We start from the raw sequence: 72089 nt of genomic DNA, 5'->3' as shown, positions 1-72089 counted from the left end.
TGTAGCCTACCTAAGGAATGTTGTAGAAAGCATCCGTGATAAAACTGATAACGGCATTCTTGTAGGACTTCTGCCCAGAACCAATGTAAACCACTACTCCCTCAGCAAGGCAGTTGGAATTAGTTACAGACTGGAGCGAATATGGCAGGAAAAAGGTGTTAGGTTTTTAAACTTTTGGGACAGATTTATAGAAAAAAAAAGACTACATAAAAGAGATGGAACTCACTTGAATTTGTAAGGAGCAAAATTACTAGGAAACCTTCTTAACGAAAACTTCTTGTAAAACCTCAGCGAACTGAACATTCAAGGGGAGAAGTCGGAAAGGTCCTAGAATTTGGTTAATAATAGCACTGCAGGAAACAGTGAAAATAAGGGAAACGAATAAAGCCACCGAGGACAAAAGGGAAGATAGAAAAGTCCATCAGAGTGGCGCAGTTTAATGCACAATCTATTCGTAACAAATTAGATCTCTTCAAAGCATTGATAGTAAGTGAAGAACTAGATATAATAGGTATCACAGAAACATGGATACAAGAGGCAACAAGAGACTTTGTAGGAGAGTACCAAATAGCAGGATATAAATTGTTCAAAAAAGATACTCAATAAAAAGGTGGAGGCGTTATGTTATATGTCAAGGACCAGCTTAGTACAATAGAGTGTAAAATTACAACCACGCAAGAAGTAATTGGCATTAAAATAAGCAGTTTAGGGAAGAAGCTAACTCTAATACTAGTGTACAGACCTCCCAACCAACCACAGATGTCTGACGAAGAGCTGTATGCATTACTAGGATAAGAAATAAACAACAAACTCTGCATAATGACGGGAGATTTCAATGCAGCAGTACATTGGGCCACTGTGACCTCCACATCAAACTTAGAGGGAAAGAGACTTTTAGAATTTGTCAAAAATGAATTCCTCCACCAATGGGTTGACAAACCTACTAGAGGAGACAACATACTAGACATCGCCTTATCAACAGAAGATAACCTAGTGTCTGACCTTTCAGTAGGTGCAAATCTAGGCAAAATCGACCATAAAATTATTGCATTTCATATCACTATTCGCCATAAAAAAAAAAAAAGATACTAAAGAGATTAGACTACCGTCGAGGAGACCTAAAAAAACTAAAGGAGTATGTAAAAAACCTAGAGTACGACAAGAACACAAACATAGATAATTACTGGGAAGCCTTTCTAGAAGAATACACAGAAAAACTCTCCAGATGTATACCATTAAAGCAAACACAGACAAACGGCAACCCTCAGCCTAAGTGGTTCAACAGAGAAATTAAAAATAAAATAAGAGAAAGACAGATTGCACAAATCAATGAATCCACACCCAACACCAGAAGAAGCAAACAGGCATAAAGAACTCTATAGAATGATGGACAAATTAGTAAGAAATGAAAGGATAAATGAGGATAGGAGAGTTGCATCAGTTTGTAAGGAAAACCCAAAAGAATTCTTTGCGCATGTTAATAGTAGGAAGCCAATAAAAAATAACATAGGTCCCTTAAGAGACAATAGAGGAAACCTAGTGAACTCAGACTCAGAAAAAGCGGATTTATTGAATAAGTTTTTTACTGGTGTTTTCACAATTGAAGACACTACTTCAAACCCTGAACCAGCTATTAAATATAAAGGGGCAGAACCACTTGACAAAATAATATTTACAGAAGAAGGAGTTAAAAACAAAATAGAAAAACTAAACAAGTTCGAATCTCCTGGCCCGGATGGGATTCATCCAAGAGAAATTAAAGAGTTAAAAAGGAGATAGTTCCTCACCTATATAAATTTTAAAGAAAAACTGCAGAACAACGAAAGACACCAAAAGACTGGAAACTAGGTAATGTGCCCCCAGTATGCAAAAAAGGTCCAAGAGAAGAGCCAGGAAATTATAGACCAATCTATCTAACGTGAGTCCCGTGCAAGATTTTTGAGTCCATAATTGCAGATCAAATTGTGGATCACATTGATAGAAACAACCTGTTGTTAAACAGTCAACACGTCTTCAGAAAAACTGATCCTACTTATCAAACATTTCGGAGTTTTTTCATAACATGCTTGGTGTTTACGACAGTAGTAGATCAATAGATATACTCTACTTGGATTTCCAAATGGCCTTTGACAAAGTTCCACACACAAGAAACTAATGACAAAAATTAGAGCTTTAGGAATTGTAGGAGAAATAGCAGACTGGATTAAAGACTGGATAACTAATAGAAAAGAGTCGTAATAAACGGTGAAGAATCAGAATGGGCAGATGTGACAAGCGGAGTTCCTCAGGGTTCTGTCCTTAGCCCACTCTTGTTTTTTATTTACATTAATGACACTGATGTAGGCTTAACTAGCATGATAGCCAAGTTTGCAGATGACACCAAACTAGGTGTAAATGCAACAGACCCAGATACATTGAAAGGTTTAAGAAATGATCTAAGGAAAATAGGAGAGTGGTCAAAAAGATGGCAAATGCCTTTTAACTTGGATAAGTGTAAAGTGTTACAAACAGGAACAAACAACCCTCTTGCCGACTACGGTACATGCTGCTTGGGAAAGACATAAATAGTGTAGAACAAGAAGAGGACCTTGGAGTCATTATTACCAAGGACTTAAAATCCACAAAACAGTGTATAAAAGCTGAAAAGAAGGCTCAGAAACTAGTGGGATACATAAAGAGGCAGTTCAAATACAGAAACAAGGAAACGGTGCTGCAGCTCTACACATCCATAGTTAGACCTCATCTTGAATAGTTTTGGTCACCAACACTAAGAAAGGACATAATTAGACTAGAAGGGGTACGAGCAAGAGCCACAAAGTTAATTCCATACACCAGGCAAATAGGTTACCAAAGACGACTAGAGAGCCTGAACATGTATGGCTTAGAAACACGACGATTGCGAGGACAACTCATAGAAACATTCAAAATACTGAAAGGCATAACAAAAGTGGACAGTAACCTCTTCACATTAAACGAAAACCAGACGAGAAATAATGGATGGAACTAGAACTGAAAGAGATACAACACATCTCATTTTGGGAACTTCTTCACATACAAGATATATGACACATGGAATACACTGTCACCAGAAGTTGTAAACAGCAACAGTGTGGAAGATTTTAAATGAAAGCTAGACAAAATCATTAGAACTGTGAATGAACAGTAAAACCTGCTCCTAGAGGTAAGTGAGCACATGATGTCTCCTCGAATGGACTAATAAGTCTTTGAGACATCCTAACCCTTGTAACTCCTTGTAAGTCTCTCTCTCTCTCTCTCTCTCTCTCTCTCTCTCTCTCTCTCTCTCTCTCTCTCTCTCTCTCTGTAATAACCTTTTTCAGTTGAATACAGTATTTGACTCTCTCTCTCTCTCTCTCTCTTCTTGGTACTTGGGAGCAAAGTCAACACACTGAATTAAAAGCCCATAGTTTGGGATTCTAAGGAATCATATTCCAAGGTAGAGGAGTTGCTGTTGTTGTTTTTGATTAAGTTGGCTTTATGCCAGCACGGGCTCTTGCTCATAGAGCAGCCAGTAAGTAATTTTTTGATGAGTAGGTGAAATAAGGATGTGTACCTGAACTCTTTTGTTATAATTTATGGATATACCAGTGAAAGTAGAGGAGTTACCTGCCCAGTGGAGGTTTGTGAACTCCACAGAATAGAAAATTTCCCTAAATGACCAAAATGCAATTTCAAAATCCTTTTATTTCAAACGTATCTCGTGGTTAAAGCAGGCTTAGTTTTTTTTTAATTAATCAGTTTCTGTCTCACCCTCATTCCTTAGTATGGTAAATGAGGCAGAATAACGCGAAGGAATTAAAACAGTCTCTAACCGGCACTAGCCTTTGATGATGAATAACAAAATTAAAGTATACATTTGCGTACAGAGATCATCAGGACGTCGACATTTCATTTCGAAATTTCATATGTGAAATCATAAAACATCAGAGTGAAGATAATTAAATTTCCTTTGCATCTAATTAGTTCGTCCGCGTCCTAATTAAAATGTGAAAACTTGCAAGTTTATAAATACAATTTATAAAGGTGTATGAAAACGATTGCTAACTACCGGCAAATTTAATTTTGGTCCAAATATCCCCACCCACCGAGTCTCTCTCTCTTTTTTGTCAGAAAAAGGAGGCATGAACTCTGAAAGCTATATTTCAATTTTCCGTGGATCTTGACACATCCATCCATGAACTAATTTGGTTTCGGAGTTTTGTAGCTTCATTACTCTCTGCTTTTATGGTTTTATGTTTCCCTGTAATTTCATTTCCGTCTCAACAAGTTTTTACTCTGATGGTCTGACATTTTCCAACCCGGATTTTTTTTAACCTGGCTGATGAGAATTCATATTTACTCTCGCTCTTTCGTTTTTTTTTTTTTTTTTTTCTTTTTGCATTACTGCATCCCATTATAGAGGTTTATTTACTCCGTAGAGCCTAGGTCCTTGTTCTATATTCAGCAATTTAGGTCCATTTGGTTTTTCATCCTCATTTTAAACGCCAGCGGATGCTGTTTTATTTTGCTTTTTAATGTCAGAAGCTTCGCATGTTAGTTTCTTCCGGTAAGCCCATATCTGCTTACATTTTTTGAGTATGAAAATTAACGCTGGTCCTTTTTTTCTCTCTACTGTACAGCACAACATTTTAGTTATTGTATTTTGAATTATCTTTTTCTCCTCTCTGTGTTTCCTTGGTTTTGATACTGGTTCATTACACGAATAGGTTTCAGTTGCTTCTTACAGCTTTCAATTACTTTGCTTAGAAAACATTTTGTTCAGAATACATATTGTTCTGATTTGCATTAGAAGGTACATGGTTTCAATTATCAAGATAAACAAGGGTAACTCTGTTGAAATGAATTTCGTCAGAATTCATCCTTTTTCTTTGCTTTTCCAGAATCTAATAACGTCATGTGTGTGTTTTTCCTTCAATTTTCTGTATCAACTAATCTTTCTTTCACTTTATAATGAAACCCCTTTATTCCCTAATAAAATGAAAACGGTGGTTTTTACGAGGATAAAAGGTTGCATTGTTCGTTGTGCGAGCAGAACTAAAAAATGGAACAAAACCGTACAAAAATAGCAGCTATGTTTATCTGGCAAACGTTAACAGAACGGCAACATTTTAAAGATATCTTTGCCAGAAGCGTCAACCGGAAATTTCTGCAAAATAACTTGCTTTTTTTCTAGTGCTGTCAAATCATTTTTTGTCCTGAACGTTACATTAGCCAGGAAAATATCACTGAACATAACAATAACTGCAAGAGAAAGATTTGCATTCCAGCAAAAGGTCAGATATATTGTGTGTTTTCTCTCAGAGAAGCGAATTCTAGGTGACTCGTACAATTAACCAAAAAGAATATTGCATCAGAAATCCTTTCACTGTCGTCAAAAGTCTTCTTTGATTTTCATCGACGCTCAGTATGAACAGCTTTTGAAAACTCTTTATTTAAAAACTTTAAATCTTCTTTCAAAAGGATGGTAATTTCACCTGCATGCAACTTTGGCTGTTGTGTAATGTTATTCATGTGAGGTGGTTCATGCTATTTAGATGTGGAATTTTATCAAATACCATAAAAGCCGGTTTGCAAAGCCGCTGAGAATCAAATAATATCACAATAAAAGGATACACATGCATTAATCATCCAGCTTCCCTGGTGGGTAGCATCAATATATCCATGAACTTTACCAGTGGATAGAAAATTAATTTCATTTTATATATATATATATATATATATATATATATATATATATATATATATATATATATATATATATATACATACATACATATAAATATATCAATTTTTAATATGTATATATGCTATATATATATATATATATATATATATATATATATATATATATATATATATATATATATATATATATATATATATATATATATATATATATATATATATATATATATATATATATATATATATATATATATATATATATATATATATATATATATATATATATATATATATTGTCACGAAGTGTTCCAAGTACTGGTTATTACACAGCTAATCACAGAATTCAAAAATCTACCTCCCTCCAGCCAGAAATCTGAACTCTCATAACAATAAAAATTACGACTGAGTACTCTAAAGGTAAGTGATCCCTTAAAAAGCTTATTAATCACGTGAAAAATCAAACAAGTGTGTGAGGTATCAACAATTAAACAAGAAGTATACTAGAGCAAAAGGGTATCACTCCATTAAACAACTTTAACTGTTTCCCTGGTTTTAATTCACTTCAGCAAAACTAAAGGAACAAAACATGTTTATTACTTTGCCTTATGCACATAATTAATCCTATTCACTGGTGGTCAATGAAATGAAACACTGTTTTTTTTTAAATTTTAAATAAAAAATTTATTTTCAAATTCAAAATTTATAATTAGAATTCACAATCTGAATAAATTTACTATTACTTGAAAACAACACAAAATTTAATTAGTTCTTGAGTTAAATTATTAAACAAAGCTAAATCACAAAAACTTTATCAAGAAATAAATTAATCATGCAAAATTTAAACTATTAAGAATTATTCAAGATTTGAAAATAAAATCTAACTAAATGAAAATTAAATCAAGTATGCAATATTAGATTATCAAGAAATATTTAAAATGCTAAGTAAATAAATAAATGTTAAATCACCAATATATAAACTGTGAAAAGTTAAGAGATTTGCAAACACAAGAACACATAAAAATACACAAAAGATTTACCAAAATTTCTTAATATACCTTATTATACCATGGTAGTAATAGGTAAAATTCACTTTACCTTACACAAGCTTGTGAAAAATGTCGTAAAATCTACTCGAAATGCAGCTGCCCAAGATTCACAAAACACACTTCTGATAGGCGCCATTGCACACTTTTCCTACATTCAGATCTCAAAAGCTAAAATAAATACCGGTGAGCACACAAATATTTTACGTTAATAATTTCTCTCTTTTTAATAAAGAGAGAGAGAGAGAGAGAGAGAGAGAGAGAGAGAGAGAGAGAGAGAGAGAGAGAGAGAGCAAGAGGGAACCACGCGGATGGTCTCTGAAATCAGAATGAGCAAACTTTTAGATTCCAGTTAGAAATGAAGCAATCAGACAATCAGATGACATCACTTCTTGAGCAAAATGTTTAGGGGCCGAAACTAACGCGTTAGAGCAATACATGATCAGAGCAATGCAATCTTACAAAAATGACGTAATCAACTGAGACATGTGCATTTACTCTCAAAAAGGCATACATGACTCGAGCAGAAAATTGTATGGGACGAAGCTCTTAATGAAATCTTAACACGATCAAAACAGACTGCAGCTGGTTAATCATGAATGGCATGTTTTTCAAACAAGATGAAGAACCAAAGTTGGTTTTCAGAACAGTACATGAAACACTGCGAAATCATTAGTCTTTTTCTCGTATGAGACAAAACCTTAAATGACTCGAATCCTACTCTCTTGCTTGTCAAAGCGTTATCTTTTGCGATGATAACTGAATCATAACATGATATACGAAATCACGAGTACAGAACACATGTTGCTGAGAGACAATATGCGCGATCGCATACGATGTTATTATTAAAACATATTGTTAAATCTGAATTATGCTGTTAATTTATCTAAATCACGAACTCTTTTGAGATCTGACATCACACTACCTACGATATTTCAACAATTATCATCATTACACATAATACATTATAACTAGAATAGTAAATATATCAAAATCATGGAAAGATATACATATTACAAGGCAATAGCCTATCATGAAAATATGTATATAGTTAAATCAACTTGAATAATAATGCATCACAGTTGCTTCAACTGCAATGAATTAATGAGCTGCTTCTTTGTTATAATTCAGTTTTCTTATTATAATTAATGAATATTTAATTTAACTAATAACTTCTTCGAAGGTTTCTCTCCACCAGGATAAAGTAATTATAAGACAATTGTGTTTACCAATGAAATCAGGAAAGCTTAATATATATATATATATTATATATATATATATATATATATATATATATATATATATATATATATATATATATTTACACTCACAGAAGTTGAAAGTCTTTGTTCCTGATATTCATCAATGACGTAGGCCTGTAATCTATTGGAAAATGTTTCTGTTTGAACAAGCGTGTTGTCAGAAGCATGTTTAAATGACAATTGTTTACATTTTTTACCATGAAAGTTCTATCAGTACCTTCAGGTTCTCTGCAACAATGTTTTATTTCTTTAAATCCTGAGGAGATATATCTAATTTTTACGTAGGTCGAAGCGATTCTTATTTCATACGTGAAATTTTCTCTGAGTAAGGAAAATTGTTTTATTGAAATATTCCTATTAGCAAAATTATGGGGAAGAGAAAGTAGAAAAAATGTAAAGAATTATATATATTTTTTTACTTTCTCGACTCGAGAGAAAACTTCCCTGAAGTTTCTTACGCACTTCCTATAAAACAGGATACAGACGCTAATTGATGTTAAAGGGAGAGAGAGAGAGAGAGAGAGAGAGAGAGAGAGAGAGAGAGAGAGAGAGAGAGAGAGAGAGAGAGAGAGAGAGAGAGAGAATACTGAACATTAAGGATGACGGTAAAGCTACAGGTTCAAGATGACGTGATATAACTATATTTTTATAGTCTCTCGAAGAAACAGGAGAGAAAGAGAGGAGAAAGGGAAATATGTCAAGGGATTGACGAAAGCTGGAGGACTGACAATCTGAAGTAATCGGTCATTCTCGCAGCCTTTTCTGTAGTAAAAAGACTTTTATTTATATATGATATATAACAGCCTTCCCTCCTATTCTCATGCCAGGTGTTAAATGTGGCTGACGATAGTTGTAGTAAATATAAGTTTCGTCTCTATAACCTGATGGTTTTTCGTATCCCTTTATAGAATATAGAATATATAAGACAAAAATTTCTATCGAAATTATTTTATATTTTAGAAATTAAGATATATATATATATATATATATATATATATATATATATATATATATATATATATATATATATATATATATATATATATATATATATATATATATATATATATATACAGTATATATATATAACTTCTAAAATTGCACAGGTTTTCGCCACTAACCAGCAAAATCCGAAAAAAGTTTCATGTACAGTAAAACCATTACCCCTCGCGCTTTAGACTACTTAGGGACTGATTTCTTTTAGCTTATCATCAGATTTCCTCTACTCTTCCTGGAAGCGGAAGGCAAGCAAACACATTTGATAACAGCAACGATGCAGATAAATTAAGACCAAAATAACGAAGCAATTAACTTGAAATGGTTTGCCCGTGAAAACTTTGTTCGTAGTAGCGGTTGTTTGTAGCGAGGTCATGAAGTCATTATTACCTCAGAGCTGCCTTTGCAAAAACAATGCCTTAACTTGTTCTAAAGTAATATTCAAGACAGAGTGAGAAGTTCTCGACTATAAACGATGACAGTAACTGTGATTGTAAGATTTGATTTTATGCAGTCTTCCAAAAGGAATGGAATAAAATGGAATATAGAGTTAAGGCCAAAGGCCAAGCACTGGGGACCTATGAAGTCATTCAGCACTGGAAAGGAAATTGAGAGTAGGTAGGTTTGAAAGGTGTAACTGGAGGAAAACCTCGCAGTTGCACTATGCAATAATTTTTAGGAGAGTTTGGCTGGCAAGATGGGAGTAAGATGATATGAATGGAGGTACAGTAAAAGGAATGAAAGGGGTTGCAGCTAGGGGCCGAAGGGACACTGCAAAGAACCTTTAGTAATGCCTACAGTGCACCACGTGAGGTGCACTGACGGCACTGCTCTCCTACGGGGAGTCTTCCAAAAGGAAGCTAACAATAACCAGAGGTGTTCCACTAGTCAGTATTAGTCTCATGACTTTGCGTGTTAATTTGATTTTTAAAGTCTCAATATCGTTTGAATCCTTGAATCTTAGTAACGTAAATGTCTGAATCCCTTCCCCCTTAATTTCTAGGGGGTGTACTTGTGTCTTTTTTCTTTATTCTGTAGACAGTTATTTATCTCCTATCATCAAACATTGTTTGGTTTAGTCTGAAACATAGCTTGTGAAGAGAAACCCCAGGTATGAGAACAACCTTCACCTTCAGAAATTTCAATAACTGTCATAATGAAAAGAAATTCAATAGCAAGTGAACGTCCTTGTTCTTTGGAATAGAAGAGAATAGAATAGAATATAGATTTTGGCCAAAAGCCAAGTGCTGGGACCTGTGAGGTCATTCAGCGCTGAAAGGGAAATTGAAAGTAAGAAAGTTGTAAAGGTGTAACAGGAGGAAAACCCCGCAGTTGCACCCTGAAACAGTTGTTAGGAGAGGGTGGAAAATAAGAGGGAAGAAAGACAATATGAACGGAGGTACAGCAAAAGGAACGAAATGGGTTGCGGCCAGGGGCCGAAGGGACGCTGCAAAGAACCTTAAGTAATGCCTACAGTACACTGCATGAGGTGCAGTGATGGCACTGCTTATTCTTTAGAGGTGGACGGGAAATCCAAGGTTGTCTGACGCATAGTAGGCAAATGTTAGTAGTGGAGATATGCTGCCTTTGTTATTGGAAAGCTGAATGGAGGATAAACAGATGAGAAGATAGTGTATTTGTGAAAAGATAAACTGGACTGAACAGCGGGCCCCCTGTTCAAATACTCTCTCATGATTAGATGTGACATTTCTAGGACAAACAAGAGGAGCGTTGTGGGGCAAAGATGAGTTTGGCGTGGGGGTATGAATCATCTGGAAAATTACTTGTATCAGAAGAATTAGAATGGAGAATAAGATATATGAGAATGGAACTCAATGGAACATGGAACATCCCCTAGGTATTGCCAAGAAAACCTAGCCCTGTACTAGACTGACAGATGATAGCAAAAGATATATTTTATAGAGTCAGCCAAAAGGAAAAATATTTAAGACGCTTAATAACGGGAGAAATGAATACTGTTCAGGGATTTGGGGGTATATTTTAGAATAAAAGGGGCTGATTAAACGTATGTAAACTGTAGGAAGAAAATGTGAAAAATGTGAAAATCTGAGCAACGCAAAAGGCACAGGAAACAATAAAAAGATTTTGCCAGCCAAGTCCTGACAATTACGTCATCACTTTCAGTCTAAGCATGAGTCCTCCTTGTTGGTAAACAAACAGGGAGATCCGTAGGGGGATAATGCCGTCAGTGCACCTCACGAAGTACACTGTAGGCGTTACTTAAGGGTCTTTGCAGCGTCCCTTCGTCCCCTAGCTACAACCTCTTTCTGTCTTTAACTGTACCTCCGCTCATATTCTCTTCCGTCCAACTGCCTTTCCACCCTCTCTAACAATTGTTTCAAAGAGCAAGTGCGAGGTTTTCCTCCTGTTACCTCTTTCAAACCTTCCTACTGTCAATTTCCCTTTCAGCGCTGATTGACCTCATAGGTCCCAGCGCTAGGCCTTTGGCCTAAATTCTATACTCTATTCTATTGTGCGGAGACACTGATGAAAATTAGATGGAAAGGGATAACATTAGATATAATTATCAAGGGCTTCGGAACCGATATAATAAGAAGGGACTGAGAAAAGAGAGAGACAAAGTGAGTGTCCTCAGTGAGACAAAGTGAGTGTCCTCAGTAGAATGGAAAGCTATAAGTTCGGCTGGAAGAAAGAAATTGCAAATGTTTGTTTTACAGTTGTCTGAAGTTATTCGGTAAATCACTGGAAGTTATTTACAGGGTATGAAGATGAGGATATGAAATGTCCTCGTATATGAGGGATACTTTCTATTCCGAGGTAAGGAATTGAAGTGTTCTTAGCAAACTAGAAAGGAAAATCATGAGAAACAGGAAGTCATTTAGAATCCCCATCGAGAGAGAGAGAGAGAGAGAGAGAGAGAGAGAGAGAGAGAGAGAGAGAGAGAGAGAGAGAGAGAGAGAGAAAATTTAACTTAGCCTTACTATACCCGTGAAAATAAATCGATTTCTAAAGCGATAAATTTTTATGCATCTCTAACACTTTGCTGTTATACTGTTATGAGGTACAGTAATAATAATAATAATAATAATAATAATAATAATAATAATAATAATAATAATAATAATAATAATAATAATTTATTGTTATTATTATTATTATTATTATTATTATTATTATTATTATTATTATTAAAGTGACGTACAAAGTGATGTACAATGAATTCCTCCAAAAACCGTCAGAACTTAAATAGGACAAGTGAATGTATCCTAAGTTTATCCAAATATATATATATATATATATATATATATATATATATATATATATATATATATATATATATATATATATATATTGGTGTCTGAAAGTGACGTACAGTCGATGAATTCCTCCAAAACTGTCAGAACCTAAATAGGACAAGTGAATGTATCCTAAGCTATCCCAATATATATATATATATATATATATATATATATATATATATATATATATATATATATATATATATATATATATATATATATATATATATATATATATATATATATATATATATATATATTGGGATAACTTAGATACATTCACTTGTCCTATTTAAGTTCTGACGGTTTTTGAGGAAATCACATCGATTGTACGTTGAAAAGAATGCCAATCTGTATGCTGTTGAGCCATTATTTTTAATAAAATTTGCCTCAAAGACGGCCTTTTTCCAAAATAATAATAATAATAATAATAATAATAATAATAATAATAATAATAATAATAATAATAATAAAACAAAACAAAAAAATTTATATTTCGTCCAACTACCCATCCGCAATCCAAACGTCAACACACGTCCTCCGGCTTGCAAATGCAAGCCTGCAGCTCTTCGGTAATTTATAATAAATAGCATGAATCATCGCTCTTCTGTGATAGTTCATTCACAGAACTGTGTAACGTGGGTGCTGTGGGAACGTCAAATGGGGCCATGTCTGAAATTCAGAGTCAGACATAAATTAAATGTGTTTCTCAAGAGTCCAGTGAATTTTGAGGACGCGAAGTTTCTGTTTTCGAAGTCTGTTACAGGGATCATTGAACATTTTTTTTTATTTTTGTCTTTATCAATCTAAATTTAAATGTTATTCTCATCCATAAAAAGTGTATAGACTTCCACCTCATGAACTTTCATAATTTCTTCTTATTTGCTTTTCTCACTTCCATGAATGAGAATCGCCGTTCTCGAAATCTTTTATAATGATCTGTGAACATTTTTTTTTTTTCTTTAGCTTTATTAATCTAAATATAAATGTTACTCTCATCCAGTAAAAATGTATAAAATGACGCTTCCTGAATTTTCGTAATTCTTCTTTTTTGCTATTCTCACTTCCAAGAATGAGACTAACTTCTTTTTTACATTTGCAGTCAAATTTTCATCCCTTTCTCTCCAGGTTGATCTTACATCCTTTTAATGATCAGATCTAAATCAGGTCCCTCTTTTCATCATAACAACCATCTATATACCGTTCATTTGTGCTCTGTATAATCTAAACATCCTCAGTCTGCTTCTCTATCTGCTCGTTGCTAAAATAATCTCTCTCTCTCTCTCTCTCTCTCTCTCTCTCTCTCTCTCTCTCTCTCTCTCTCTCTCTCTCTCAAATATACATACAATTTTTTTCTTTTGAAATTATGTATTTCCCAGACTCTTGCCCCTGATGTTTTCAGTTTGTACTGTCCTGGTTCCGGATAGAGAATGGAAACCTTAGAAAATACTGAACAAGTTTAAAAATATCTGCAAGAGGAGACAATTGAACACAAGTACAATTTAGTGTAAGGCTTAGATGGATTACTGTTTGTGGAAAAGGGTGGCGAAGAAATGGAAGAATTTGATGTAGATATGTATTTGGAATAAATGTAAAAGATGTTGATTACATGAAATAAATGGTAAGTCACAGAACATGTAAAGATAAAGTAGCAGGGTCTGTTCAGAAGTCGAGGAAGAGACCTGCAGTGTCTATGAAAGCCAAGGTTGGAATGTAAGAAGGAACTGCTCAGTCAACTCTTCTTTATGGAAGTGAAGTGTATGTGTTGAATGCAAGCATAGGCCTGAACCGGTTAAGAGTTGTCTGCACAGCATGCATGGTGTAAGGAGAGATGAATGTGCCAGGTATATAGAAAAAGGTGTAAAAATGTTAGCTTAGGTAAAAGGATGAATCTCTCTACTGAGATGGTTTGGTCATATGGAAAGAATGGAGGGGAGAAAAGCAGCTACGAAATGTTGGGTAGATGGAGAAGAAGAGTTATTGGTAAGGAAAGGCTTTCATGTCCATGAAGAGCAAATGTGTATTAGATATAGTGGTGAATGGCGAATTGTGCGTATATGTGTTTAATGTGCTGTTGATGAGAATACGATGCAAAGGTATAAAATAGATAGTGTTGTGGATTTTTTTAGAGAGTGATCACCCACATCCAACAGTTGCGGTATAAATGAAGCAGTGATCATAACCTTTAGTTCACTGGGGAATTTGCATGTGCAGGTGCAAATGAAATTTGTTATTAGAGTGTATGTGTAGCACATACATATCGAAACAGACATTTGGAATATTTGATTACTGGAAAACGTTAAATATTTATGCAATCAAATTCCTTTTGAAATAATTGAAGAAATTATGTTCCAGGTGTGATCACTGGTATATATATAAACCAAATAACATTAAAATGCTATTCACAAACGGCCCTCCGGAATTCCTGTATTTTACACCGAAATCGAATATTTTTTTTTCATATTTCAAACCATCACATATATTTGGAAAAACTTCATAGATTTGGAACAGGTAAAATGATTAAGCTTGGTTACCGTGATTTTTTTTTTAACTGGACAGATGAACTATTGATGAAAAAAGAATAACATTTTGGTATAAATGTTGAAATTTAAAATTTGTTGACTATGCTGAAATCAGCACCAGATTTCTGTTTAATGACTGTTTTTTCACGCTTCTGAACCCAAATTTGAAAGAAGAGGCTTCAGGTTTGGCTTCAGCTTCTCTTGTTCTTTCATTCGTCCTTATTCTGTCTCTTACTTGTTAGACATTATTTTTTTTTTAAGTCCTTCTAATCTTTCATCATTTTCAGTGGGGATGGGTTAGGTAACCCCATTAGACTGTATGTTTTTTTTTTCTTTGTCCTTACATAGGAAATTAAAGCCTGTCGAAAGTCAGATACATAATTTTGACACTTGAAAAACATGGCTGGCCAAAAGCACTCTAACATAACCTTAGTAACTATTTCTCGCTTCTGGCAATACCTTATACTTTTAATAAAATTTTAAAGTTAGTATCATTATTGTTGCAAAGGCTGCCTATTAATTTAAGACAATATATGCCAACAGTAAAACTGCTTTCGGTATTGAATTTCTGAATTCTAAATCCTACGTCGAAAAATTAAAGTTTTTTTCCTCTGTAGAAGCATTTCGGAAGAAATGTGGAATTTCAACATTCTTTTATGTTCCGTGTCGAGTGTAATTTGAAGATTACAACCTTCAGGATGAATTATATAAAGGCTTTAGGAAAAATCATGCGAGGAAGTCTCAACAAAGAGTAAAGAAAAAAACTGAATCCTTTCGGAATATAATATTCTCTCGCTAGACCCCAATTATTGCCGACATTTATGCAAAGGGAACTGGTCTCTACACAAAAAAAAAAAGACTGGCAAACACATAACAAATTAGAAAATATAATAATAATAATCTTTATTTAATTAATCATAGGACCAGAAAAACAGCAAAGCACAAAAATAAATCTTAGAAGTTTCTAATGCAGGAGATCATGATCAGAGCTAATCGCAGCCATAATTATTTGTAATTACTGCTCCAACTTTGCATTAAAATCAGGAGGATAAAACCGACAGCTCATTTTTTTTTCTTTGGGTTTCGAAACTAAGCATATTTCGGCATGAAACCAGGAAGAATCTTGATTAACGTAACGTTATTAAATTTTTGTGTAGGAGCTTTCTTTACCTAATTATTGTAATTACTTGTATGATCCCGCCATCTGGAACTCTCAGTTATATATGAGAAGAGAAAATTATTCGTAAATAAGTCTTAGCTCCTTTGTTTACCTGTGTAAATTAACGGCAATCGCTGGCTGTAAAATAAGGGTTGTAATGAATGAACTGTCAATTACACTAATTTGGGGAAAAACATCATCAGACGAGCGGTTAGTATGGGTCTATGCGTGCTGTCTGATTTTTTCCTTTGATGGGAAACTTTACTTAAATGAATGTCAGAGAGAGAGAGAGAGAGAGAGAGAGAGAGAGAGAGAGAGAGAGAGAGAGAGAGAGTCGATTTCGCAGACAATGACAGCTCACAGAATCAATCATATCAAATATTTTATTTCATTACAAAAACCACTTACTGTACATTCAGTGCACTCATCGCAGTTTCTGACAGAAAACACAAGTGACCAAGAATGTATTTAGAGAGAGAGAGAGAGAGAGAGAGAGAGAGAGAGAGAGAGAGAGAGAGAGAGAGAGAGAGAGAGAGAGAGGGAGGATTAATATTTTCTGCATAATAGTATACTTTATCAGAATATATATATATATATATATATATATATATATATATATATATATATATATATATATATATATATATATATATATATATATATGTGTGTATGTGTGTGTGTGTGTGTGTGTATACACTTATATATGTGTATATAATATATATATATATATATATATATATATATATATATATATATATATATATATATATATATATATATATATATATATATATATATATGTATGATATATATAACTCTGATAGAATATACTGTCAAGCAGAAAATATCATTCCTATAATTCGTTTAACCTATAGTATTTCTCTCTCAGAAAATATCATTCTCTCTCTTCTCTCTCTCTCTCTCTCTCTCTCTCTCTCTCTCTCTCTCTCTCTACATGGCAGTTTGGTTTCACTTTTTATTAACAATCTGAAGTCAAGGATTGTCCGAATTTTGCGTTCAAATGAGCATCTTGGCTTACAATACTCAAAATGATTTTTTTCCCCTTGAATATTTCATTAATATTAAGATTAATAGTTGGAGTAAAAAAAATTGAGATATTTTTCCAAAACGTCAAATAAACTATTTGTTGAGCTTTCCGTTCGAATTCTGTGCCTTCTCGAGATAGCCTACGATGGTTCAATGCAACTTAATCCAAACTCCGTGAGTCGCTTTGTCAGACTTGTCAGAGCGCGCGCGCGCATCACTGCAAATGGGGCCCAAGACCATCCAGGGACCGTGAAGTCGCTAAAACGTGAAAGTTACTGTTGTGCATATTGTATGGAATTGTTTATGCTTTTATTGTTTGATAATTAGTTTAAGCATTTGTAAGGTCATCATTTGTTTTTGCATTTCTCCTTTATATCTTCCATTCACTGTATCACCTTTAACAGAGGGGAATGTTTTACGGCCCTGTAAAATGCCAAAGATATATATATATATATATATATATATATATATATATATATATATATATATATATATATATATATATATATATATATATATATATATATATATATATATATATATATATATATTTATATATATATATATATATATATATATATATATATATATATATGTATATATATATATATATATATATATATATATATATATATATATATATATATATATATATATATATATATATATATATATATATATATACATATATATATATATATATATATATATATATATATATATATATATACATATAATTATATATATATATATATATATATATATATGTGTGTGTGTGTGTGTGTGTGTGTGTGTGTGTATACACATACATATATATACACACATATACATATACTATATATATATATATATATATATATATATATATATATATATATATATATATATATATATGTGTGTGTGTGTGTGTGTGTGTGTGTGTGTGTATACATATATACAAATATATATCTGAAATTAAAAATCCAAAACTAAAAATTTGCTATTACGGAGGGTCATGTATATATTTTTCAATGATATTTTAGAGCATAAGCTTTGCCAAACATCAATAAAGTATTTGTCAGACAACTACACCGTAAAGCAAATGTTGAATTACAATGTACTGTGATGCAGGCAAGTAAAAACTTATGACGTTTAATTTAAAATGAAAGAACTGTGTTTGAGACACACAGGAATGTAAATATAAAAAAAATGCCCTCGTTGTACACATATGCCAATGTTTGTATGTTTGAACAGCCATGGGAACATTCAAAACATTACTGTTTGCCTGAGAGAGAGAGAGAGAGAGAGAGAGAGAGAGAGAGAGAGAGAGAGAGAGAGAGAGAGAGAGAGAGATTCATACGTTAGACACTATTCCAAGGGCCAGAGAATGAAACTGATATTGTGAATAAGTTCGAATCTACTGTAATCTTTCAATGTGATTATGGTAAATCATGGCGACGATAATATTTTTTTGTCGATTGCATAAAAACTAGATGACGCATATATGGTATATGTGAATAATAATAATAATAATAATAATAATAATAATAATAATAATAATAATAATAATAATAATAATAATAATAATAATAATAAAGAACTCTGGTATATGTGAACATTTGTAATAATAATAATAATAATAATAATAATAATAATAATAATAATAATAATAATAATAATAATAATAAAGAACTCTGGGAATATCAGTTCTTAATCCAGAGTACCTCAGATCACTGCAGGTCGAAAAAGTTTGGGAGTCCTTCTCCTTATGACCTGCTAAACAGGAACGTCAACATTGGTCAACACAAGACCCTCCATGGGAACATCGCGGTCAAGCGAAAAATACATTTCTCAGTGACGTTAAAGACATCATTTACACGATCAAGCAAAAGCAGAGCCAACAATGGGCATCGGTCAAGTGAACTGTTATCCAGCGAAGGTATAAGAAACGTTCATTGCAATTATAAAGTAATATAATGGGTACCTCGACCGGATGCGTCAGCATACCAAGTGGAGATGATATATTGAGTCGAACGGACCACTGGAATTCAAGAAGGAAAAAAATTAATATTCCCAACCATTATAGCACAATTATTATTATTATTATTATTATTATTATTATTATTATTATTATTATTATTATTATTATTAGACTGCGTTCTGCCAGGAACTCGCCGATGTTTGCCATTCTTGGAGAGGAAAGCAGTTGCAGTTCCTGGCAGAATGCAGTAACCCTGAAAAATAATTTATTAGAATTTAGAGAAAACTCTATATAAATTGAATGCAGTTGATGCAGCAATAACTTTCAGCACTGCATGTTTGAAAGAGAATCTATTATTATTATTATTATTATTATTATTATTATTATTATTATTATTATTATTATTATTATTATTATTATTTCTTAATTTTTTCTTTTGGTATATCCCAGTCATCCTATTTGACTGGGTGGTTTTTATAGTGTGGGGTTCCGGGTTGCATCCTGCCTCCTTGAGAGTCCATCACTTTTCTCATTATGTGCGCTGTTTCTAGTAGCACACTCTTCTGCATGCGTCCTGGAGCTACTTCGACATCTAGCTTTTCCAGGCTCCTTTTCAGGGATCTTGGGATCCTCCCCTCCCTAGTGCTCCCATGATTATGGATACAATTTCCAGTGGCATATCCCATATCCTTCTTATTTCGATTTTCAGGTCTTGATACTTATAAATTTTTTCTCTTTCTTTCTCAACTACTCTGGTGTCCCATGGTATTGCCACATCAATGAGTGATACTTTCTTCTTGATTTTGTTAATTATTATTATTATTATTATTATTATTATTATTATTATTATTACTGAAACAAGGCAACCCTGAAATGAGGCTATAATATCGAGAATTAAAAGCCTCAGTACATAAATATTTTTAACGATACTGTGGCTTTTAATTATTATTATTATTATTATTATTATTATTATTATTATTATTATTATTATTATTATTATTATTATTATTATTATTATTATTATTAAGATTCACTTGAGTAGCTTGACCAAGGAGGTCCTTGAGTATGACTGTGATTAAGACGGATGTTTCGCCCCGTTAAAGATAATTCTGTAAAGAGCTTCCATGCACTTAACAGGACAATTAAGAGGTTGTAGAGTCGAATATTCTACTATACTCCGACCGACGCATCTTAATTGCTCACTAACGGGTGGTCCCAAGTGGAATGTGGTTCTGCCAAATCGACACCCCTTGGTATGCCAATACCCTGTCAAGACCGCAAATCCCAAAGGATGTATGGGATTTTGTGTCCCCTTCTCAAAACTTTGCCCTTAATGAACAATATACCTATAAGTGTTTTTAGTTTTTTTTTTTTTTATTCATTCTAACTTTCCCCTTTTCTTCAAAGGGATTGAGAAACATCCCTTTCCAGTGTTCGACTGAGTTCTAATAATAATCTCTATAATGTGAGTGAAACAACATTTCGCAAACTTTTATGCGTTAGATTTTTAATACCGTTTTCATATAATTTTATCATACATTTTTAAAGTATCAAGTCCAATGTACCTTAAGTGCATGGAAATTCTCGAAACAAAGAAATACAATATGAACGTGTAATCTTTATTTTGACATACATACAGAGATGTTCTTAGCTGAACATCTCCGTGAGAGAAATCGGGCTAAATACGTATGAATCAACAAATCTGTCTCTTGAAGTCTCCTTTAGGACGATTCGTTTTCAGTTTTCTGTAAAAGAAAACTATTGTGCCGGCTTTGTCTGTCCGTCTGCACTTTTTCTGTCCGCTCTCAAATCTTAAAGATTACTGACGCCAGAGGGCTGCAACTTGGTATGTTGGTCATCCACCCTCCAATCATCAAACTTACCAAATTGCAGCCCGGTAGCCGCAGTACTTTTTTTTTTTATTTAAGGTTAGAGTTAGCCATGATCGTGCGTCTGGTAACGCTACAGGACAGGCCACCACCTGGGCGTGGCTGAAAGTTTCATGGGCCGCCGCTCATACAACATTATACCGAGACCACCGAAAGATAGATCTATTTTCGTTAGCCTTGATTATACGCTGTACAGAAAACTCGATTCCGCCGAAGAAACTTCGATTCATTTTTTACTTGTTAAAGTGTTATGACTGAGTTCTGAGAGTTTTTTATGTGACGTAATTGAAAGTTTTTTCTACAAGGTCTTTCAGTGCTGCCATTCTGAATGCTTTTATTTTTTTTTGGAGGGGGGGCCGGGCGTTGTTTATTAATGCATCATCACCTTGCAATATCACTGATGTCTTTACAAATCGGCGATATGCAAACCTTTATTAATTTTTGCTATTACCTCATCACAGTATATTAGAAGTCACCAGAAACCTTGGGGATAAACAACATATATATATATATATATATATATATATATATATATATATATATATATATATATATATATATATATATATATATATATATATATATATATATATATATATATATATATATATATATATTGTTAACATTATCCTCAATTCCTTTCGTAAAAATGAAAATAGGAAAAATTTTCTATTATATTTTGCCAATGCTATCCGTAAATTCCGTAGTAAAAACAAGTAAAAAATGAGCCGAAGTTTCTTCGGCGCAATCGAGTTTTCTGTACTGCGTATAATCAAGGCCATCGAAAATAGATCTATTTTTCGTTGGTCTCGGTATAATGGTGTATGAGCGGCGACCCATGAAACTTTAACCACGGCCTGGTGGCGGCCTATCCTATACTGTTGCCAGATGCACGATTGTGGCTAACTTTAACCTTGAATAAAAACTACTGAGGCTAGAGGGCTGCTATTTGGTATGTTTGACGATTGGAGGGTGGATGATCAACATACCAATTTGCAGCCCTCTAGCCTCATTAGTTTTTAAGATCTGAGGGTGGACAGAAAAAGTGCGGACAGAAAAAAGTACGGACGGACAGACAAAGCCGGCACAATAGTTTTCTTTTCAGAAAACTAAAAATGGGAAAAATAAAGGAACAGGAAAAAGGCATACATTATCCATTGTAACGATTACCACTAGGCTTACGTGTGGGAAACTATAAATAATCTCGAAAAGCGGATCAGGAAGCACAAGAGAGTTGTTGACGTTCGCAACAGAAACAGAGCAATAACCAAACATAGTTGGGATTTTAACCATCGAATGAATTTTTAAGAATATTGAACTTTTATTCAAGGAGGGGAGGGTCCGATTGAATACCAAACGACTTGGGAATCAAATCCTTTAATAATTTAGATAAGATAAACACCATCCATATTCTTAGAGAAACTATAAGCTCTTCAGATTCTTAAGAGAAGCTTTAATAGTCCCGATTTATTCCTAATACTGCCCAACTACCCTAATACCATTCTTCTTGCATTTTAGTACTTTTTTTATGCATTTATTAATTTATTTTTTTCTTTTTAGATTAGTGGTTCCTCTTAATTCTTCCTAATGAATACCTATTCTTTGGGCGCTTGAATTTCAAGTCAGTGGGCTCCAGTGGGCTTGTTCCATATGAGTAGGTTTCATCTACTGAATAATGATAATAACTGGACTGACCTTCGTGATCCACACCCAGGATTAACGGTTCCATTCTGCCGACTTGTTTACCAAAATAAGAGCGGTTTACGCGCGACGTCAAGCGAAAGAACAAGTGTTACTATGTTCCCCAAGGCGATGCCAGTTTCCTTTTATGTTCCTTATTTCTTAAAAAAAAAAAAAAAAAAAAGGGGAAGTTAAACATAAAATTCCCTAAAAACAACACCAAAAATTTACTCATTATAAACATATATTTCATAAAACAAGTTATGAATAAAAAACTATATATTGATCTCATTTTTTTTATTGTTTTATCGCACGATTTACTCTTTGTTTTTATCCATCTCAATTTTCTTGTTTAGGTATCTCATCCTAAAAAAGACAAAGTTTTGCAAAAAAAATGAAATTACTTCACTAGGAGCATCAACACCTTTTAATTTTATTTCTCAAGCAAGCACTTTTATACAATGCTTCCCTTCCCTTAGACTTTCTCCACGAATGGCTTTGAATACATCTCTCGTAAAGTTTAATTGCGAAAAAAAATTTTCAGACGGCTTATAGAGTTGACTCATGTTAATTTTATCGATCCAGAAGCTTTGATCACTTTGAGCGTCAGTCATCTTTTGACCTAAATGAGAATACCGCACTGAAAATATTTTTTAACAATGTAGCCGCAAAGGTTCTTCTTCAATTACATCAGATAATGACTTCGAATTATCTGGATCAGCTGACAAACTGGCCATGTCCTCTGGTTCACAAGGAAAACCTCTTTCACGTGACGTCATGCCCCGTGCTGTGGGCCGGGCCATTGAGCAACAGATGGGCAACTCGACCCCAGTAAACCAGAATCGTCCAGTACAGTATTCGGAAGATCAGGCTAGAACCTGATATGGATAATCGGTCCGCGTACATGTTTTGACCACGAGCCCCAAGCTGGCGAGGCCAACTTAAATTAAAACAACAAACAACAGAAATTTGGATTTACGGTAGTTTCATTACCTTAGATGAGGAGGACTGTATTATAGTATAGAGTTTGAGAATTTTCAGTGTACAGTATTTTTAACAATGTACTGAGATATGTACTCAAGATAAGGTCTTATTTCATCCTCAAAAAGAACAAGATTATTATTTGTACTTTTCAAAGGATAATTTAAGTAACAATGAGCTTCTGGTAAGTAATTACAGCGTCGATATATGCCAAGCACTGTGGAAAAAGACTAAGAATTATAGAAAATGACTACCCTAGTTGTTGATATCAAGCATATCATAATTACATATTAAAATCATCAAGTATTTGCGCATAAGATAAAAAGACACTGCAGCCTAAACAGTTCAATAAAATATGCTGCAAACATGTAATTGGAGTAGTTATATGAGAATAATAAACTGGTTAATTACCTTTTGTGACAGGATATTTGTGACTCTGGTCTTGACACAATTAACTGGCTAACCAACAAATGCGCAAATAGTTATTTGTGACTTAATAAGAAATTTCATCGTAGAATATATTCTGTGATGCACAGCATATTTTCAGTTCCTGTCAACTTCCCACAACGTAATCGGTTCGTAATTATACGTGAGGGTCAGGTGATTTTTTTACTGCCTCTCCAAAGCCATGCTAAAACGAGAATTATAGGCGATAAAACGGCCACAAATCCAGAAAAAAATTACATCTCCGGGAAACCTTAGACATTAAATATAATGTGTGCTGTATTTTCTAGCTGTAAAGCAAGCCAGTGCTAACCAATGAGGGATCCGACTTTGGAGATGCTCATTCTAAAAATCTTCATTGTTCTTAGTTTTGGTTTACGTTGGACTAAATTTAGGTCAAGATTTTTCTTGACAAAGGACTGAAAGAATATACAGTAAATATAATACTATAAATTAGAAGAAAGTTTTCACTGCATGAACAATTCCCACCATGAGGGTAAAAGTTAATAAAACTATATTCTACTGATAAAAGGAACAGTTTATTGATACTAGAACATGGCTCAAGATACCCGCTAGAAATATGTGTCATACAAAAAAAGAATATTTTGTTTACAAAGGATTATATATATATATATATATATATATATATATATATATATATATATATATATATATATATATATATATATATATATATATATATATATATATATATATATATTTTACAATCATCATAAATAGTAAAACTTTTATAATAAAAGCTAAGGAAATGAGTCTAACTGAAAACAAAATCCCTTCAATATGAAGAATGTCTGAGTTAAGAAATAAAATCCAAGTTGATATAATGATTTTATTCTCTACAACTCACCAGCCACATGTCTTTCACAATTTCTGTTCAAACACACATACAAAATAATGACTGAGTAGTCCAGTTAATAATAATAATAATAATAATAATAATAATAATAATAATAATAATAATAATAATAATAATAATAATAATAATAATAATAATAATAGCCTACACTGGCAGTTAAAGAATACATCAACAACCAGAAACAATAATCAATATAACCTACACATCCTAAAGGGAAGTTTTCGGGCCAATGGGTCACCAACCATTATTGCAGAAAATGATTTCCCTCTGATATCTCACCTTTTATCAGGTGTTTTTATTAGTACGCTATATTTTCTAGCTGCAAAGCAAGCCAGTGCTAACCAATGAGGGATCCGACTTTGGAGATGCTCATTCTAAAACGCTTTATTGTTCTTAGTTTTTGTTTACGCTGAACTAAATTTAGGTAAAAAATTTTCTTTGCAAAGGACTGAAAGAATAGAAATGTAATAATATAAATTAGAACAAAGTTTTCACTGCATGAACATTTCATACCATGAGTGTAAAAGTTAATAAAACTATATTCTACTGACAAAAGGAACAGTTTACTGATACTAGAAACTGGCTCATGACACCCACTAAAAATATGTGTTATTCTTGAGAAATGAGGATGAACTCTTTGGCGGACTCCACTAAAAATTTGTACAGGTGATCAGGTGCAGGATGCAAAGGGCCTGTGTGAAATTCTGCCACCCATGTTTTCCTGTGCTTTGTCTTTCACAAATCTCCAGCCTTCCTTCCCATAGCTTTAATCCATATAGGTCTGGGTCTTCCAACTCTAATGGCGTTCACAGGAGCCCAGCTAAAATAAACTGTAAGGAGGACATGTCCAAGCCATCCCCATCTTCTGTTGATTGTTATCTCATCTGCATATGGAACTTCCTTACAATTTGCTTATGATATCATTTCCCAACTTTTCCTGCCATATTCTTCTGGAAATTTTATCTTAAAATTAGCAGAAACTTTGGTAGTTTCATTGTCACACCAAGGTTCATGCTCATACAGCAATTAAGACCAAATTAGACTCATGAATAATCTTACGTTTTCAGTCAATTCATTCTACCTTATTTCCAAATCTTATTCACTCTCCAGATTGTTTGATTTAAGTTTTAGTCTTAAACTAAATTCCAACTCAAGAGACCCTGTACTAAATATCAGTCTCATTAATCCTTTTTTCCTTCAATGTTATGTCGTCTTACGTTCATATCCTGTCTTTATTATCTGTTTTTCCTATTATTGAGTTCCATCTCTAAATATATGATGCGCTCGGTTAAGCAACATTGGTGAATCCTATAGTGTTTAGCATTGTCTGCACATACTATGCATCAATTTTGTCATTATTTCAATATAAGCATTCACTTTCGTCGTAAACTATTTTTCCATTACAAAATCTAAAAGGAGGGCCAAAAATAAAGGTGAAATAACATTCCCACGTAGCACTTCATGACTGTATTACTACAAATTCATTTGACATAAAACGACTCAAATTATCCTTACGAGCAATGTCCATGTGGTTTCGAAGTCCAGCCAATCAAACTGTAGTGCACCAACTACTTTAATTTTTTTTTAATAAAATCTGCTGTTACAAATAGTGAATGGTTAAAGTACAGCATTTTCGTTTTATCAAATGAAAATAATTTAAATAGTATATTTTTCCTCATGTAAGAAGTTGTTTCTTCACTGATGCATAGAATAGACTATATTATAAGAAACATTCAAACATTTTACAGCAATAAAACTGAAAACCAGTCTTAAACAACAGAAGAGACTGTCCTTAGCATTTCCAAAATTTCATGATTTTGTCAAGTTTGGTGAGGATATATTTCTTCTTACAGGAAAACTTAGCATATAAAATTTTTAAAATGCAAACATATCCAAAGACAATGATAAGATGCTCAACTGACAAGGCTCTTCTATCATTTAATGTTTCTAATAAAACTTAATATTAGTCAAATAGTTGGGATGATAATGTTAGAAACTGCATGATTCTGGAAGAATATAAAATTAGCATGAGTAACGTACCTATAACTCTATGGAAATAATGATTATAGAGTATGGTAGATAAATTACTAGGGAATAGAAAAGACTACTTTAGAACCAGTCTTATGGAAATAATGAAAGGGATGAAACTCAAAAAGAAATGAGTTAGTTTGATCTCTTGGTAATGAAGAAAAATTCCCATGAAAAAAAAGAAGGCATTAATATTGAAGGTAAATGAAACCCCAAAACATTCTTATAACCAATCATATGACTAATTTTCATGTAACAAAAGAAGCAAAAAATTTTTAATTTACACCACTTTCAGATGGTGTACCAGTTATGGTTACAAAGCAAAACTGATCTATATTAAGCAGGCGAGTTAGAAGCTAGTTCACTCTTGTTCCCAGATGAGTCTAGCTGTTGCATTTCCTGTAAAGAAATGCAACATATAATTTTGCAGATATCAGAAGTTTCAGAATGCAAAAAGCAAATCTAAACAGTATCAATGATAATTCTATCTGGCAATATAAGGGTAAGGTCAATGCAACACTGATGTTCTTAAAAAAAAAAAAATTAAAGATAGTGATATGACACAACAAAGGAACACAAATGAGGAGTGAATGTAAAGAAACATTGCAGATATTTGAAATATATAGTCACTATCCCTCACAACCAGGCCAAGTGCAGCTGTGCAAGCTTCAAGATTTGACAAGCCAGAGGTAAAGTGGCTTACAGGGATATCACAAGAAAGTCCTTAGGAAGGTCATCCATGAAAGGAGTACCGACTAATAGAATGAATTGTCAATGAAAAACAATGACTCTTTATTGGGCATGTTTTTCATCTAACACCAAAAGATGTGCTCCACAGATCATCTCCAGGAGTCAAAAGGAAAATCAGAAGCTTATTCATATTAACTGATAATTTGCCAGAGAACACAGATTTTTCATATTCTCTTGACATAGGATTGTACCAGATTACTGGCTAATTATTAATGTGGGTAAAAAATCGCAAAATATTGCAATTTTCTTCCATTATAGCAATGTTGCAAACAAAGTAAAAATTTCCAAAATAGTAAGGGCTCTATGCTTAATCATTTTTCATAGTCTGTTGGCCTCTTTTTCAGACACTGGAAAATGTTCACTTATTTTCTAAGCTTATTTTTTCAATCACAGTAATTACTGTAATAAAATCTAATTTCTACTTATTTCCTTTCTTTCTCTTCACCTAAACCATAGTCCATGGAGTAAAATCTTCAGTAAGAAGAGATGACTCCACACACGGATAATGATAACTTAATTTTTCCTTTTACCTACATTACAGTCCAACTCTTTGATATAAATAGAAATTCTGTTGAAATGGGTAGTCATAAGTTAGTAAAGACACCAGTAACAAGGGCATTTGTTGTAAAAAAGTATTTTTAACATTGCTGGACTACATTGTACTATTTCTGTTCATGGTAATCAAGACTGGCTCATCATTTCATTGAGCAAGATTCCTCTCCAGTAAGGAATAATTTGAATCCCAGTCTGCTATAGGTTATGGATCCATAAAACGAATTTCTCTTTGCCAAAAATCTATGCTCTATTCACCGCTATTTCAGAAAAACACTTGAAAATTAGTAATTGATTTCTGAATTGTACAGGGTTACAAAACATAAAAGTGTCATGCCCAGTAGAATTATTACTTATCCAATATAAAAGATGATGGTAATTTGTACCGGGAACTGTAGCTCCAAATGATTTAAAGAATGCAGCACATAGATTATAGGTCATGTCCAATAATAACCATGCAGAGGATGTTGCCAAGGTTTTATTGGTTCCTTACCAATACCAAACATCCTAGCTGCCTCTGCCACTTTATTTTCACCCATTCCAAATGCCCTTTAGTTCCCTGTTGTCAGTAATGTGTACCTAGGGCTGAAGTTATAAGCTCAAAAGCTTGAAGACTGCCTTCATCAATGTTTGCTATGAAAGTTAGCCTCTCTGTCAATGATAGTACTTGCGTATCTGGGTTATTTTGGAAAACATCCCATCTACTTCATAGAGAAAATACTTTTCTCAGTGTTTTACCTACTGTCCAATGGCGCCATTAGTCAACCAACCTTATTATCATCTAACCCACTAACCAGTTTCATCTCATCTAACTGTAAGTGGCCATCATGTGTTTAGACTGACTGATTTCTGTGTGAATTGTCACGACCAAGAAATTCCGTGACTGTCTGGCTGTAAAAACCTTCATCCAAGTATAAACAGTACTGGGCTGGCCAGGCACCCAATGGCTGGAACTTTGTGAATCATTGTGGTGTACAGCATCCTGTCCTTTTGAGCTGTATACATAAAAATCTACCAACTGGAGTTCTTCCAAATACTAAAACTGATATTCTAGAGCTATTCTCTACCAACTGGAGTTCTTCCAAATACTAAACCTGATATTCTAGAGCTATACTTCCTTGCATGATCAGTCTGTAATCAGAGAGGTTTACAAACCACACTTGCATCCCATGACTTTCTCTACAACATAACTCTGCTCTACCCACTCCAGTTTAATGCTCTCTATATCACGGACAAGAGTTTCATGGCTAAATTACCATATTTCTATCACCAAGTCCATATGTCCCTCGTCTGTCATGCTGACAAATATGATTTTTTGAAAATTGGACATCCCATAACTGGGAAGCAATGCTTATCTCAAAGTGTGCTGTGGTTTTTCTATCCATTATTTTGATACTGTGGTATATGAGCTACCTTTCCAGGTCTCAATGACCATTGCCTATTTAGCAGTATGATTATACCTCGAGAACCTGTATCCATGCCACTCTGTACCTAGGTGCCAGGGTGTGCATACCTCTCAGGAACCTAAATCTCTGTCCTTTGTGTAAAGGTTGTGCTGGTGAATGATGCCACACACCATCCCAGGCTAATAACTTCATATATCAGAGAAAAACCTCCTATTCTAAATAGTTTAATAATTAGATACTCTAAAAAGCACAAATTGTGCACCAAACAAAACGTTTGCAATATTAAAACAAAGAAATGTTAAGCAAAATATTTCCTTGACATACTAAACCAAGAATATATCTGATTCACTTTCCTAAACGTTTGATGTAAAGGTCATGAAATACTTCCAACACATTTGCATTTTTTGGCATGAAAATTAATTTGAAAATCAATAGAGTTCTGGGAAGTTACAACACAAAATTTAGGGGTAATAAATATCTAAACATACACACCATAAAATTCATTCAATGCTAAGATATTTGTGATGAAGTGAGTATAATGTTCCCTATTATGACTTTCCCTAGTACTGTACATTATTTTAGTCCACTCTTAATGTGTGGCTACTATTATACTGCACAAGGTATTTAATTTAAGTGAAATAAGAGGTGCTCTTTTTTTGCATCAATATGTTAGTGTGTGAAAAAGTTTGTCACTAATATCACAGTATAATTTTTAAATGGAAAAAAAGGTTTGCTTGCTAGGCATGCTAGCTAAAGATACCTTCAACAATCGTTTTCAAAGTCAAATGGCTGTTTTGATCAAGGCAGTACAAAACTTAGAAGTTCATGACATTTACATTCTTTGCAACTATCTCAGCATTTGGTCAAATTACTTCAACTGGACAAACTAACAGATCTCTGCTTTACCTACTTGAGTTTCTCTCCATATAAGGTACTGATGATCTCTTGTAGAAAATAAGCATTATTCACCTCATCCAACTGATCCAAGTTTCTTCAATAAATCTTCTAAAATGTAGGAATCCTTGCTTCCAGTGTTCTTTGTAGATTCTTGCAATCTGAAAAAAAAAAATTTTTTTTTGGTGATTTGATTTCACAGCCGTTTTCATCTGTTTTTCTATATCAAACCAAGCTCATCTGAGCCAAGAGTCAATAACTAAGGCATTTCACAAAACACTGGTATATAATACATAGCAATGATTGTTTTGATACTGAATATCTTGCTATGTTAGATCTGTTTATTTTGTACTACACTGTACCACCCAAAAAAATGAAATGTCATTGTCTATAAATTTCTTAACTGTCAAGCATACCCAGTGATAAAAAAAATAGCTTATGCTCTTATTGTGTTTAAAGACACTAGTATTGTAATCTGTACTGTATTTACAATACACAAAATAAATGTTGATCCAGTTCTTGCCTTAGTAGATTGCCAGTGAAGCTCACTTATTATGTATATGATCATGTACTTCAATACAGTATGTAATCTGGTAGAAAATAATCAAGACCATTACAACAGCCCAATCTTATGATTACCAAGGATGTAAAGGGAGTTTAGTGAGTCTTCTTATATATTTCTTTGTGACAGCCACACTTCATGAAAATAATTGCCTTTTCACTACAAATAGTGCTTGATATGTCATGTTGAGGTACACATCAGTTAATATTTCTAAGCCTCTAGGTCTCTATTTATGTAAACCTTGTAGAATTACTTTTCACTATTTTGAAATCAGGCATTCTGAATTTTTTTTTTTTTACAATCTTTTTTATTGTTTCATTTCTTTCCATTTTTTTCCTGTACAGTTAAACCAAGGTTTGGCTGCCAGGTTCAGCATTGCCCTCCTTCTGCATGGCATATCAATATGTGTCAGTTATCTCCTAAATCTTGTGTAAGAATAACCCTACCCTGATGACCTGGGAGCAACCAAGTAGGCCAGCATAGTTCTTGCATGAACATCCTGGTGACCAATGGACTATCCATAAAGAAGCAACCTACAGATTGAAAATGGTGCTAAAGTTCTCTTGAGAGAGATTACTGTGCAAAGTTGCCCTCCACTAGCTTGATAGACACAGAATGGTTTTTGAGTTAATCCTGGTAATTCAAGACTAACCATACCCATACCTAACAACTGAAAAAGCCATTAATAGACTGAAAATAATTCCTCAGCTCAAGCTTGCTTTTAATTGAGCATGGTTTTAATATCAACCCTGGTAATCCATGGACTGACTACAGTCCATGCTTACCTTAAAAAAATGCACCAAAAGCCTAATTGTGGCATTTAGGCTCTGGCTTCACTCTTTCTCGAGGGCCTGAAGATCATCTCATTAGCACACTTCTTGCACCTGACTCCTGGGGCTAACAGACTACCAGTGGCTGTGCCTACTGCCATAAGAAAATCTGGCAAGGAAACATTCACAGGATGTCTGTGGACGAACAAACTGGTTCTAAAGAGTGGCTATACAATTCTGTCTCCACAGCATCACAAGTTCAGCAAAGAAGCTCAACTATGTTTCTCAAGTAGGTTTCAGATGTCCTCTTGCCCTCACCTATGTGCGACAAGTTCGCGATTTGCTGAACACTTCAGTGGGGAACAAAATGGACAGACCATCCTGGCATGGACTCAAATCCCTCCATATTCTACCAGAACTTGATGCTGATGGAAGACCCATGAAAGTAAACCTGGTAAGGGAATAACACATTTGTTGCCTTCCAACTAACATCCAGGCCATCCTTCCCAAGGCTGAAGGCATCCCCATGGCAAACCTGTTAAATAAGGCAGAGAAGTTGCTGGAAGAATCCAGGGCCTTGCAACACACTTCCAGTACTATCTGTGAGGCCAGGGACTTCCAGGACAAGACTCAAGCCAATGCTTTGAAGACACGACCATATGAGCAGTGACACCTGTCATCTGCATGTGCCACCATAAATTTGATTAAGTACTAAGGAACTGTGACCCTGAATGCATTTAGGAAAAAAATCGAGCAGGCTGCCACCTAGAAAAAAAATGGTGGCTGCCACAACCCCAGCATATGACCACTCCACCAGACTTTACATCACCAACCAGCCTCCAGCAGGATGTTCCAGGGGAACACAGGTGCTTTCAAGTCCACACTGCCCATGACGAAAGAGGACTACTGGATGCCCCTGAACAGCAGCTTATTTCTAGTGGGTAAGAACAGCAGCCCCATACCATCATGCAACCACTGGACCATCACCCTTCATCTAATGAAAAACTTACTAGTGAGACTTCAACAATGTTGACATCCAGATGCTGTTGCTTAGCACAGACTGCATTAGACACTACGTATTGCTAGTAGATGTTGCCTTCTCCCAGATGATGCCACTCAAAACTGGATACAAGCAGCTGGCTGTCTCTTTGGTAGTCTCTGCAGCCCTGCATCCCCTCCTACAAGAGTTCCCAATATGCTCAAGTCTGAACTCAAACAAACTCCTTGGATACCAGCAAAGCATGGCATATAGTACCACCATATGAAGATGACAGGCTCCTGCCTTACTCAAAATTACACTACCTATCTCAGAGAAAATGTCTGCTATGAAGAAGTGTTAGAGGGAATGAAACAGATGGCCTTTGCAGATAGCATCTAGCCCTTGAGGCTCCCCACTCCATAAGGTGAAGAAATTGGATGGCTCTTGGCAAGTAAGTACCACTTGTAAGGGTTGTGGCAGCCACTTATTTTCTTGGATGGCTGTCTTGCTCATTTTTTTTTTTAACTGCATCTAGGGTTGCAGTTCTGGGCTACCTTCCCAAATTCGTGATGGCATATGCAGACCACAGGTGAATGTAGGTGCCCCGTTTGCCCCAGCTTGAATGCACATGTGTGCACATAATTGCTTTTTGTGTCATTGTCTTATCTGTCTTCGCTGGAGGCCTTCTTCAATAGCTGTGTCTGATGTCTGCTCAGATGTTTGTTGGCAAGCATCATAACCATATTTCCCTTGCCAGGTTGACCTTCCTCAGCTTCCCCTCTGTGTAGAGTTCTTGAAATGTCAGGTGTCCTATGTTCATCCCAGGAAGTTCTTCCCATCATGTCTCCTAGTGGTGTGTTTAGCAAGTTGAAGGACAGTTGTGTGGGTGGATGGTGTAGGAATACAATATTATATTCGATTAGGAACTTATGTAGGTCCTTGTTATTGATCCTCCCACTGCATGTGTCTAGCTGGCAAAAGATACAAGGGAAGGAGGGCATCTAGGATTGCTTCGAGGATGTAATCCACCTTTTGGATAGAGGGCATTTTGGAAACAGAATTTTACTTCTGCTCTCCAGAACCAGACTGATGGTTCAGTTAGAAAGAGGGAGGGAAGGTGGAAGGTAACAGCATTATGTTTGCTACTTCATCTGTGGACTTCATGTAGTATTTTTTTCCTTGTGCTATAGTTGGTCTGTTATTTGTCAGGGGGTTATGTAAGAACCATGCACAGGTCAGCTGTGGTATTGTTCTAAGCTTTGAAGCAGCTGCTCAGTAATATTAAGTGTGTTACTCCTTTCATGATTACTGTACTTTGATACAGATTTGCAAATGGCATTTGTAGCTAAAATGCTGTACAATCAAGTAACTCCTAAATTATTTCAGTACATAACTCAAACTCCACATTTTAGTGTACTGCTAAATCAGATGCTATACCAATGTTCATTAGTATCAACTTTGCACAATAATCATACAAAACATATCACAATGCTTTTAGGGAAGCTATTTTTGTCTCAGTTAACTGCTGTATATGGATCAATATCACAACGTCCAAAGCAAAGTATTGTACAAAATGTTAAAGGTTAACTTTTGAAATCTTGAGCTCTTCTGAGCAATTACACAAATAAATGAAATATACAACAATGAAATCATCTCCAAAGTTTCCTTGAAACTAAAGCATTCTCAAAATCCTATACCTGAAAGCATGCAAATTAATTTCAATCCATAATGAGCAAAATAATACAATAGTCTTGTACATTATTAGGTTTGTGTCCCAACTGTTCGCCAAGCTCAACAGCCTTCTAAAAGGCAGTCTTGGTAGGATAATGCAGCCTTGACCTCATCTAAGTTTTAATCACCTTTCTCATTTTTCATGTAAATTATAGATGAAAAATCAAGATTCATAACAGAAGAGCACTTTTCACGTGATTGATGCTTTGTATGAAAATACTGCATTGCATTATAGACAATATCTCACCATAAAATCATTAATCATATTATATGCCATAACCATGTATCTGGGAGACTGTGATTCTGAGTGCCTCAAAGTGTTTGCATATGCCTGTAGGGTTCAGGAGAATACGTAGGGTGTGTCAGGCACCAATGCTTAGGTACCTCTTAGGTGTGTTAATTGTAAGCAAAGCAAGGTATTTAAATCTGGTGAGAGAATCCAGGTGAGGGAAATCAGTAGTTACACTTAATATCCATGATAAATAGTAAATCGTAATCCCAAGGTGACATGAGTGAAAGAGGGAGACAATTATGAGGGAGTGGAATATTATAAATCCCATCATCTTCCCTCACTGGTGATACATTGCCTGTCATGAATACTGTGTCCAGTGGTTACAAGTCAACTCAGTTATAAGAAACATCTCTTGAGTAAAGGTAGTCTGACACTGCCTACAATCAATAACCTAAACTATGTTTAAAATGACGAAAGTAGAGAGGACTTTGTTTTCATGGATTCACACTCTTAACTGCTCAGCCACACCATCTGACACATTACTGGTAGCTCTGGGAATATGTTATCCTAAACAACAGTACACCATGTTCTTAGCAGTGTTGTCAACTTATCAAAAAAAAAAAAGCTGCTCATTCTAAGTATATTTGAATATCTTATTGGTTAATTTTAAACAGCACTGCAGACAGTGGGAAATCTGGTGGGTTTTGAATGACTTTGTTGGTAAGTCTGAACCATGGCTGAATTAACAAACAAACTAAAAATGGAGGAGTAAAATTACCATACTTATGATATTACTAAATATATAAACTTCTCTGATGATGATCTTTCTCTGAGGTAACAGGTGCCGGTTGCCTCTCTGGCAATGGTTACTGCCTTTTGCCTCTTTGATGTTACTGCAGAAGTCACTGGCAAAGATGCATTATGGAAGAAAAGCAATGAGGAAGAGATAGTGTAAAGTGCACAATTGCCTCCTCTTAGCAAAGATCGCACTACCCTTGAAGAAGAAAGCTTGACTACTTTTCGTTGGCTGGTGACCCATGGTGATGAGGAATGATTCCAACAAACAATCACTCTCCCCCGCAGAATCTCGAGGCCAAAGAAACTTATGAGGAAGACTCAAAGTGGGGGGAAATTGAATCTCTATCCATACAGTGACCATTGTTGAGTCTTCAGGAGTTGGGTGATCATCTGTGACTAGGACCAGGAAGAGGAATGTCTTTAAGCCACAGATCCAACACAGCTGGAGGTTCAAATTTAGTGAAAGTTGAACAATCAGTCTTTATCAGTGAAGGGTTTATCATTGGTTTAGAAGTCACTGGTACAGTCATGATAACTGCAAGAGGAGTGGTCATTACAAGAAACAATACTTCAGTCACATAAATTATTTGCATCGGCTGTGTCACCATTAAGTCATTCATTGATGAAACCAGTCTACTCCAAACAGCCACATGCAAGGCATCATATGGTATGGACTTAGCCATTTGACTGGTTTTGAAACACTGAGATTATCAGATAAGGCATGTGTGCAGCACTCATGGAAGATAAAAGAGTAGTTATGAACTTGGGCATGCTGGCCAGCAGACAGTGAGGGTGCAGGCAGAACACCCAAAAAGTGGACAGTGATAAACATCCAAGGACTAGCACTCTGTCACCATAACCAGATGGCAAAGATAACCATGTTGATGACATGTGGGGCAAAGTAATACATCAAGAATATCTCATCTTACATCTCCTGTATACCTATCTTACTGGTGATAACAGGCAAATGTACTTGTTCATGACAGCTGCTGCAAATGAGGTTCGGGTCTCTGTTGAGACAGTTTATTAAGGCAAGAAAGGCCTTACCTGGGAGGCCTTGGCAGTTATGATGCTGCATAGCAAAAGAACATGAAAACATACAAAATCCAGCCTTAGTAAAAACACAACAGTCAGTGTGGAAAAGCTGAAAACATAAAAACCTTATTTCACATGGAAGCAGGGATGAGCAATGGGATCAGTGAACAGATATGTGGAAGGTGACGGAGACAAACTACCTAAAAGGTACTGAAGGGATTATAATAAAACAAATATCAGTACCTGTAAATGAATATATGAAAAACATTTGTATGACCAACTTATTTCATATCAAGAGAAAGGATAGTTATAGTTTCTGAAACCAACCTAATTTCTTTTTATAATGCAAATCTCAATGACCAAAGATGCCAAAGACCAAAAATTCACTATTTCTTCACAAAAGGAGATATCATGGGTCCTGCATGCCATAAATTTCTAAATCCTGCTTGTAAAAATATATAAGCAATCACTTTTCTCATAGAAATAGAGATTTATGGACCAAATATCCATTGATCATAGACATTTTATATAGAAAACTAATTTAAAATTAACTCACCTGAATCCACGTCAAAAACAAAATCCTCTCTAAAGAATTACTATGTTACCAGACCAAAAGTCCATGGAATATTCCTTCATGAAATGAAGTTTGTCTGGTGATGTATTTCTTTAAATTCCTTTTGTAAAGACTGTAGTCTTATATCTGCCACATGAAAACTTACCTCTGGTCCACGATACGTCTGAAAGAGAAATTCAGTTGATAAAGACTGAAATATCTACAATTTATTTATGAATATTAACAGTTAACAAAAGAGGTATGGAATATTTCATGATACTGTATTAATATGTAACTCCTGATTGTGTAATCAGAATCAGAAATTCTGTATATGAACAGTTAAACAGATTAACCTTTTAATTAAAAATCTAAAATCTGACACATAAAATTTTTATGGAGAATATTATTAATGACAATTTTCTAACTTACCTGAATGACTCGAAATGAACATTTATCCAAAGCTACTTCCACAGCAAGAAACTCCATTGTAAGTTTTGAAAAGAACATTTCTCTTTGATTACATATAACATATTTCCTTTGTATTAGGCTAACAGATCTTGAAATTATGCTTTCTGCTGGTTCCAAAACCCTGAAAATTAAAATAAGTATGAAATAATAATCATATGATAACAGCAAAAAACAGTTGATATATAAAAGTTAGTCAGTAAAACTAATTAACGAAAGTTAAAGACAAATGAGGAAATTATATTTTCTAAAGCCATTCTAAAGTGCAGGCACAATTACAAAAACCTCACTCTGCATCAAAGGCAGTGTCAGAATTTTTGTTCTCTTTAAAACATGTAATCCCTACCTCCTGTCAGAGATAAGTGACATCCTCAACCCATGGGCAATTTTGAAATCCTGTTTAAGGGCATATTAAAGGCATTAGCTTTTCGTGAACATGTAGAAATAAAATAAATATGAGGAATAGTCAATATTTCATATGCCAATGAAAAAAAACAATAACCTTAAACATACATAACTTACCTAAATTCATCTTACAATACAAAAAACCTACCAAAACAAACAGTTTTGTACCATGGTTAAACTTCCACAATATTCCTTACAAAAATGAGAGAAACCATTTTCCATTTTCTATTTATATTCCTTTTAAAAGCTGCAGTTCCCCTGAAGTGTTGCATCTACTGCATGATGTACTTGATAGCTGTTAAAAGTAAAAAGATATGCAAATAAGAAAACTTACCCAGCTGAGAATATTTTTGAACATCAACATGACAAAAAAAAACCTGATTTCAAGAACTCACCTGAAAGAATTGTAGGAATGTAAAGTTACAAACATTTAAAAAGATCCTGTGTTCCCGGCATATAATCATATTCAAAATCATTAAAGCTAAAATTTCTCATATAAAAAGTAGCCAAGTAGAGATGACTGAAAAAGACAACCAAAAGTTTATGCTTCACAGGTATTTCTAAATTAAATATGTAGAGCTCAACTGAATTGATTTTAAAATGAGTGACCTACCTAGAGGAACTCCACTGCTATCCAAAATTTTCTCATTATTCTTGCTCATGCGACTTTGCTACTTTGGCAATACAGTATATTCTCAAGCTTTACATAAGAATGCAACTTTGCTTCATAAACCTTTCATGATAACAGTTTTTGTCATAATTATCAGAAATTAACAAAACATTAAGTATTATAGGGCATTTCAAAGTCTCAATATGTACATGATTAAGAAAAAGGAAAGTTATCTGATTTCTATACCTTGCCTGCAGGGACTGTGAAAATATGCTCGAAAAATCTACAAAGTGCCAGTCCCATCAAGAGCTTTTTTTCTTGTTACAGAAGAAAATATCAAATAAATTTGCTACAAGATCTCTCAAACTGGAAATCAATACGCAGAAGAATATTAAATAGGATATGCTAACATTGCATATGCAAAAATTGGTGTGTCAAACTAGTTTAAAATAAAAGAAATGTCATAATTAAAAGAAACATTTTTATAAGAAACCACGTTCCCCTTGTACAGTGAAGACTTACCTTAAAGGGTATTTGTAGCACCAATTAACTGCAATTTTCTTCATAAATACATTATGAGATCCATAAACACCATAGACTAAGGAAGTACCATGTCCTAAACGTATGTTGCCCTTGGGTAACCTGTTTATAAACATTAAATGGATTAATTTTCTCATATAAAAATTTAAAATATATGGAGTAAAATTTCATATACTGTATGAAAATATTTTTGTAAATAACTTACTGTATTTAAATCTGAACATAGCAGGATGTTTCTCGAAAGGATAAACTTACCCAAGAATCTGTATAATACTACTGTATACCAAAAATGATGTGTGACCAGTGATATATTTCAAGGGATGTTCATGAAAGGGTATACCTAGTTTCACTCCAGGTCTCATGTCCACTTCAATATTGTACCACTGGTTCATCTTTCTTGCCAAACATCAGCCTGCTGACAAACAAATTATTATTTTATGTACAGATATAAACACATGAAATTTTAACAACTTTTAAATAATAATTTTAAAAACTTCAAAAACTTTAGAAAAAACTCTAAATTTATAGGACTCACTAGGAAAGACTTGCATGTATAAATACTTACAAAAATTACATGAAGTATCAACTCCTTCCAGAGCTTCATTTCAGAAGATGACGCCATCCAGTCTTGGGATATGAATTAACATACTTCTTCATGGATCTTGAAATGGTGTGAATAGAAAAAAAATTAGTAGGTGCAAAAGTATGAAACTGAGGAGGAATTGTTTTCGTACAGATATGTTGTTATGGCAGTCAAACCCAGCCCAAAAAACTATAAGTACCAAGAAGTTTCAGTATTCCTCAGACACAAGTTTTATGAGATCTTTTGAAACAGTAACATGGTGAAGTATCATGGACCTTATCCTTTAAAAGTTTGTGTATGAAAATATTAGTAAATAATATTTTTTCATACAAACAGCTAGAGGTGAATAAACAAAATATAAAAAAAAACACTAGAAATTCATATATCAAGGATATCTTTACAGGTAAAATTCAAGCTTATAGATATGAATTACCTATATGCCTTCTAATAAGAAGGCCTACCAAAAGAAAATTTAAAACTGCTATTCAAAGTCTTGAAAATTACTTGGTCACATGTTGAATTGAGATTTCCTTAGAAGTCTGAAGTTTCCCTTCACTGTGGCATACAACAGGTAACAGAAAGAGCTGCTCTGAATTTTGGGATTTACCTGAAAGGAATGTAAAATTACTCCTAAGGGCAAGTTCCATTTAAATTTTTCTCAAACAAACAGTTGGCAGCAAATGATTTAAAAATTAGATAATAATCAAAATTTTAACATTATAAAAAAAAAAAACGGTGCTTGAAATCCTGTGAACTTACCTGAATCAGTTTCAGAAAGGAAAACCTACCAACATAAGTGAATACCACCTTGTGGAAAATTTAAAACTGCTATTCCAAGTCTTGAAAATTACTTTGTCACATGCTGAATTGAGATTTCTTTAAAAGCCTGAGGTTTCCCTTCACTATGGCATACAACAGGTAACAGAAAGAGCAGCTCTGAATTTTGGAATGTACCTGAAAGGCATGTAAAATTACTCGTAAGGGCAAATTCCATTTAAGTTTTTCACAAATAAACAGTTGGCAAAGATTTAAAAATTAGAAAATGACTGAAATTTTAACAACATTATTACAAAAAAAAACTGTGCTTGAAATTCTGCGAACTTACCTGAATCAGTTTCAAAAAGGAAAACCTACCAACATCAGTGAATACCATCATCTGAAAAATTCCAAATAATTCTTCTCTGCCTTGTTTGGTGATCCTTTAACACAAGAAGGAAGCTCCTTGTCTCCAGCATCCGATCACCTCCCTGGCATTGTTTAGTGAACCTTCGATTCAAAGGGGAAGCTCCAGTCATCTCCACAGCCTTAACCTTTGATCCTTCATCTCAAGGGGGAAGTTCCACGTCTCCAACAACTGATCAGCTCCAAGGCATTGTCATCTCGACCAAAGGGGAAAGTTTGTCTCCAGCATCCAGTCATCTCCACAGCCTTGTCCAGTAATCCTTCGACATGGGGGAAGTTCGTCTCCAGCATCTGGTCAACAACTGATCAGCGTCCAAGGAAGTTGTCTCCAACATCCGGTCATCTCACACCTTGTTCGCCAACCAACTCGGGGGAAGTTCCACATCTCAGCATCCAATCATCTCCAGTGTTGTTCAGCCTTGTGCAGTAACTCCAATCCAGTCATCTCGATCTTCAATGAGGGGGAAGTTCCACGTCTCCAGCATCTGGTCATCTCCACAGCCTTATCCTTCGATCCTTCGTCTCAGGGGAAGTTCCACGTCTCCAACATCCGGTCATCTCCACACCTTGTTCGCCAATCCTTCAACTCGAGGGGGAAGTTCCACATCTCCAGCATCCGGTCATCTCCGTAGTGTTGTTCAGCAATCCTGCAGCTCGAGGGGGAAGTTCCATAACTCCAGCATCCAGTCATCTCCACAGCCTTGTCTAGCAATCCTTCAACATGAGGGGGAAGTTCCACGTCTCCAGCATCTGGTCATCTCCACAGCCTTATCCTTCGATCCTTCGTCTCAAGGGGGAAGTTCCACATCTCCAACATCCGGTCATCTCCACACCTTGTTCGCCAATCCTTCAACTCGAGGGGGAAGTTCCACATCTCCAGCATCCGGTCATCTCCATAGTGTTGTTCAGCAATCCTGCAGCTCGAGGGGGAAGTTCCATAACTCCAGCATCCAGTCATCTCCACAGCCTTACTCGGAGATCTTCAATCCAAGGGGGAAGTTCCACGTCTCCAGCATCTGGTCATCTCCACAGCCTTATCCTTCGATCCTTCGTCTCAAGGGGGAAGTTCCACGTCTCCAACATCCGGTCATCTCCACACCTTGTTCGCCAATCCTTCAACTCGAGGGGGAAGTTCCACATCTCCAGCATCCGGTCATCTCCATAGTGTTGTTCAGCAATCCTGCAGCTCGAGGGGGAAGTTCCATAACTCCAGCATCCAGTCATCTCCACAGCCTTACTCGGAGATCTTCAATCCAAGGGGAAGTTCCACATCTCCAACATCTGGTCATCTCCACTGCCTTATCCCTCAGTCCTTCCACTGAAGGGTGAAGTTCCATCTCAGCATCCAATCATCTCCTCTGCCTTGTTCGACGATCCTTTTACTAAAGGGGAAAGTACCACATCTCCAGCATCCTGTCATCCCCACAGCATTATATGGCAATCCTTCAACTTGAGGGGGAGCTCTACAAATCCAACATCCAATCATGCCCAGAGCCTTATTCAGTGATCCTTCAAACCGAGGGGGAAGTTCCACATCTCCAGCATCCAGTCATCTCTATGGCCTTGTTCAGCAATCCTTCAACTCTGGGGGAAGTTCCATGTCTCCAACATCTGGTCATCTCCACAGCCTTATCGCCAATCCTTTGTCTCAAGGGGATGTTCCACATCTCCAGCATCCGGTCATCTCCACACCTTGTTCAGCGATCCTTGAGCTCGAGGGGAAGTTCCACATCTCCAGCATCCGATCAGCTCCACAGGCATTGACCGTGATCTTCGACCAAAGGGGAAGTTCCTTGTCTCCAACATCCAATCATCTCCCATCCTTATCCAGCAATCCTTCAACATGAAGGGGAAGTTCCATCTCAGCATCCAATCATCTCCACAGCCTTATCCTTCGATCCTTCGTCTCAAGGGGATGTACCACATCTCCAGCATCCGGTCATCCCCACACATTATATGGCAATCCTTCAACTTGAGGGGGAGTTCCACATCTCCAACATCCAATCAGCTCCAAGGCCTTATACCAGTGATCCTTCGACCAAGGGGAAAGTTCCACATCTCCAGCATCCAGTCATCTCTATGGCCTTGTTCAGCAATCCTTCAACTCTGGGGGAAGTTCCATGTCTCCAGCATCTGGTCATCTCCACAGCCTTATCCTTTGATCCTTTGTCTCAAGGGGGATGTTCCACGTCTCCAGCATCCGGTCATCTCCACACCTTGTTCGCCGATCCTTCAACTCGAGGGGGAAGTTCCACATCTCCAGCATCCGATCAGCTCCAAGGCATTGACCGTGATCCTTCGACCAAAGGGGAAAGTTCCTTGTCTCCAGCATCCAATCATCTCCACATCCTTGTCCAGCAATCCTTCAACATGAGAGGGAAGTTCCACGTCTCCAGCATCTGGTCATCTCCACAGCCTTATCCTTTGATCCTTCGTCTCAAGGGGGAAGTTCCACATCTCCAGTATCCGGTCATCTCCACACCTTGTTCGCCGATCCTTCAGCTCGAGGGGGAAGTTCCACATCTCCAGCATCCGATCAGCTCCAAGGCATTGTACCGTGATCCTTCGACCAAAGGGGAAAGTTCCTTGTCTCCAGCATCCAATCATCTCCACATCCTTGTCCAGCAATCCTTCAACATGAGAGGGAAGTTCCACATCTCCAGCATCCGGTCATCTCCATGGTGTTGTTCAGCAATCCTGCAGCTCGAAGGGAAAGTTCCATAACTCCAGCATCCAGTCATCTCCACGGCCTTACTCGGCAATCCTTCAATCCAAGGGGGAAGTTCCACATCTCCAGCATCTGGTCGTCTCCACGGCCTTATCCCTCAATCCTTCCACTGAAGGGTGACGTTCCATCTCAGCATCCAGCCATCTCCTCTGCCTTGTTCGACGATTTTTTTACTCGAGGGAAAAGTTCCACATCTTCAGCATCCTGCCATCTCCACGGCATTATATGGCAATCCTTCAACTTGAGGGGGAGCTCTACATCTCCAACATCCAATCATTTCCGCAGATTTATTCGGTGATCTTTCAACCCGAGGGGGGAAGTTCCACATCTCCAGCATCCAGTCATCTCCATGGCCTTGTTCAGCAATCCTTCAACTCTGGGGAAGTTCCACATCTCCAGCATCTAGTCATCTCCACAGCCTTATCCTTCGATCCTTCATCTCAATGGGAAGTTCCATGTCTCCAGCATCTGGTCACCACACCGTGTTCGTCGATCCTTCAACTCGAGAGGGAAGTTCCACATCTCCAGCATCTGATCAGCTCCAAGGCCTTGTACAGTGATCCTTCAACCAAAGGGGAAAGTCCTTTGTCTCCAGCATCCAATCATCTCCACAGCCTTGTCTAGCAATCCTTCGACATGAGGGGGAAGTTCCACGTCTCCAGCATCCAGTCATCTCCACAGCCTTATCCTTCGATCCTTCGTCTCAAGGGGGAAGTTCCACGTCTCCAGCATCCGGTCATCTCCACACCTTGTTCGCCAATCCTTCAACTCTAGGGGGAAGTTCCACATCTCCAACATCCGATCAGCTCCAAGGCCTTGTACCGTAATCCTTCAACCAAAGTTCCTTGTCTCCAGCATCCAATCATCTCCACAGCCTTGTCTAGCAATCCTTCAACATGAGGGGGAAGTTCCACGTCTCCAGCATCTGGTCATCTCCACAGCCTTATCCTTCGATCCTTCGTCTCAAGGGGGAAGTTCCACATCTCCAGCATCCAATCATCTCCACAGTCTTGTCCAGCAATCCTTTGACATGAAGGGGAAAGTTCAGCAATCCTTGACTTGAGGGGGTAGATCCATGTCTCCAGCCTCCAGTCACTGAAGGGTGAAGTTCCACGTCTCCAGCATATGGTCATCTCGTCAGCATTATGTGACGATCCTTCAACTTGAGGAGAAGTTCCACATCTCCAGTATCCGGTCATCTCCACACCCTTATTCGGTGATTGTTCAGCCCGAGGGAGAAGTTCCACATCTCCAGCATCCAGTCATCTCCACAGCCTTGTTCAGCAATCCAACTCTAGGAAGAAGTTGCACGTTTCCAGCATTTGGTCATCTCCACGGCCTTATCCTTCGACCCTTCGTCTCAAGGGGGAAGTTCCATGTCTCCAGCTTCCGGTCATCGCCAAACCTTACTCGCTGATCCTTTGACTCGAGGGGGAAGTTCCACATCTCCAGCATCTGATCAGCTCCAAGGCCTTGTACCGTGGTTCTGTGACCAAAGGGGAAAGTTCCTTGTCTCCAGCATCCAATCATCTCCACAGCCTTATTCAGCCATCCTTCGACTTAAGGGGGAATGTTCCACCTCTCCAGCATCCAGTCATCTCCATGGTCTTGCTCAGCAATCCTTCACTTCGGGGGGTAGAACCATGTCACCAGCATCCAGTCCCTGAAGTGTGAAGTTCCATATCTCCAGCATCCAGTCATCTCCTCTGCCTTGTTAGCCAATCCTTTTACTTGAGGGGGAAGTTCCATGTCTCCAGCATCCAGTCATCTCCATGGCTTTATATGACAATCCTTCAACTTGAAGGGGAGTTCCACATCTCCAGCATCCTGTCATCTCCACAGCCTTATATGGTGATTCTTCAACCAGAGGGGGTCAACCCGAGGGGGAAGTTCCGCATCTCCAGCATCCAGTCACCTCCATGGCCGTGTTCAGCAATCCTTCAGTTCGAAGGGGAAGTTCCACGTCTCCAGCATCTGGTCATCTCCACATCTTGTTTGCTAATCCTTCAACTCGAGGGGGAAGTTCCACATCTCCAGCATCCGATCAGCTCCAAGGCCTTGTCCAGTGATCCTTCGACCAAAGGGTAAAGTTTCTTGTCTCCAGCATCTCGACATCCTTGTTCAGCAATCCTTCGACTTGAGGAGGAAAGCTCCACGTCTCCAGCATCCAGTCATCTCCATGGCCTTATTCAGCAATTCTTCACTCGACGGGGTAGATCCACGACTCCGGCATTCAGTCATTTCTGCAGCCTTGTTCGGTGATCCTCCAACTCGAGGGGGAAGTTCTACATCTCCTGCGGCCGATCATTCCATGACCTTGTTCAGTAATCCTTCGACCCGAAGGGGAAGTTCCATGTCTCCATCATGCAATCAGCTCCAAAGCCTTGTCCAGTGATGCTTTGACCAAAAGGGGAAGTTCCACTTTCCAGCATCTGATCATTTTCACGACCTTGTTTGGCGATCCTTTGACTTGAGGGGGAAGTTCTACATCTCCTGCAGCCATTCATCTCCATGGCCTTGTTCGACAATCCTTCAACTCGAAGGGGAGGCTCCATTCTCCAGCATCCAATCATTTCCATGACCTTGTTCAGCAGTCTTTCTACTCAAGGGGAAAGGTCCACTTCTCCAGCATCCAATCGTCTCCTATGCCATGTTCAGCAATCCTTTGACTCAAGGGTGAAATTCCATGTCTCCACCATATGATCATCTCCACAACCTTGTTCGGTGATCCTTCGACTTAAGGGGGCTATCCTGTGACTTGAGAGGGAAGTTCCATATCTCCAGCATCCAGTTATCTCTCTGGCCTTGTTTGGTGATCCTTCAACTCTAGAGGGGAGTTCCATGTCTCCAGCATTTGATCATTTCCCTTGCTTTGTTTGGCAATATTTTGCCTCAATAGGGAAATTCCATATCTTCGTCTGTGATCATCTGCTCGGCCTTGTTCGGCAGTCCTTCAACTCGAGTGGGAAGTTCCACATCTCCAGCATGCGATCATCTCCAAGGCCTTGTTTGGTAATCCTTCAACTCATGGAAAGTTCTATATCTCCAGCATCCAATCATCTTCACAGTCTAATTTAGTGATCCTTTGACAAAAGAGGGATGTTCCATATTTTCAGCGCTCAATCACCTTCACGGCCTTGTTTGGTGATCCTTTGACATGAGAGGGAATTCATTTATCCAGCATCCAATCATCATTTCGTTCTAGTTTTATGATCCTTTGACATAAGAGAAAAGTTCACTGCCGTCAGCATCCTATCATCTTCACAGCTTATTTTGGTGATAGCCACAAAAGTGTAGTTCAATGTCTCAGAATCCAGTCATCTTCACGGCTTTGTTTTGTGATCCTTTGACAAAGTAGGGGAGTTCCATGTCCCCAACATGTGATCATCCTTAAAGCCTAGTTTTTTTATTCTTAGACAAGTTCCATGTCCCAAACTTCTGATCATCTTTACTGTCTTGTTTGGTGATTCTTTGCCATAAGAGGGAAGTGCCACGCCTCCTGCATCCAATCATCTTCGTAGCCTTGTTTGGTGATCCTTTGACACAAGAGGGAAGTTCCATATCCCCAACATTCAATCTTCTGCATGGCCTTGATTTGACTCCATAAGGAAGTTTCACATCTCCATCAGCCAGTCAACTTCAGAACCTTGGTGTGTAATCCTTTGACACTATAATAGAGGGAAGTGTCCACATCCCCAGCATCCAATCATCTTCAGAGCCTTGTTGTGTGTCCTGTGACCATAAGAGAGGGAAGTTCAGTGCCCTCAACATCATGTGATCCTTTGACATTGTAACTGAAGGAAGGGCCATGGCCCTAACATTCGATCATCTTCAGAGCCCTGTGTATGAACATATCAAACAGATTAGGTTTCTTGTACAAGAGGTTAAAACTACTGGAAAAAATGTTACAAGTACAAAAGTTTCATGTACCTAAAATTTATTTTACATGAAATAACTGGTCTAAGGTTTGTACAGCTTACCTGAATACGTGACAGTTAATGACCTACCAAAAATGTTCAACACTTCGCCAAAGCTTCCACAATATTTCTTACAAATAGGAGAGGGATAATGAGGATGCTCGTGTGCCAAATACTTCTTACCATGAGTGTTAAAGCCCTGCATACAGAAATAACAAATATTAGTATTTTTTAATATCAAAAGTTTTTCGGTGCGCAAAATATCCCAAGACCTGGAATGAAGATGCTTTCTAAAATCATATGGGACATAGTTTAAAATTTCCATAGAACATCTTTACTAAAAATCTTTATCTCAAAAGTTTGCAAAGTAGAATATTTCAATGCCTTTTGTTCTTTACAAAAATGTGTGATCTGAAGTTAATGTTTGATAATTTATTGACATCACTTATCATATTCAGTGAATGAAGATATGTTTGTGTGTTTAGTTAGTGTCTGTAAGAAAAACTGTGCATATCTGAATGCAAACAATTAAAAAGCAAAATGCATTTCAAATCCAAAAGAAAATTCCTGCCATGAATTTTAGAATTTCCTTCCAGCTACTGCTGATTGTGTATATAGTTACGTACAAGGGACATCATGTGAGATTTAAAAAAAAATATATGTATTACAGTAGTAATACTGTATACTGTATCTCAAATCTAAAATTTTTCTCAATAACTGTGCAGTGACATTTAGTAATACCTCACATGCCACTTTTTATAAGAAACAAATGGAAATATGTTTTTCCTTCTGTCAGAAAAACAAAACACTTGACCAAATATATTGTGTGCACAGTATTCTAGAAGGAATAATTCACTTTTCATCTGCATGAGAGAAACCCTTTCTATCGGCTTTACTTCGGTCCACAAAGTGAGCCCCTCTCTAATTGTTGGTTAGAGTTACAGTTTTATCTACTATTTAGATGAATAACTCTGCTGAATTTAACTGTATTAATCAATGAGTTTAGTAAATACATGGTTTAATGTCAAAATATGAACTTGTGACGGTCAACTATGATATCGCTTTTAGAGAGACCCCTCTCTAAGTACCGATTCTTTGTCTTATCGCATAAATATTTAGGAAAACATTGTAGAATTGAGTGACGTGTATTCAAAAATCTTTATTCAAATGTATTTACTATATATTGGTCCTATCGCTGATTTTTACTAATTCATGTTCGCACGCGCAGTTACACCTGAAGTGGTTTACTGTGTCAGAATATACTTTAAATGCCGGAATTTAGGTTTAATATTAAACTTTTTTCCATTCTGTCCCTCTTAAGTAGGTAACCAATGAACACCAGTTTTGATGGGCGTGACCCTATATGGCAAGGATCTATTCGTCATTGATTTGGTAGATAATTTGTTAGACAGTGACATTATTTTTTTGTTATGATTACATTCTAATCCCGAAGCATTCTTAGCGTATCCATTTTAGAATGCATTACAAGTGTTCGGTATGAAAACTATTTTTATTAGGATGATATGTACCATTTTCACTTTAAATATAGCATGTTATTTCACATGAAAGTTTTCGCCAATTCGTACGCGTAAGTTCCCTCTGGGTTTAAGAATTTTGTCTCTAATAATTCTCCTAGATATTTTTGAATGTTTCTGTTTTGTCTCTTCCCGTCCATCCAATTCTTGATACCTTCTTTATGAGGAAGGGAGAGCGAGGTCGGGGGAGGGGGGCAAGGGACACATGGTATCCCTGGTGTTTATAACTAGGTAGAACTGTGTATTAGCTGCATCAGAAGTCACAATTACAGTTACAGAATTACAATAAAACTTCCCATTACTTTCATACTCCATGACACTGCGACAGCGTATATTCTAAATAATGTAGGATTCAGAATCCGGCCTTATGGTACTCCCTTGACATTTTTTTTTTTGTGATAAGTTATCCAAGTCAGGCAACTCACAGGCAGTTTTTGGGCATCATGAACGACCATCCATTCCAAGACTTGTATTATATACTCTAGAGTACTGTAGTTTATGATACTAAAGTACTTGAGTGAAGGATAGCACACTATAACTCTGGCTACAAAAGGCTGAGACTCGAAGGTGATTAGCACTGCTGCCATATTTTCTTAAACCCGTTCAAACTCTTCAGGCAAAAGGGTGATAATTTGGTAGATTTGGCAGTTTTTTTGAGCGGCGCTGCCATTTCCCCGTGTATAGATGACTAAGGGAAGTGACCACGGGTCACAATAATAAGAGGACTGTCTGTCACATCCCTCCATTTATCAGTACAAAAGCAAAACACGAAGATCAAAACATTATACCTGGACCTTGCTTCACATTTTTCAAATTCCTCAATACAAAATTTAATTAAATATATATATATATATATATATATATATATATATATATATATATATATATATATATATATATATATATATATATATAAAGTGACTTCATTTGAAATATATACACATGCATACATTACTTAAAAATAAAGTCACTTGCAAATTGAAGCAAATAGCTGGACAGTACGCTCGGATATGTCCACTCTCAGGATTAACCTTAATCTCGAGGTTAATCCTGAAAATGCACCTTTTTGGATTAGGATTAAATACATCCTTCGGCAAGATGGGAAACGTGGCAACGCCGCTAATTAAAGGAAAGTCTCAACCTTTCATAGCTATAGAGTTTATAGGTTCCAGTAGCATCAGTTGCATTTTCGCCATTACCTATACTTTTCAGGAATTCTTTTATCGAGGAGATAGAAGATAATTCAGTTGAAAGCATATATACTATCCCAAAACCCAGCAATGCAAGAGCACTGGTCGTGTCATAAGTAAGAGCCAAGAGTAAGAGAGAAAAGCATTGGCGGAAGTAAAAATGCAACTGATCATGCACATCAACTGTAAGTTAAAAGCTACCGGTTGAGCTTTCAGGCTCCAGGGAAATATACGCGAGTTTTCAACAAATAATCAGGCTGTTTGTCACTGACTTTGCAAAGCTTCAACATGAAAAATAGATCAAAATGAAACGATGCCAACTACTCATAAATATGGTCATGTAACAGAGTAGTTAGGTGCCTTCATACGCCATCGTATTTAATTGGTTTGTTAAATAACTTTAATAAGCCAAGAGCTAGACGAGCTCATAATATAAAAGGGTAGTAGTTAAAGACAACACTAGCGAACTTGCTAAAATTTAGACGATTCTACCCTTTCACAATTATAAACTGATAGCTTTTAACGTGTAATTAAACAAGTCGAAAGTGCATTTTTGAAAATTATATATATATATATATATATATATATATATATATATATATATATATATATATATATATATATATATATATATATATATATATATATGCTGCCATAAAATGGAACTGCTGCAGCATTTGCAAAAATACAAAACTGAGAAAATGGTAGATACTCCTTTGCCTTACTACTAATTTTGCAGATACTGCAAATGGGACCCCTAAATACTCATGGAAAGCATTAAAGAATCGTTTTGAAACTGCGGTAACTTGAGTACTAGTATTTTACGAGCCCAATAGGTGGCATATCTCAATTTCGAAAATTTTGCAGATACTGCAGTTTTCCATCTTAGGGCAGTATGTGTGTATGTACATACATATATGTACATACATACATATATATTTCGATTAAAAAAAGAACTAGGCTAATTTAACTCATTTCCATGACGTCAGGAACTTAGGTCGCAAATGAATGCACAAACTGCTCGTCTACTTATTTACAGGAGTTTATGTCACAATATAATCATCATTGTCAGTCCATTGTGGGATGTTGAAACAAAAGAAAATTCATCACGGTTTCATATTGAAAAATGATTGGCTTGAAGAAAAAGAAGCTCAACCGAATATATTAAAAAATAAACCAAAAAAAGATAAAAAGGATATTTAAATGATGGAGAAATAAGGTGCATCTAGCTCCATTGGTAAAATAAAATATATATATATATATATATGTGTGTGTGTGTGTGTATGTATGTATGTATGTATGTATATATATATGTATATATATATATATATATATATATATATATATATATATATATATATATATATGTGTGTGTGTGTGTGTGTGTGTGTGTGTGTGTGTGTGTGTATGTAATGTATGTACAGTATATAATGGACACATCTGTACCTCTATATCTATCAGTCTATCTATCTAGCTATCTGTCTATCTCTCTATCTATTTATCTGCCAACATTACAGCGTATGCTGATGATATTATTCTATTGTCTTGATCTACTTTCAGTCAACAGCAGTCAATATATCAAGTGCACTGGCCTGCAGCTGACTTGCGGTTGTGTTTCAGCAATGAAAAAACAAAATGCATACAGTTTGCCTCCGTGAGGCTTTTTGTGCTTAAGGAACAACTCATTCAATTTGCAATGTCCTTTAAACATATAGGATTTTTATCATTCAAAGTGATTAAAGATATACTGAAAACTTGGATCGCACACGTGGTAAATTTTACATGGAATTCAACAATTTACTGAAAAATTTCATTAAAAATAGTCTTGAATTGAAAAATAAAGTCCGCAGTAGTATTTATGTATATTGCTATATACAGGAAGCCTTCGCCAATTTGATCAGCTGGCCTCTTCAGCCAGAATAAATAGAAATAATAATAATATGACTTCCATTTTTTAAAGATGGTTTCATAAATGTAATATTATTTCTATGTATATTCAGGCTGAAGAGGCGAAAGCTTCCGGTATAAAGCAATGCACACACATATTACTGCAGACTTCATATTTCAATTTAAGATCACGAGAAAGTGATATCAAATAAAAAAAATAGTCTTGTTTCGGTCTAAATAATATTGCTTACAAATGCATGGTGCCGAGTTGGTGGATTGATAATAATAAATATGCTGGTTCCTTAAAATAGTTTGCATTTGCCGTAGGGCCATTAAAAAGAGAGGCTTTTTGTGCTCAAGGAACAACTCATTCAATTTGCAATGTCCTTTAAACATATAGGATTTTTATCATTCAAAGTGATTAAAGATATACTGAAAACTTGGATCCCACACGTGGTAAATTTTACATGGAATTCAACAATTTACTGAAAAATTTCATTAAAAATAGTCTTGAATTGAAAAACAAAGTCCGCAGTAGTATTTATGTATATTGCTATATACAGGAAGCCTTCGCCAATTTGATCAGCTGGCCTCTTCAGCCAGAATAAATAGAAATAATAATAATATGACTTCCATTTTTTAAAGATGGTTTCATAAATGTAATATTATTTCTGTGTATATTCAGGCTGAAGAGGCGAAACTTTCAGTATAAAGCAATGCACACACATATTACTGCAGACTTCATATTTCAATTTAAGATCACGAGAAAGTGATATCAAATAAAAAAAATAGTCTTGTTTCGGTCTAAATAATATTGCTTACAAATGCATGGTGCCGAGTGGTGGATTGATAATAATAAATATGCTGGTTCCTTAAAATAGTTTGCATTTGCCGTAGGGCCATTAAAAAGAGAGGCTTTTGTGCTCAAGGAACAACTCATTCAATTTGCAATGTCCTTTAAACATATAGGATTTTTATCATTCAAAGTGATTAAAGATATACTGAAAACTTGGATCCCACACGTGGTAAATTTTACATGGAATTCAACAATTTACTGAAAAATTTCATTAAAAATAGTCTTGAATTGAAAAATAAAGTCCGCAGTAGTATTTATGTATATTGCTATATACAGGAAGCCTTCGCCAATTTGATCAGCTGGCCTCTTCAGCCAGAATAAATAGAAATAATAATAATATGACTTCCATTTTTAAAGATGGTTTCATAAATGTAATATTATTTCTATGTATATTCAGGCTGAAGAGGCGAAAGTTTCCAGTATAAAGCAATGCACATACATATTACTGCAGACTTCATATTTCAAGTTAAGATCACGAGAAAGTGATATCAAATAAAAAAATAGTCTTGTTTCGGTCTAAATAATATTGCTTACAAATGCATGGTGCCGAGTTGTGGATTGATAATAATAAATATGCTGGTTCCTTAAAATAGTTTGCATTTGCCGTAGGGCCATTAAAAAAGAGGCCTTTTGTGCTCAAGGAACAACTCATTCAATTTGCAATGTCCTTTAAACATATAGGATTTTTATCATTCAAAGTGATTAAAGATATACTGAAAACTTGGATCCCACACGTGGTAAATTTTACATGGAATTCAACAATTTACTGAAAAATTTCATTAAAAATAGTCTTGAATTGAAAAACAAAGTCCGCAGTAGTATTTATGTTATTGCTATATACAGGAAGCCTTCGCCAATTTGATCAGCTGGCCTCTTCAGCCAGAATAAATAGAAATAATAATAATATGACTTCCATTTTTAAAGATGGTTTCATAAATGTAATATTATTTCTATGTATATTCAGGCTACTTTCCAGTATAAAGCAATGCACACACATATTACTGCAGACTTCATATTTCAATTTAAGATCACGAGAAAGTGATATCAAATAAAAAAAATAGTCTTGTTTCGGTCTAAATAATATTGCTTACAAATGCATGGTGCCGAGTGGTGGATTGATAATAATAAATATGCTGGTTCCTTAAAATAGTTTGCATTTGCCGTAGGGCCATTAAAAAGAGAGGCTTTTTGTGCTCAAGGAACAACTCATTCAATTTGCAATGTCCTTTAAACATATAGGATTTTTATCATTCAAAGTGATTAAAGATATACTGAAAACTTGGATCCCACACGTGGTAAATTTTACATGGAATTCAACAATTTACTGAAAAATTTCATTAAAAATAGTCTTGAATTGAAAAATAAAGTCCGCAGTAGTATTTATGTATATTGCTATATACAGGAAGCCTTCATAATTTGATCAGCTGGCCTCTTCAGCCAGAATAAACAGAAATAATAATAATATGACTTCCATTTTTTAAAGATGTTGTCATAAATGTAATATTATTTCTATGTGTATTCAGGCTGAAGAGGCGAAAGCTTCCGGTATAAAGCAATGCACACACATATTACTGCAGACTTCATATTTCAATTTAAGATCTGAAAAGTGATATCAAATAAAAAAATAGTCTTGTTTCGGTCTAAATAATATTGCTTACAAATGCATGGTGCCGAGTGGTGGATTGATAATAATAAATATGCTGGTTCCTTAAAATAGTTTGCAATTGCCGTAGGGCCATTAAAAAGAGATTCTTGAGTCTCCGCTCATGAATTTGAGCAGTGAACATCTAATTATTCATCTGAAAGTTTCTTTTATAGTGATTTATCTGATACTTAATTAAAGGAGGGCTTATGGAATACTATCTCTACGTCTGTCACTACTGCTGCTGCTACTACTACAACTGCTTTGTCTACTACTACTACTACAACTCTTCGTCTACTACTACTGCTACTGCTGCTGCTGCTGCTACTACTACAACTACTACTGCTATTACTACTACTACTATTACTACTACTACTATTACTACTGCTACTACTACAACTCTTCGTCTACTACTGCTGCTGCTGCTGCTGTTGCTGCTACTACTACAACTACTACTACTACTACTGCTGCTACTACTACAACTCTGTCTGCTGCTGCTGCCAGCAGCACTACTGCTGCACTACTGCTACTGCTGCTGCTGTTGCTGCTGCTGCTGCTGCTACTGCTGCTGCTGCTGCTGCTGCTGCTACTGCTACTGCATCTGGTGCTAGTGCTGCCACCGCTGCTGCTGCTGTTACATCTGCCACCACGGCTGCTGCCACCACTACTGCCACTGCTGCTGCTGCTGCACCACTACTGCTGCTGCAGCGCCAACTACTACTACATCTACTGCTGCTGCTACTGCTATTGCATCTACTGCCACTACCATTGCTGCTGTCATCACTAATACTACATCTACTACTATTACTGCTGCTAATATTACTACTACTGCTGCTAATACTACTACTGCTACTGCTAATACTACTACTACTGCTACTACTACTAGTTCTACAACTACTACTGCTGCTGCTACTACTACTACTACTACTACTACTACTACTACTACTACTACTATTATCTATCTATACATACATAAAGTACATACATATATATATATATATATATATATATATATATATATATATATATATATATATATGTGTGTGTGTGTGTGTGTGTGTGTGTGTGTGTGTGTGTGTGTGTATGTATAATTACAACTGATTAGAATGTCAAAAAGTGTTACAAAAAAAGTTTTTATATGAACAGAGAAAGGAACAGAACTACCATCTGTCTTCAAGCTAAAAAAAAAAAAAAAAAAACATTCAGGGAGGTTGGTTTACTTCTTTTAACAACTTATCTTTACTTGCTACATTATTTTTGACAAGATTTTTCAAAAATACACCCAATTTAAAACTATTCTGACAAATGTTACAATTCTGAAAGAGATTTTTTTTTTTAATTCTGATCAGTCGTATCCTCTGAAGAGGGAGCCAAGTGGTCCCCCCGAAAGCTAAATGAATTTCATATTCATGGATTGTTGTCCTGTACACATGGAAAATGTGTATATTTATACTGTATGTATGTATGTTTGTATGTATGTATGTATGTATGTTTGTATGCGTGTATGTGTGTAATATTAATATATGTGCGTGTAAAATTAATATTTTAACAAAGATTCGTTCACCTTTTTAAACAGTTGTATAAGAATTGTTAATAAAAGGATTATACAGATTATTAAAGAACGAAAACACACACATATATACATAAATAAATAAATTTCTGACTCACATCAGTATCAAACCCAGGTCTTTCAATTGAAAAGCAAGGGCGCTGCCCAATAGGCCATGCAAGTCATAAAAGAAGTTGGAACCTGAGGGCAACTGCACCCAAGCAATTACCTGGGCAAGCTAACTGCTTGCATACCAGCATGTTTTCCCCAACTTCCCGACTCAGCAATGACCCAATTAACAACATTTCATTCGAATGATCCCGTCTAGGCGAATAAGATAGAAATAATCAACACACAATCACATGTGGAACAGAAATAAATCTCTGACTCACATCAGGATCGGACACAGGTCCTTCAACTGAAAAGCACCGGCGCAGCCCACTAGGCCTTGATTTTCAATTGAAAGACTTGGGTTCGATCCTGATGTGAATCAGAAATTTATTTCTGTTCCACAAGTGATTGTGTGTTGATTATTTCTTATTCACTCAGAAGGGATAATTCGAATGAAATGCTGTCAATTGGGTCATTGCCGATTCGGGAAGTTGGGGAAAACATGGTGGTATGCAAGCAGTTAGCTTGCCCGGGTAATTGCTTGGGTGCAGTTGCCCTCAGGTTCCAACTCCTATTATGACTTGTATGGCCTAGTGGGCAGCGCCCTAGCTTTTCGATTGAAAGACCTGGGTTCGATCCTGATGTGAGCCAGAAATTTACTTCTGTTCCACACGTGATCGTGTGTTGATTATTTATATATATATATATATATATATATATATATATATATATATATATATATATATATATATATATATATATAATCTAGTAAGTGTGTAATAATATTTTACCAACAAAACAAGGTCCAGGGTTTGATATATGTGGTTGTACATGAACTCCCGATAAAAGCTGTTTAAGAAAAAATAAAATACGAAAACTATAAATCCTTAAAATATGTTCCAAGAAGAGTACCAAAAGAAAAGTGTCTTCTGACAGGCATTATTTATATACACAATCCAATTACCGTGGATTTAAAAGAAAAAAAAGAAAAACCAAAGAGTGAGTTCTTTGCAGATAATACAGAGTTTTACCTAGCCATGTTAAACACTACAGTTGTTAATATCAAAACAGGTTAATAATGAAGATTATCAAGAGTTGGATGAACAGAAAAAAAAGATAGATAATAAACGAAAATACCGTAAAACTTTTTGTATTATAACTTGAAAAAGTTTTCTTGATATGAAAACAGGTTGAATGAACAATACAAGATTGAATATAGTAAAGACAGCAGGGAACACAGCGATACTAACCGATCAATATCTAAAAACTCTATGACAGATATACAGATATGACATATCAAGTATTAAATTAGCTACAACAGCACATCATCACCTAAGAAATATAGTCTTCATAAAAATCATCTAAATATGGATGCGTTAAAAATCTCTGTGCATAACTGAGCTTCGCTGGCTACCTATTAAAGAGAGAATTGAATATATAAGATTTTTTCACTTGCCAGCAATAAACTGAAAAAGTATAAAGGACCTCGTAGAAACATTTACCACTAAAGGTATAAAAACACGTAGAAACATTGGTAAATGTTACTTAGAAAATGCAAGCGAACTTTTGAATACACTTCAACTAGACTACTCAGTTCGATCTCCAAGTAACTAAAACTGTGTTCAGGCATAGACCTAAAATCAGAACCCGGAAATAAAAGTCATACAAGAAAACTATACGAATAAAAAAAATGGGGCTCACAGTTAATAATAAGAACGGAATTTAGGTAGATTTTTTTTAAAACCGATTGATTATCCGGTAAAAATGTTTCGAGTTAACCCGAAATCTTTCAAAGGTTATAAACCTAACTAGAAATTTCACAAGACCTTGTAATAAAAAGAAAGGTCATACGAAGCTAAAAGCAATTTTGAAATACTACAAAGGTAGACATGAAAACTCTCTTTTATTGCTGAACTCGCATCTGGAAAACTGTTGCTACTGTACTACCAGTCAGATCCTGAATATCATTTAAAATTATGAATTCCTTTACCTTTTAGAGCTCACCTGCAGCTACTGAAGAGCTGGAAACTACACAAGACACCAACAGCTGTACAGATCTCTTAAGGTTTTTTTTTTTTCACAAAAGTAAAAGCCAGTTAAGACTTAATAGTCTCAGACCCAATATGTTATTATATGGTGATTGTGACTACAGTACCTCATAGCCAAAAGAGATGTAGCTGCCAGTAAATTTGTGGTTCTTTTTCTGTATAATAATGGTAGAAGAACTCTAACTCAGTTCGCCTCCCTCTGCTTCTTGCATGTCCCATTTTAATTATTTGGACTGCACGGTGTCACCTACGGGCTTTTTTGAAGCTGTTTTCCATGCAACCGCCGAGGTGAATGTTATGGTGTATTATACGCTAAAATTCACCCTTAGCAGCTCCTTAAAACTATAATTGTTTTAAAAATGTTGCTTAAAGTTCACGGAGATAACCAAACACCACCTGTAACGAATGGAGAAATTTTAATTGCTCTTTGAAATCGTATATATACGATTTAGCGAGGGCTTTTATAAGTAAGGCGCCATCCTGTCTTCATATTTTCTAGGTTCTCTGAAAGGCTTCTGTTAATTCTTTAGATCTCAGAGAAAAGGGTATATACCTGAAAGATGGCCGGTAATAAAGTCACAGAAAAAAAAAGTCACAATTTTGGCTAGGAAAGAGTCACAGCAAAAAGTCACATTAATTTACAGTCTTTTGCTTATGTTTTTACGGTAATCCCCAACGGGCTTGTACTAAACACGCTGCAAAGGTGGATACATACAGAGTTAAAAACCCTTGGGGGTCATTGTCTAGGAAATATTAATGATTTTTTTCCTGTGACTTTTTCCTATGACTTTTACATGCGACTTTTTTTACCTGGATTCACTTGAAGCTATTTTCAGTTGCGATTGAGAAATGAGATAGGGAAAAACATCAAGTACTGAATACGATTCGTTTTTTGAAAAAAACGAAGGAAAGAATTATTCCTGTACTATCTGCCACTGGCTGCAGCTGTCTGTGATGGTAGGCACCTCAAGAAATTCACACAGGTGTAGAAATGAGAATATTCTAAGAGCACAGAGATGAAATAAGTGAGAAACATAATGAAACTGGGTAAACTGGGCTGTTTTGCCAGTTAGCCAAAGTCAGCTTGACAGAAATCGCTTTGAACGATAGTTATTTAACGAAGGTCGCTTAAAGCGACGGGAATGATTGAACGATGATAGTAGTAGTTTCGAGCGTTAATCTTCACCTTTTGAAATTTAAAAACGAACGAATAGATTGTCAAAACGGAATCACTATGCCCCAAAATGGAATACTGCAGTATCTGCAAAATTTTGGAAATTGAGATATGCCACCTACTGGGCTCGTGAAACACTAATACACAAGTTACTACAGTTTCAGAATGATTCATGAATGCTTTATTTAGGGGGCCCCATTTACGGTATCTGCAAAATCAGTAGTAAGGCAAGGGAGTATCTGCCATTTAACAGTCTTCCATTTTAGGGCAGAGTAGTGAGGAGCCATTACTCGACTTGTTACTGTATGTTCTAAGGGAAGTCTTCAGTTGATGACTGAACATTTTTTTCTCTCATGACATTGCCTTTAGAATATATAAAAGTATGACCTCTTTCACAATCTATATTTTTAAAACTAAATTTTGTTTAGTAAATGTTTCTATTTTAAATGTATAAATGAAATGCACATATGAATTCTTTTCTCATGAAAAACATTCTTTTTATTGTTTTGCTCATAAATTGTTTCATTTCTCTTAATTCGTCTTTCGCCATTAATGCATCGCTGAAAACGAGTTCGGTCAAACTGCCTTTGCTTGAAAGACTAGCCAGGATGAAACTTTGCTTCTAGATCACTGGCAGAGAAGTCGATTGAGAGATATCTTTAATCGGGAGAATGCTGTTGGCCGATAAATTCGGATCTATTACTGCTCATTTGTCATGGATTTTGGCTGGACTAAATTCTGAATCTGAATGTTTCCTGAGAGAAATAGAAGAGAAAAACAAAATTACTTGTCTCCGAACTCCAGGTGATTCCTTGCCATCTCTTAGTTGACAATGCGTGTTGCGTGTAGAGTTGAAGAAAACAAATATATTCATGCACATCTGATGGCAACGGTGATATTGATTGTATGGAAAAAAGTAGACGAGATGCAGTGACTAGGATACGTGACATGTGGAAAATGGAAACCAATCATAATGGTCCATAACGAACATAATGACTAGAACGATGGAGTTGACGCAATTGACAAAAAATTCTCTACTTACTAAGTCTAAAATGTGATCATGAAATTCACGGTAATGGAGAAGTCATGCAATGATAGGGTATTCAGCTGATCTGACCATGTTGGGGTATATATGACCTCAGTGACATATGAGATGACCTTCCCATGATGGGGTATATATGACATTAGTGACATATCATGAGATGACCTACCCATGGTGGGGCATGTATGACATTAATGAAATATCATGGGCTGACTTGCGTATGATGGAGTATATATGAGCTTAGTGACATATCATGAGATGACCTGCTCATGATGGGGTATATATGACATTAGTGACATATCATGAAATGACCTGCCCATGATGGGGGTATATATGACATTAATGGCACACCATGAGAAGACCATGGTAGAGTATGTATGACAGTGAAATATCATAAGTACTCGGATTGTGAATGCATAACTGTGTGAGACATAAACAAGATATTAAAATATAATGGTTACGATGCCCATAATTACTAATGTCTTTAAATAGTCGTAAATCGAACATTAAATTAGAGAAATGGTAAACGAGATGTCGTTTAACGACATTCGTTTGTTTTAGTAGCTTGGAATAAATTACTGCCGATGTTGATTTCCTAATGGATGTTTATTATGCAGTGAATAAAATATGAAAGGTGTTGTTTGTGGGATGTTATGATAATAAGGATTTGATACTAGTATGGAATATATGGTGCAATTTGATGAATGTTGATTTTTTTTTTAAAAAGATGCAATGCAACGCGAGTTGTATAAATGTGTATGGAAAATAAGGACAAATAGAATGATCTGTGACATTTATATTGTCAGCATGAAGATGAAACTGATACATCAGTTGACAAAAAATTGTCTATTCCCAATCTATGAAATGTGATCATGAAATTCGAAAGGCCATTCATGATAATGGTGATAAAGTTATGCTATGATGGGGTATGTATGATCAAGTGACATATCATGAGCTGACCTGCTTTTATTATGATAAAATATGGTCATGTTAAGAAATAGTGATAGATGTTTGTAGTAAGTGTAATTTGATTATGAAGAATGCAACAACTCAATGAGACATGAGACATATTAAAATATTATGAATTCATCAAGTTACAGAACTTTGGATGTGGAAATATGAGAAGCGTTGGGTATTGATGATGGTAAGAAACATTAATGTTTTGAAATGTGTCAGTTGTAAATTTAACATAAAATTAGATATTTATTAGTTTTGGTAACTTGGAATAAAATACTGACTATGTTCATTTTCTCATGGGTGTTTATTATGTAGTGAATAAAATACGAAAGATGTTTGTGGAATGTTATGATAAAAAGGTTCTGATACTATGTCGTTGATTTTTATGATGAGAAAAGCAGGTACAGTGCAAAGCGAGTGGTGTAAATGACATGACTGAAAGAACTAACTACAAATGTGTATGGAGAATGAAACAAAATATGATCTGCAATGAATGTAATGAACAGGAAGATGGATCTGATACATTATTTGATAAAAATTTCCTATTCCCAATATATGAAATGTGACCATGAAACTCGAAAGGCCATACATGAAAATGGTGATCCAGTTATGCTGTGATAGCACGTTAAAAGAAGAAGAAGAGGAGGAGGCTATGTATGATTAAGTGACATATCATGAGCTGACCTGCTTTTACTGTGATAAATATGGTCATATAAAAAAATAATGAGAGAAATAATGCCGTCAGTTTTGATTTTCTTATAGGGGTTTATAATGCAGTGAATAAAAAACATGAAAGGTCTTGTTTGTGGAGTGCTATGATAATGAGGATTTGATACACATGGAATACTGGATCCAAATCTATGAATGTAGTTAAAAATGTTGTTAGTGATCATTCCTCTTTTTCTTAGGGCCTCTACTGCCGAAGGCACTCTGTGAGACCTGTGAACTTAGTTATATACATAATAACGCAAGCACAATCTGAAATTTCAATAAGGCGCACTCCAAATCCACACTGTCATAGCACTCAGAAATGAGGAGAGTATAATTTTTCTCGAAAGATTTTAGATATTCAATCCTGATGTCAGGAGAGAGCTTATTTGTACAGTCTTGGAGTCGTAAATTTAAAGGCTTTATAAAGCCTACTGTACATTCGAATTGCATGTTGGCTCACATAACTTGAGACCTACTGCAGCTTTTTTTGTATTTACTCCATCCGTTGGCTGTATTAAACGAAGCAAGTCATTCGGATATTTTGGACACCTGGCCTTGATAGCTTGGTGAGTCATTTAACATTTTAGACATGATCTATGGTGCATCACTATACTGTGACAGGAAATAATAAGTAAAAGACCACAGTTCGACGGTTTCTTAGGCCGTTACAAGAATTTGTAAATTGTTATCTTTTTAAGAAATACATATAATTTACTCAGTTGGCTGAAGAGGACCGTCATGCAAACGGTCGAAAGTTCCCCTTTTAAACCATTTTTGTATTTTCATAAATACAGCCTTGCTCCTATACATAACTGTGGCTTTTTACTTATTATTTTAGACATTCTACCTTTGATAGCGAGCCAGTGCAACTCAAACAATACGGCATCAACAAGAAATACCAATATATGCAAAGTGGGTAAAGTTGAAAGTGAAGAAAATCTTTCGTACATAATACTCCTGTGGCATAGCCACTTAAGAGCCCGAACTAGGCCATCGGCAGACTAGGGCTGCAATGCCCAAAAGCCTTAAATGTAAAGCGTAAATAAAGTAGCACCCTAACTTAACTGACAATTTAGGAGTCTGGCTTTCTGATAAGTAACAAAATCCGTTAAGTTACAGAAACCCCACTATATAGCCTGCACCTGAATATTTTCTACATATCTTACAGCTATCAACAGTTCCACATAGCTCCTAACCTAACCTAAACTAACCTACTTTACAGTTAAAATTCAGTTGAAGAGATTTATTTAGAACTGTATGACACATAAAATGGTAGCCAAGCACAACCTAATCGCAGTAACGTAACTGATAAGTGCAGAAGGCCATAACGGTGAGGTCTGTTAAGTTAGGGTGTTATTGTTATTTCCTACTGCTACGTTGTGTCTTTAATTTTGTTATTAAGAACCATAACCAACTCATTGAAAATAAGTGGAGTATAAGTGGAGAGCTCATGATTAAACTCTTATAATCAATTTTAAAAATTTTAATGAAAAACTGGACCCTACTACAGACTCAATGTATCAGGTGGAAATAGGTGAAGAGTATAATTTTCTTTTTGATATCAGGAAGAAGAAGAAGAAGACGTTTCTCCCTAAATGATAGGGATCCACGGTGTTCTTCTGGTTCGCGAAAGAAGAAAAAGTTGAGAGACTACTTATTTGTAAAGTTCACTGACCCCCTCAGACTTCCGTGTGAAAAAAATAGTTCTTGGCAAATCTCGCTGACCAAAATTAGTACAAAAAAAAAAAAAAAGCCTTGGTAAGAATTAAACTAGTAAAGTAATTTAAATAATTCAGGGCAAATTTCACTGACCCAAATTAGTGAAAAAAAAACCTGGGTAAGAATTAAAACACAGTAATTTAAATAACGCAAAATTAATTTGTCTGAGGAGATCGCTTCACAAAATGAAGTATTGAAATTGCTTTCGAGTGAAAATTTGCATTTTCAGAGATGAAGACCATGACCTTCAAGTCACAGGAAATAGATTCATGAAACTTCTCTCATTGTCAAATGATTTACATAATCTGCTCCCCAGTACAATAATGAGAACCTGTGGTTGAGGAAAATGAGAAATTATCATTATTATTATTATTATTTAGGAAATAATAATTGTATAAGATAACTTGTGCCAGATATGATTACTTACGAAATGGCTTTCGAGATTTGGCAATTGCATTAAGATGATAAGACTTTGAAATAATATTGATCTAATCTATGAAGTGATTAAACTCTGCTTTTAAAGCTTAGTAATCAGATCTAGCACAGAAGGTTCTTTAAAGAACAGAAGGCTCATTGATGTAGAGTAGCCAAGTTTTAGAATTGCATCCAACCAACTGCAACAAAAGGAGAAAGGAAATTAGTTTCTTTGTGTTTGTTCTTAGCCTATTTGTATTTTTTCCTCATCCACAGGATTTCCATTAAGATTTTTAATCTCCAAGTAAAATTGCGTCAACTCAATGTCACTAAAATTAATTTTTCGTCTCGAAACGAGTCTTCAGTATTGCTACAAACTTTCCAGTAGGCTATATTCCATTATTTCAAAACCCTACGATCAGGCTTAACGTTATAGCTTCAAGAGATTCTCAGTTGATGAACAGAAATAACTCATTGCAATAAGGAAGTCGGGTGATACCTCATGCAAATCTTATTGTAGTACAATCCAAAGTTAAAGCAGAAGTTTACAAAGGTACGAACATTCCGTTTTGTATTTCAGTCCTAAAATACAATACGCAAAACATTTTTATGAACAGCATATTTAAAAGTGCACAACGGCACTTAGGCCTGCGTAAAGTCGAACCGGTGAATTATTCAATTTAAAGAAAGTGGTTCCGCAAAGGAATTGCGGAAGTTCGGTGACTCATGAATCATAATTTGTGCCCTCGAGAACTTAAGCGGTAAACGACTACCGTAATTCCCTTTTTCACCTGAAGAAGAGAACTGAAGAATTTAAAAAAAGGCCAATTTACAAGAAAAGATCTGCATAAAGAAATTAGGTGATTATGACTGTGGTGTCCCTCGTAGCTGAGGAGGGAGAGTTAAGACGAACCAAAAAGCCAAACCTTCCAGTAAAACGTCAGTCTGTAGCGAAAGAAGTGACGACCCGACGGCAGCTTTCAAAAGTCCAAGTTATACCTCGAAGAACTCATCCTCGCCCCTTCCGAGGAATCTTAAATCCTAAGATCACTTACCAAGAGGTCCTCTTTTGGTCTAAGCAGGAGACGAACTGTCCAATGCGTGCCCCGAGTGCTGCAATTACGACTCCGACGGGCCACCGAGACCACGGAGAAAATTCTACCCCCTCGAGTTGAGGGGGTTGGGAAGGGAAGGTGTAGGAACTTCTTCATAACGGAGGAGGGGGGAGGGGGGTCTTATATCTACGCGACATCCCCGACCCCCATTTTCTGACTTCCAACTAGGTTACACAAAATGGATGCCAGCGCTCGTTATTTTGGGTGTAATCATCTTCATAACAGTCTCCTTAAAGTTGGTTGTTTTATCTTGCGGGTTTTGTTGTTTTTGTAATACAGTTATATAATTTTAATTTAGAGCTAAGGAGATAATTTTACTATGGAAAATTACGATTAACGATCAGCAAAATAGCGCGTATTAACCACCCAAACTCTCCGCCCCCTTTCTCTCTCTCTCTCTCTCTCTCTCTCTCTCTCTCTCTCTCTCTCTCTCTCTCTCTCTCTCTCTCTCTCTCTGGCTTAATAATCCAAAACTGATTTGAACTAGTTTTGGTGTGTATTTAAAAAAAAAAATTAGGAATAAATTAAACAGAAAACCTACTGGTTTTCTTGTTCGTTCTTTAAAGCAAGAACAGTAGGAGAAGTATTGGCGTAATTTCAATTTTTGATCAAAATTCAAGAATTTTCAACTGATTAAAGTGATGAAAGTTTTGACGGTACTTGTAGAAATACTACTTCCACGGCCAATTTGAGATAAGAGATAAATATGTAGCTAAGAGGGCATTGTGACTATTACAATTACATAAGAGATAAATGTATAAGGCTTAATTAATAGAAAAAAACTGTATTATCACCAAGACTGATTGCTTTTAATGCATTCATCCCCAGGCGTGATTAATATCCTTCACAAAAAACAGAACATCACCATCATTGCGGTAAAGATAAGAATTCTTAGATCTAATAATACAGATTAAGAAGGCATTGTATATAAAGTTCCCAACACTATATACAATCAGTAAAAACACGAGAAAATCAAAGCACACTCTTCAGCATTTTAAATGATAAAAAGAAACTATACTGATAATACGGGAATATTTTGCAGATAAATCTGCACGCATATCAATGCTTAACTGAATTATCTGCAAGAATTTCAACTCACGGAAACACATTCAGACGCAGATTACAAGACAACGTAATTTTTCTATGTTCATTAGCCTCGTATTTTCTTAGGAATTATTATTTTAAGTAGCATATTTTTTCCTAAAGCATCTTTGTAATTAATTTTTATATTTCTTCTGAAGAAGATAGCCTGATTAAAAAAAAAAACACGAAGTTGTGTGTTTTTAAAGTGTGAGCGCTTGATAAAATTAAATTATTTTCTTAGCAATAGGCAGAATTTTTAACCTATTCTGAATACAGACACGTTGCACTTCACATCTTAGTGGTAGCATATAAAGCACAAAAGGCTTTTTGTTCAGTTTCCTTGCTTCATGCACCAGGAGTTCAAGAAATGTTCATGCTTTAACATTTCATAAAATAAATTTTCACTTGTAATACTAAAATAAATTTTCATTTGTAATTCCCCACCACCACAAAAAAAAACTACTTCAAGTCCCTCTGATGTATATTTAATGTTAAACTTTAAAAGAAAAGTACCCCGATTAAAACAATATAGAAATATTTATATTATCTCCTTGAAATTATGAAACATTTCCAAAATCCAAACAAATGTTCTCATCTGACTTTAGCATTTTGTACAGAAGCACATGACTTTATGGGGCTCTTAACAGTGAAAAAGTAACCATTGTTATCTGACTCTTGTTTTGTTACAACTTTTAATAATATTCTAAAAAACCTACTTCCAATATTATCTAAAACTTTCACCATAAGAATAGAACTCTTAACATGTCAGGCACTTCATTGCTTTTAAAGACACACATTTATCCCTCATTGGGTACCTCACAATCAAACAGTTTTCAATTATATTGGACTATGGAATTTGGCACCTTTTAAGTACTTAAGATTCTTGTGGTTTAGACTTTGTCACTTCAAGGCACTACCTTGATTTTGCTTCAATCACATCCTATTTTTGATCCTTATATATTTTTCTCAGAAACCAAAGCTGACCATCAAATTCTTCTTTGTCATGTAAAACTATTTTATAAGCACTTTGAATACTAGATTCTAATTATAAATTCATTGATATGTATATCCTGTTTTCGTCATGCACTTTGGACAAAATATACTGAAAGATTCCTGTGAACATTAAATATAAAATTATCTTCACTTCCTTTCAAACCCGGAAATCCACTTTGTTTTTCACCCAAATTTTCTGGCCAAATAGATTTGTATTCTCAAAACATTCGCTTTCAGTCGCATTTATTTATATAGCAAAACAATTCAGCCTGAATATAATTTTCTTCTTGCAAATCTTTAATGAACTAGGAATGTAAAATTGGATAAAAAATGTTTTGCTCTGTCATTAAGTCTTGTTTTTGTATGGATTCTCTTTTTCTAATTAATACTCTCCAGCCACTTATATTAAATTTCATTTTTTTTAATGCAAGATCCATGTTTTCGTTAAAGATCAAGTTTTTCTTTACCTTTCTATCTTCATTTTAAAACCTATGTACCAATTTGGAACCTGTATTTTAATCCATTGTGGGCGTCATGTAATCCAAATGTAATTTAATTAAAAATAACCATGCATACATTAAAATACTTTCAGCACTCCATATTCATTGCCCATTTATGGATGATTTGCATGTTTATATAATATTCTCATCCTAGGAACTCTTCAGAACCAATCATTCTGTCTTAACACAGAAACTATAACTCCATAACCAACAATTTTATCTACAGGTCCTACAGAACCTTTATTTTTTATTTAGTAGATATGACATGTCCTCAAGAAGCCCAATTTTTTCTTTAGCAAATATCACGAGTCACAAGCTACTTCTTTCCACTGAAGCTTGACTGCTTAAGTTTTGCATCAGTCAGAACATATGTTGGTATATTCCTGCTTATTTCAGATGTAGTTCGGCAAACCACCTAATAATGCTTGCAAGCTGTCCTCAGACAATGACCCTTCTTGGGTCGTGAACATCATGAAATTTAGGCTATTAACCCCATCAATGGCGCACTCTCAGCCATTCTGAGGTTAAAACAATGAAAAAAGGGAGCTGAAGTGGCTGGGGCAGCATGGTGAAAAGATCAAGAAAATAAATGAGATAAAATGCAAGGATCTAATACTGAAACTGGAAGAAAACCCCACATTTATATTAAGAAGTAATATGTAGAGGAGATGGACAGCAAGATGGAAGAATGCATGCAAAGTAAAAGGCTTAAAATGGTTGCAGGTATAGGTCATGGAATGAAGGTTATGCAATTAAATGTCCGTCAGTTGCAGGGTTAGCCTGTTTATATTTCTGAATATAAATTTTCGTACACTTTCTTTTAAGAAAACTACCAACAATACGATTGCATAATGGAATTAACTCACTAGGCCTATGCTAAAAAAAAAATCTTCTGCATACGGGCAGCTATTTACAGTCTGCACAGAAAATTCCTACTGGGGGAGATGGATGAAAGCACTACTGTATGTTGCAAGTTCCGAGAACTATAACCATAAACACACATTGCCGATTTTGCCTCATGATTCACTCAGCCGCATAATTCGTCTCTAGTTTGGCGAACTGGCTAAGCCATTTTTTCCTCATTCTGACAAAGATTTTGATATCATTCACTGCTTCAAATTAGCTCATCTCGTGGAAATTTTGCTGCAAAACCTGACAACGAAGACTGCTGAAATTTTGATATGTTATAGAGTATAAAAAACTGAGACACTTTGATTGGAAAACTCAAAACCTTAAAGAAAAAAAATGGGGTACGGCAGTTCGTCAAAACATGGACGAATTATAGTACTATACCTTATTTTTACGTCCTAGTAAATGCAGTTTACACAAATTACGTTTTTAACAGATAGCCTACTCTTCCGTCTTGTTAAAAAAAAAGATGAAGTACCTTAAAATATACGAATATGAAAATAAAATACAAATACTCACGGGGAAAAAATAAGCTTCGATAGTTTTCCGACCAGAATTTTCATTTGAATCTCCTGCCATCTTCGGCGAGTAAACAAAACAACTGGTATAACTGTTTATGCTGTAAATATAACACTAAGATGCGTAGACGTTAACAAATAACGATGTATATAATCGTTGTAGTTCACCGAAACTGTGGCACAACCCGACAACCAAACAAATTAAGAGAAAAATTCATTTTACGTGGTGTTTGTATATAAGGAACCGTCATTTCGGCACTTTGGTGGGACACTAACCACCACAAGGCAGCCAGGTTCCTCCGACTCCTCTTCTTACCAATTCTGAAAAAGAAAAAGAATAACAGCGAAAATCGACATCTATTTAACACTTAACTGCTCGTTTATTCTATTAAGAATGGCAAAATACGAGAAGGTACTTGAGTCGTGAGACTAAAATGGTGATGAGGTAAATAGCAATTATAGCGTACATACAACATTTTTAATTCAATCAACAGTACCATGATTCTTCAATCACGTCATCAGCGAAAATTATACGGAAAATAGTAATTAATCTTGGATGCCTTTATATATTTATATATATATATATATATATATATATATATATATATATATATATATATATATATATATATATATATATATACACATACATACATACATACATACATACATACATACATACATACATACATACATACATATTATATATATATATATATATATATATATATATATATATATATATATATATATATATATATATATATATATATAATTAATCGTTCTTCGTTCAATCTGATCGGACAGTTGAGTATGCTGAATTCAATTTCGGCGTACATGTGTGTATGTATATAATGATTAATTAAAACGGCCCTTTAAAAACATCAAAATTGATTTCAGCATAATCAACTATCCGATCAGATTGCCAGGAACAATTCCAACAGCATAAAATTGAAAATTTGCGAGAAAGCAGGCAGTTTGTACAAAATAATGTTATTAGGCTTGCTTGTTCAATAGCTTGCCATTTGTGTTTACGATCCGACATGCGCCCCAGAACGCAATCTCAGTAAGAAAGGATACATAATTGCAAGTTCCTCATGATCATAACTATAACACATATTAAATCTTGCAAACGAAATTGCGCAAGAACACATTCCTTCCCTTTTCATCCTCTGTACATAAGTTTCAATTTGGAAGAATATCATTTCCATAGATTCAAATATCTTGAAATTCATGCTCGTTCTGATTTTTATCTGCTTTTTTTTCGAAACCTACTTTCCTAGCTCAAGACCCATCGGTTACATATTAAAGTCTCTCATAGTCGTTATATTTTCAGGTACCTTCTTCATATGCCGATCCTATTTGTAGCAACAAACCCATCAAATTCCAAATAGCTTCATTATCATCTTACAGAGTTTATCTGTTCAGTTTTCAGGAGCATGGCAAATTCATCTGCGTCACGGATGTGAAATTTCATAATTATCAAAAAGTCTTAATTTTTAAAAAGGCACCAAATATAAAACAACCTCACGACTCTATATCCACCCTTATGCAGTATGCAAATGATTAGAGAGGGAAATAATTTAAAATCATTTACAAAATGAAAATGAAATGTATACTTCTCTGCAAGGATATGCCAGTGTAGGATACACCCCCCTGTGATTGCAAAGCTAATATTATCTGGTTCCTAATCACCCATGAATGCCTAAGTCTCTTGATCACATTACAAATCCAGCTACGAGGCCCATTAAAGTTCCTTCAAAAGCAAAAACCTACTCACTGTTCAGTAGGCATCAATATACAATTTAGTTTTAAGGACAACAAAGAACTTCAAGAGGAACTAGGTAAATTAATACTGCTTTTTTAGTGCTCAGTCTGAAAAAAAAATAATTCTTTTCAACACCTCTTTGAAAAGAATGGTTGCTGTGGCAAATCAAATGATCTAGCCGTTCAGACTGACATCCCATGGTCTTTGCGAGCCTTCCAGCCCGATATTCCTTGTCCTAGTGGAGTTGGGGCTGTTCTTAGCTCCTGCTGTGAATAATGATGAGGGTAGCTTGACCGCCTCACAGAATCTGAGAAGACAAGACTGAGATGAAGCTGCTGCAACCCTGCTACTAACAAATGCTGTTCGTTTCAAGAATTATAGCATAGCTCAGTGATTCTCAAACTGGGTGCCACAGACAGTGCCTATGGGTGCCGCAAGATTGTCAGGAATTTTGTCTTGGCTAGATCATCTCAATGAACATTTGTAAAAAAAATAAAAGTTTGCAGGTCTTCGTATAATTATTATCAGTGTGTCTACTCTAAGATATTAAACACATATATATACATATATATGTTATATTTATATATAGTATGGATAATAATTTTATTCATTAAATAAGAAGTTAATTCATGCGATATGGTGAGACGCTGAAGAAGGGTGCCACGGTAATGATTGCATTAGGGTACTATCACTAAGAAAAGACTGAGAACCACTGGAATAGCTAGAAGGTTCCAAGATTGGTTTGCTCCCAGATTATCCAGTTCTTTCTAATGCATTAACTATTTTTACTATGGGGAATTCACA

The 72089-nt window shown here is 35.5% G+C and overlaps 1 protein-coding gene across 15 annotated transcripts; it reads right to left on the bottom strand.

The window, feature by feature from the left end:
- Positions 1-25447: 25447 nt before the first annotated feature.
- Positions 25448-48017, bottom strand: LOC136828797 (uncharacterized). 15 transcript variants are annotated; one of them, XM_067087031.1, is made up of 10 exons: positions 40242-41098; positions 39720-39815; positions 39410-39566; positions 39137-39256; positions 38122-38299; positions 37946-37995; positions 37564-37723; positions 37301-37318; positions 30491-30635; positions 25448-27271 (listed from the first exon to the last, which is right to left on the bottom strand). In XM_067087031.1, the coding sequence occupies exons 3-5, from the start codon at positions 39544-39546 to the stop codon at positions 38245-38247; spliced, it is 312 nt and encodes a 103-aa protein (XP_066943132.1). In that variant the 5' UTR covers positions 39547-39566; positions 39720-39815; positions 40242-41098; the 3' UTR covers positions 25448-27271; positions 30491-30635; positions 37301-37318; positions 37564-37723; positions 37946-37995; positions 38122-38244. The 15 variants fall into 15 exon arrangements, with proteins under 15 accessions (XP_066943132.1, XP_066943126.1, XP_066943125.1 ...); XM_067087025.1 differs by having other exon boundaries at positions 37946-38299; positions 40171-40344; positions 40497-41098; XM_067087024.1 differs by having other exon boundaries at positions 37946-38299; positions 40242-40344; positions 40497-41098.
- Between the last annotated feature and the right edge of the window lie 24072 nt (positions 48018-72089).

This window comes from Macrobrachium rosenbergii, chromosome 43 (assembly GCF_040412425.1).
Source record: "Macrobrachium rosenbergii isolate ZJJX-2024 chromosome 43, ASM4041242v1, whole genome shotgun sequence".
Classification (NCBI taxonomy): Eukaryota; Metazoa; Arthropoda; class Malacostraca; order Decapoda; family Palaemonidae; genus Macrobrachium; species Macrobrachium rosenbergii.
This window is presented reverse-complemented; position numbering and strand designations above follow the sequence as displayed.

What these genes read in the sequence shown, in the direction of transcription:
- LOC136828797 (XM_067087022.1), bottom strand. Translation starts at nt 39,546, where the DNA reads ATGAACCAGTGGTACAATATTGAAGTGGACATGAGACCTGGAGTGAAA. An exon ending in AGTATTATACAGATTCTTGG is followed by an intron (nt 39,257 to 39,409) that starts GTAAGTTTATCC and finishes GTTTATAAACAG; the next exon opens with GTTACCCAAGGGCAACATAC. An exon ending in TGCTACAAATACCCTTTAAG is followed by an intron (nt 38,300 to 39,136) that starts GTAAGTCTTCAC and finishes TACTTTTAACAG; the next exon opens with CTATCAAGTACATCATGCAG.